The sequence below is a fragment of the Syzygium oleosum genome, unplaced genomic scaffold (assembly GCF_021117445.2).
Source record: "Syzygium oleosum isolate NSW1041296 unplaced genomic scaffold, Sole_v2.1 Sole_v2.01, whole genome shotgun sequence".
NCBI classification, from domain to species: domain Eukaryota; kingdom Viridiplantae; phylum Streptophyta; class Magnoliopsida; order Myrtales; family Myrtaceae; genus Syzygium; species Syzygium oleosum.
This window is the reverse complement of record NW_026607485.1, coordinates 11939934-12007931: the sequence shown is the minus strand read 5'-3', so window position 1 is coordinate 12007931 and position 67998 is coordinate 11939934. Positions and strand designations below refer to the sequence as shown.

General features: G+C 41.5%; 9 protein-coding genes and 1 pseudogene across 13 annotated transcripts; 3 read left to right on the top strand and 7 right to left on the bottom strand.

Moving 5' to 3' along the window:
- Positions 1–7492: 7492 nt before the first annotated feature.
- Positions 7493–9146, top strand: LOC115683547 (uncharacterized). Its single transcript, XM_030608090.2, has 2 exons — positions 7493–7624; positions 8190–9146. The coding sequence occupies exons 1-2, from the start codon at positions 7565–7567 to the stop codon at positions 8874–8876; spliced, it is 747 nt and encodes a 248-aa protein (XP_030463950.1). The 5' UTR covers positions 7493–7564; the 3' UTR covers positions 8877–9146.
- A 439-nt stretch (positions 9147–9585) lies between these two features.
- On the top strand, positions 9586–11773 carry LOC115683546 (uncharacterized; annotated as a pseudogene).
- Positions 11774–12868: 1095 nt separating this feature from the next.
- LOC115683597 (CRIB domain-containing protein RIC9-like) lies at positions 12869–15482 on the bottom strand. The gene is made up of 4 exons (XM_030608142.2): positions 14439–15482; positions 13994–14094; positions 13558–13651; positions 12869–13434 (listed from the first exon to the last, which is right to left on the bottom strand). Exons 1-4 carry the CDS (start codon positions 14494–14496, stop codon positions 12950–12952), a joined length of 738 nt encoding a protein of 245 aa, XP_030464002.1. The 5' UTR covers positions 14497–15482; the 3' UTR covers positions 12869–12949.
- Positions 15483–16457: 975 nt separating this feature from the next.
- Positions 16458–29082, bottom strand: LOC115683521 (glycolipid transfer protein 1). Of its 3 annotated transcripts, none has more exons than XM_056319333.1 (7): positions 28949–29082; positions 20548–20676; positions 19767–19822; positions 19275–19405; positions 18105–18240; positions 17264–17395; positions 16458–16802 (listed from the first exon to the last, which is right to left on the bottom strand). In XM_056319333.1, exons 2-7 carry the CDS (start codon positions 20663–20665, stop codon positions 16767–16769), a joined length of 609 nt encoding a protein of 202 aa, XP_056175308.1. In that variant the 5' UTR covers positions 20666–20676; positions 28949–29082; the 3' UTR covers positions 16458–16766. The 3 variants fall into 3 exon arrangements, with proteins under 3 accessions (XP_056175308.1, XP_056175312.1, XP_056175302.1); XM_056319337.1 differs by lacking the exon at positions 28949–29082 and adding an exon at positions 21198–21649; XM_056319327.1 differs by lacking the exon at positions 28949–29082 and adding an exon at positions 20873–21014.
- On the bottom strand, positions 24372–29082 carry LOC115667485 (glycolipid transfer protein 1-like). Of its 2 annotated transcripts, none has more exons than XM_056319343.1 (7): positions 28949–29082; positions 28170–28298; positions 27389–27444; positions 26897–27027; positions 25730–25865; positions 25135–25266; positions 24372–24688 (listed from the first exon to the last, which is right to left on the bottom strand). In XM_056319343.1, exons 2-7 carry the CDS (start codon positions 28285–28287, stop codon positions 24653–24655), a joined length of 609 nt encoding a protein of 202 aa, XP_056175318.1. In that variant the 5' UTR covers positions 28288–28298; positions 28949–29082; the 3' UTR covers positions 24372–24652. The 2 variants fall into 2 exon arrangements, with proteins under 2 accessions (XP_056175318.1, XP_056175325.1); XM_056319350.1 differs by having other exon boundaries at positions 28828–28951.
- A 2422-nt stretch (positions 29083–31504) lies between these two features.
- Positions 31505–32631, bottom strand: LOC115667134 (uncharacterized). The gene is made up of 2 exons (XM_030588751.2): positions 32045–32631; positions 31505–31821 (listed from the first exon to the last, which is right to left on the bottom strand). The coding sequence occupies exons 1-2, from the start codon at positions 32222–32224 to the stop codon at positions 31588–31590; spliced, it is 414 nt and encodes a 137-aa protein (XP_030444611.1). The 5' UTR covers positions 32225–32631; the 3' UTR covers positions 31505–31587.
- An 862-nt stretch (positions 32632–33493) lies between these two features.
- On the top strand, positions 33494–42917 carry LOC115683598 (probable 60S ribosomal protein L14). Of its 2 annotated transcripts, none has more exons than XM_056312612.1 (5): positions 33494–33499; positions 41187–41287; positions 42000–42129; positions 42222–42334; positions 42572–42917. In XM_056312612.1, the coding sequence occupies exons 1-5, from the start codon at positions 33496–33498 to the stop codon at positions 42626–42628; spliced, it is 405 nt and encodes a 134-aa protein (XP_056168587.1). In that variant the 5' UTR covers positions 33494–33495; the 3' UTR covers positions 42629–42917. The 2 variants fall into 2 exon arrangements, with proteins under 2 accessions (XP_056168587.1, XP_030464003.1); XM_030608143.2 differs by lacking the exon at positions 33494–33499 and adding an exon at positions 40982–41051 and having other exon boundaries at positions 41186–41287.
- Positions 42918–43129: 212 nt separating this feature from the next.
- On the bottom strand, positions 43130–45424 carry LOC115683530 (epsin-3). The gene is made up of 4 exons (XM_056312604.1): positions 44384–45424; positions 44154–44276; positions 43868–44029; positions 43130–43747 (listed from the first exon to the last, which is right to left on the bottom strand). Exons 1-4 carry the CDS (start codon positions 44488–44490, stop codon positions 43198–43200), a joined length of 942 nt encoding a protein of 313 aa, XP_056168579.1. The 5' UTR covers positions 44491–45424; the 3' UTR covers positions 43130–43197.
- A 143-nt stretch (positions 45425–45567) lies between these two features.
- Positions 45568–51399, bottom strand: LOC115683539 (casein kinase 1-like protein 10). Its single transcript, XM_030608081.2, has 14 exons — positions 50605–51399; positions 50415–50455; positions 49485–49554; positions 49194–49342; positions 49017–49112; positions 48449–48519; positions 47889–47950; positions 47712–47775; positions 47544–47628; positions 47260–47386; positions 47102–47175; positions 46927–46987; positions 46605–46738; positions 45568–46278 (listed from the first exon to the last, which is right to left on the bottom strand). Exons 1-14 carry the CDS (start codon positions 50678–50680, stop codon positions 45997–45999), a joined length of 1392 nt encoding a protein of 463 aa, XP_030463941.1. The 5' UTR covers positions 50681–51399; the 3' UTR covers positions 45568–45996.
- A 2602-nt stretch (positions 51400–54001) lies between these two features.
- On the bottom strand, positions 54002–61543 carry LOC115683543 (uncharacterized). Its single transcript, XM_030608085.2, has 13 exons — positions 61152–61543; positions 59243–59417; positions 58362–58445; positions 58040–58281; positions 57715–57934; positions 57387–57466; positions 57171–57255; positions 56491–56622; positions 56253–56366; positions 56067–56114; positions 55265–55349; positions 54684–54740; positions 54002–54453 (listed from the first exon to the last, which is right to left on the bottom strand). Exons 1-13 carry the CDS (start codon positions 61370–61372, stop codon positions 54350–54352), a joined length of 1647 nt encoding a protein of 548 aa, XP_030463945.1. The 5' UTR covers positions 61373–61543; the 3' UTR covers positions 54002–54349.
- Between the last annotated feature and the right edge of the window lie 6455 nt (positions 61544–67998).

The window sequence follows — 67998 nt, the reverse complement described above, 5'->3', positions numbered from 1 at the left end:
TCTTTTCTTTCCCTTCAAGCTCGTCTTCAGGCCAATTTAACTTTTGAGCATGGCAGGCGAGCCAAGCCTGTTCAGCATGGCGAAGCTCTCTTTTGTAATCTCCTCCCTTTCTGGTAAATCGGACTTGTAGCGAATCTGGCTTGAGAGGAGGTGGTAGATCCTGGACGACCCGATATTGGCGGGCCACTCGGAGCGGGTAGTAGGAAGTGAGGCCAGTGATTCCCAGTAATGGGATTGGTTCATTATTGCCATAAGAGAGACGTCCCTCGCGAAGTCGGAACCACTTAGCTTGCCATAGGAAAATCTTGGTTTTCGGATTTTTCAACAAATTTACCCATTCTGAGAAAGAAAGATTCGGAGTTCGATCCTGATGATTCTTAAATGCCTCAATAGGGTGATTAGACTTACCAATGTCATTGATATTCATGCGAATACCAAATTCACTTGTATGAGAGAAAAACCAGATTTGTAAAAGCTCGACAGGAGCACGGAAAACCTTTTCTTCATTTTCTTTAAATCGGGTGAGTGATAAAAATGTTTCGGCCAAGATAGTATTGACAAAGCTAACTCCACCACATACTTGTTTGACCACCCATGCAATGGAAGGATCAATAGCATTCTTGCGAAAGGGAAAAATTATGAACCCAAAGAAAGTTAGAAGGAAAATCTTACCTTTTAAAAGGGTCTCAGCATTTGCAAAACACTGACCTAAGAAAGAAAGTGGGCATGCATGGCAGTTATCTTTTAGCACCCTTCCGATTTGATTCTTGTTCATCCTAAGAAAGTCAGACAAAATTGATTCCGATTCAGACCCGAGGGGTGGATCGATTAACTCCAAATCCAAAGGTTTTCCTATGGCAACGCTATATTCTTCCAAAGTCGGAGTCAATTCATGCTTATGGAATATGAACGTGGACGTTTGGGGACACCAAAAATGGGCTATTGCTTGCATGACCCCACTTTGGATGTCGATGTCGAGCAAAGGCAAAAGGCGACCAAGTTTGTTCTCCACATAGGCTCGGCCCTCACGATCCAATTGATCCCACCAATGCTTGAGCTCGGCCTTCGAAGTAGGAACGAATCGAATGTCGGATCTTCCCATTGCATATAGACCAAGACTCGACCAACCTAACTGTCATGGACCAGCCAAAGCATAAAAGTAAGTAAATTGCAAAAGAAAATGATAGGAAACTTACTTCACCAAACAATTACGACAACCACATAGACATACGCATGAAGCGTGTGGCTCGACTTCTATTCTAAACGGCTTAACAAATTGGAGCTACGAGGGTGGAATGACTAGTCGCGGCCTCGCGTACTAAGCCAAGTCCTCGCGACTCCGGCTCATTCAGGAATGATACCTCAATGCGACGCGGCCTCACGGGCAAAGGTAAACATTCTCGACACCAAGAAAGAAGCTTTCGGGATTGAGTTGGGCAACCTCTACTACGCGGCCTCGGGGTCGAAGTCGTATCCAACTCAATACCATCCTAAACATTCCTAGTGCGGCCCAGGACCGACGGCGGGTTGTGTGTGTGCCATAGTGTAGTGCTAACGCAACAAAGGCATACACAACAATTCATATGCAATCACCACTTCAAAAAAAAAATGCAAAATAAACATCCATTCCAAAACCCCCAAACCTGCAAAACAAGGGTTAACAATCATCTATTCCCTTATAACTCCCAACTGCAAGAACATTCACATTAAGGACATAATTGAACAAGATAACCGGCCTAAGTCCACTAAGAATTTTATCAATTCCCCAGCGGAGTCGCCAAGCTGTCGCGACCTCCCCGAACTGGCCCCGGCCGCCTAAGGGGTTTGGCTAATGGATTACTAAGTTAAACTTAGCTCGAGCTCTCCCAAGCCCATACCAATTCGCGACTTAAGTTTAAGTTGTTAACATGCAAATCAATTTCATCTAGGAGTCGCTACTAATCGATTTTTTTGTGGGTCGATTAGACACCCAAGTAAAGCACGGGAGGAATGCTTTACTTCTACGAACCAGAGATTCAATGGGTACGGGAACTTGATTACACTAATTGACCAATTAGTGGCCTTTCGGTACCTAACCTCGTTTAATTACAGCCTAACGTGTTCACACTAATCGGGAGTCACGAAATTCGATCCCTAACCAGGCTAAGGGAGTCCACAATCAATACATGAACCTGATGTGCATATTCAACCACACGCGAGATTAAATTAAACACGCAATTCAAAGTGCGTGAACCAAGCAACGTGCAATTAAACCTGACACTAACCGCACAATAGGGCAAGAAAAACCAAATCCAAAGTTCAAATAAATTTTCTTATTTTTCGAAATTTTTTTTTAAAAAAAACTTTTTTAAAATTTTTTTTTTAATATTAAAATATTAAAATAATATAAAACGGACCGGGTCGGATCTCCACATCCGACCCAAATCAAGACTGACCCGGGCGCGCCGGCCCAGGTCCACGACCGAACCGGGCTCATTCATTGGGCCCAGCCCAAAATTTGTTTTAAAACAAACCAAAGCATAACAAGGAAATAAAAGCCCTAAATCCTAAATGCGCCGGCCCACTACCTATTCCAGCCCAAATCAAATAAAACTAAATAAACCTAAAATTGGCCCAAATACCAAACAAAAAACCCTACCCGGATGGACCCGTGCACCCGACCCGGTCACCGGCCGCCGACCCGACTCGCTAGAAACCCTAGCGCCCACGACCCGACTCGCCTAACCCGGTTCGCGGCCGCCACACCGCGCCCAGGGGCTCGCCTGAACACCGGCCGCCGCTCCGACGTGGAGCGCATGCCCGGCCACTGCCCGCCGGACCCTGACCCCCGCGGTCAGGGTTTCCGGTCTGGCGGCCGAGCCCATGCTCGGCCGCCACCCGCCGAGCCGACCAGCCGCGTCACCGCCACGGCGACCGGCGACCGTCCGGGACTGTCCAAGCCTCGACGAGAGGCTGATCAGTCACGGACCAGCCAGATCCCGACAAGGGATTGGCTCTGCACTTCTTCCCGCGGTCACGCCCGGATCGCTGCGGCCACCGGCGGTACGCCGGGGCCGTCTGACATTCCCAAAAAAGCAGCAGAACAGAGAAAAACCCATGAAATTTGGTTCGGGCAAAGCGTCAAACAGTCGGTGCGCGCGATGAAAACGGGAGATTTTAGGCTTGATGGAGCCTCAAAACGGACTCAAATCATCAACATAAGACACACGGAGGAGAAAGAACAAGCACGAGGCGTCACGGGCCGAAACTCGCGCGAGCCGAACGGCCGCGAGCTCCGGCCAGTGAGCCCGAAACAGAGAACGACAACAAAAACAGGGGAGCAGATCCGGTTGAAGGTATTGCAAAAATAGGAGGTTTCCGGCGCGATGGAGGCTCGAAACAGATCGGGAATCTCGACACGACATGCGAAGAAGCAGAAGCGAGCACGGGGACGTCACGGGCCGGAACTCGCGCGAGCCGGACGGCCGCAAGCTCCGGCCAGTGAGCCCCGAAAACAGAGTGCAAAGAAAAACAGGGGCGACGGTTCCTTGCAACACTCCCTACCCGACTCGGCGACGGCGAATGGAGGACGAACGCGGTGGATCGGGCCACATCCGCGCGCCTCGCACACCTACGACCCGAGATCCTCGGAAGACCGACCCCGAATCGAATCAAAACGAAACAAAACCCGGCGAGCGCTCGGGACCGGGACCTACCGTGACAAAGGATTGTCGGCCGCGACTTGGGCACGGCGGTCGCCCGCGAAGGACCCTTCCGTCTCGACCTCTCACTCTCTCGAATCTCTCTCACCGATCTCTCTCTCTCGGGTCCCTGCCTCTCTCCTTCACGACCAGATCTGGTCTTAAAGGAGCTGGCCGGCACGCCCGCGTGGCCCCTGTTGCCGGTAGGCGCGCATGGCCTCTACCACCGCCAGGCTGCCGCGGCCGGCCAATCTCGCGACCCGCAGATCGCGCTGCCATCCCCGTGCCTCTGGCTCCTGTTCCGCCCATCTGTGGCGTTCTGCCACTGTTCCGGTCTTCTTCCCTGTACGCTTCAGCAACGTTGACTGGGGAGGGGGAGCTGAACAGTGCGTAGGCCGGGCCGTGGGAAATGGGCCGGCCCGCGCGAAAATAGAAAAGGGAACATGGGCCGCGCGCAATAAAAGAAAAACAGGGGGAAAAAGAATGGGCCGACGAACTCGGCCCGGAAATCTTTTTTTTTTTTTTTTCGATTATGTCCTAATAGACCATATTAATACAAATGCACATAATGTCTATATGCCATGCAATTTAATGAAAATATTTTTTGTTTAGTGGTTTAAAAATTAAACCCTAAAAATTTTATGCGATAAAGCCCTAAATGATTTGGGTAAAATTTAGGTGTCAACAACCGAAACAGGAGGTTTATTAGTGACCATACCCAACTCAGGGCGTTGGCCGAGGGGCCTTCCCATCCGATGTGAGTGACTTGCTTTGCATCCGTGGGAAACCCAATTTGCAATTCTTGCTCCTTTTTGTTGTCTGCACGATTCAAAATGCCAAACTCTTAATTTCAATCTCTAAGTATCATCATTGTCAAGCGCTTAGAGCAAGCATGTTAATCGATGTTTCTTTCCGCTGAAGGCTTTTGAATCAAGGTGGTGTAATTTCAATCAAGTTTCCCACGATTGATGTGACAGTAATTTTCTTGTCATGGGACTCCAGATGGAGGGGGATTGGAATAGATACGACTCGCTCTACCGTTAACACGATAACCAGTAGGCGATAAACATTTGTTCTCCAACTTATTGTTGGCGTCGACATACTACTTAACTCATATTCACCGACTCGAAATGGAAAGGGAAACGGAGTCAGGACGCACCAAACATATGTGAAATACATCTCAGGCCTTTGAGGAGGCCCGTCACTTTCGTCGGCATTTCCTCTGAGAAGTGGTGGTCATTCTAGGATGGCTCCCGAGCTTCAGCTATGAATAGAGGAGGAAGCGTTAAGGACGCTGGTTAACCATTCCAGTCAAAAAAACAAAGGTTGGATAATATCAGAAAATCAGAAATTTTGTCACACCAAACTCACATGTAGGATTATGGAGAGAATTGTCCTAAAGACACTTGATAAGGACCAACTAGTATCAAAATGATGCCATGGCGAATCTCGGCTCTGTTGAACTGTTAGTCATGAGCAGAAGCTCAGCCATCTTGACATTGCTCTGCCCGACCAGCACAATACCATTCTCTTTTGCTCTAATATAAGGATCGCTAAACGAGTCAGTTTGCAAGATCAAAAATGTCAAAGAGCTACGGCAAAGAGGTGGCCACACTCTGAATGTGCACTCGTATGCTCAAGCCATCAATCTGCGATTATTATCGTTGAGATGTACAAGGAAGACGGCCATGAGACGAGATCTTATGACTTTTGTTCGTCAATAACGAAAATGGATTGACATGTTGCAGACACAATCAGGTTGGAACGCGCTTGTTGTTTCAGTTTTTCCTTTGCCAGTCAATGAAAACCAGTAATATGACCCCGCTTAATTTGGTAAAATAACTCTGCCTAGGTCCAGCCCACCCGCTGGACATCTCCGAGCTACCCCGCCTCATCGAGGAACTCTGTCAGCCTGAATCGCAGCTCAAGACCTAGCTCATCAGGCACAAGCTCGTCCGAGAGACCGCATCCCTTGTCCTTTGCTTGCAAGTTATAACTTTTTGGTTCTGTCTATTTAGCATTGTCTCATACTGGTGTGGTGTGCTTGTTTTACCAATAAAGGAGCGCCTTTTTGTGGTCTGGTTCTGAAATGAAGACCAAAAATGCAAAAGTAAAGTGACCAGACGTTTGCTTGCCAAAGGGGGAGGGAGGTTTGGGATTATAGTAGATTCGCCATGGAATAAAGCTGTCATCATGAAGCTAATATGGCGGTTGCTTGTGGATGCCGGTCCTTAGTAGATTGCTAGGGTGAAAGCTTATGTTTCAAAATAGAAGAGCTTTTGGCAGATTCTTTCCTCTGGTTCTTCCTCTCGTATTTGGGGGAAGCTTATTAAACTTGGGGCAGAGATAAAGCCCCTTGTTCAATATGCTGTTTGTGATGGTAAAAGGATCTTCTTATGGTTTGATCCATCGCTTCCTATGGCGCCATTGCTGGAAAAGTTTTCTTGCTAGATGGTATACAATTCAGGGCTTTCATTGCAAGCTATAGTAGCTTATGTAATCACGAATGGAAACTGGGTGTTGCCGATTGCAAGATCAGAGGTTTCCCTTGATTTAATCTGCTCTATGGGGTGTTGTATATTCTTATCCATGGCAGGCGGATCAGGTGGTTGGAAGGCAGCTTCTTCAAAGAAATTTGCAGGTAATAGTGCATGGAGCAGCATAAGAACTTCAGCAATGAAAGTGGCATGGCTCAAATTAATATGGTTTACTCCAAACATGCCAAAGCATAGTTTCATCTGTCAGCTTGCTATATTGGATGAACTCTCAACAAAGGAGGTATGCTGGTATAAACGACAATCGTGGTTTGTGTAATGCGTGTCTCGAATCCAGAAATCATTTGTCCACAGAATGTGCCGTTGCTAAGGAGGTTCGGAGCAAGATTCATGCCGTGTATGGAGTTACTAAAGTTGGGTTCAGCTGGGACTCGGAGTCGAAGTGGGCATGTAGTACTTGGAAAGGCAAATCCATCTCAAATATTGATGTTTAAAGTGGCTTGATGTGTTGCATGGCAGTAGCTTTGTGTTTTCTAGCAATATTGCTTTCTCTAAGATCCATCTTGATGTTTTGTATGGGCAAAGAGATTTGAAGATTAGTGAAACCGGCATCTTCACACCATGTGGAGATTTGTGGAGCTTGGAGGTTGATGTAAAGTGAGGCTTGTTGCTGCATTTTGGTTCCTCTTGAAGCAGGTTTACTCTGCTTTGTTTATTGAATCAATAAAACTAGAAAAGAGATTTCTATTTAGCTCTATCATATTTTTTTCCCCTTTTCTCTTTTATGATGGGTTGACCCTCCAAAGCAGCAAAAGCAGTAAAAAAGCAAGAAGCATAAGGAGAAGGTAACTTCTCCAACCCCCTCTCTCCCTTTCTTCTTTGGGAAGCAAATGAACTGATTATGCAAGCGTAACCACCACGCTTTCTATTTGCTTCCTCAAATGCTCTCGGATTCGAGACTCAAAACCTAAACCTCACATCCTGAGTATTAGGAAGTTTTGAGAAATTTGGGGATCGGGATTTAGTTTAGAGATTTTAAGAATTATGATTAAATTTAGAAAATTTGAAAATTGAGTTCGAACAATTTTGGACGAAGATGTCCTTATCCATGGTGCAAAGAGTGGCACCTGAGACACACGTGGACAAACTCATAAGTTTTCTTTTCTTTTTCTTTTTTTGCGATAATCTCCACTTTGAAAATTACTTTGGAAAAAAATTGGACCTGCTGAAAATTTCTATTTATTTTTTTTAGTTTTATGAAACGACCCTTTCGAAAAAGGCAAAAATACAGTACTAATGAATGCCTTTTGTTTTGTCACCCTTACCATTACAAGTAACGGAGAGGAAGTGGACGTGTTTTTCATCGTTCTGCTCCAACGTTCTGCTCCAATGGCTGCTTCGCCTTCTCAACTTCCACGCTCCGTGCCTCCAAATGCTGAAGAAGAAGAGGTTCTCTCTCTCTCTCTCTCTCTCTCTCTCTCTCTCTCTCTCTCTCTCTCTCTCTCTCTCTCTCTCTCTCATGTACTTTTTGTGGTTCTTTGGTCCTCGATTTCTTAGTATTTTCATGAGGGTCTTCGAGATTTCTTGCTTTTGACGAGAAGTGAGGACATGTCGTGTTCTTCCCGTGTTTTTCTCAACTGGGTCCGGCCTGAAGGAGGTAAACTAGAGAAGGCAAGACGATGTAGTGGAAAAGAAACATCTCTTTGGTGGAACGCCTTGTTGAAACTGGAAAATCAGTGCGATCGGGATTTTTTTTTTCTGTTTTGTGTTGCCGTTCCGTTTGAGATATTTGCTTGGTGGAGTTCTAGTTTCAAGCCAGTGGCTAAGTTGATACTTGGAAAAACGTTTAGAGGCTTTGTGATTGACTTGCTGTTCAAAACAGATACCCGGTTCTTTCTCGGTTCTCTCAGGTTTTTTACAACTTTGTTCATTCTATGGATGTTGATTGGATTCTCAGTTTGTCACCATCTTCGGAACCCCATTTGTTTTTGTTTTTGTTTTTTTTGTTGCTTAGGTGAATCTATACTTGAAGATCACCAAGACAGTGGCCCTGAGAGCTAGGAGAGATTCGACCGTGAAGCATATTAAAGCATCGATTCAGGACAAGGAACAAATCGATGAACATAGTCAGCGGCTTTTTTTTGGAGGCGATCATCTCGAAGATGGAAAAAGACTAGTTGATTATGGCATCCATGGTGACTCCACGCTCCATCTCATCTTTCGGGACTCGACTAGGATTACAGTAAATGTCGAGATCTCATTGACCCAGAAAAATTTGCTGGTCGAAGCAAGGCGTCTGGATACTGTTCGAAATGTTAAACTGATGATTCAAGCCAAGGAAGGGATACGGCCGGATGAGTTCACTCTGGTATTTGGTGGAAAGGTGCTTGCGGAGGACAGGACCCTCGCCTCGCTCGACTTGCTGCCAGAACCCACATTTCATTTGGTTTACCTTCCCAAAGATGATGTGTCAATTATTGTCGACACGTCCAGTCGCAAAGTCACATTAGGCGCTAAATCTTGGTACACTGTGCGTGATGTCAAAGCCATAGTTGGAGCGATGATGTCGGCACAGGTGATGAGTTCGCATATGGTCTATCAGGGGAGGAAGCTTGAGGATCACGCGACCTTAGCTTGTTACAATGTTGCGGATGGCTCTGTCTTAGAATTGGTGTCTCCTCTGTTTTATTTCTTCGATTAGCCTCATAGTAAATGAAATGCCGTGAGTTTGTAAGTACTGAATGATCAGCGTCATAGTTCTGACTTGGCTGCTGAATTAGAATGGACTTTTAATGGAAAGCGGGAAATTAGTGTCTGACATTTATGCAACTGATGCTAATTTTCTTGGTATGTCATTAGTACATCATGTGCAATGAAGGTCTAGTGTATATCTCTGCTTCCCTACATCGAATATCTACACATTGTAGAATCACAGCAGTACATTATATTTCCGTTTATTCTGTTTGATCAATGTTGTTTGCTGAAATCTTAATCTTAGACGTACCTATTTCAGTAGAAGCACCCTGGAATACTTCTATTTTTTATTAGCAGCACCCAAGGGAACTCGGATGTAGGTCTGGTTTTTCTATTTAGTAGTTGTTTCATAGTTGCTAAGATTTTCTGGAATCGATTTGTGCGAGCAAATGTTTGAGCACATGATGGTTTTCGTATATCTGACTGCACATAATCATTATTTGGAAAGAAATGTACCCACGACAGTAATGGTAAGACGAAGAGTAAAGAAATCTTTTGCGGGCAGGTGATCAGTTATTGTTCGTATTCACTGGCAGTATGTATTTAGACACCTTTTCTTGTCTGCAAATAGCTATCTATAAGAAAGCAACTCTCTTTAAAGTCGATACCCTGATTACTTGTGTTTAGTTACTTCATTAGTTCTTATCAAATGAAAAATGGGTTTGCTAGTTTACCTGCCTGACTTCTTGATAGAAGTTGCAAATGTTGCTCGAGTGTGTTTTTAGCCCCGGGATTTGTATTTGGGCTCGGGCAATCTTAAGCACGCACCTTTAATTTTTGTCAATGGTTGAAACACGGCACCCTCAATTTGAGCTACATGTCTTGATGCAAGTGTTCTCTGAGAGCCTACCAAAGTATCCATCTTCCACTTAAGCAAATTTTTAGCAGAAAATGTTCTTAGAACAAGAATCTCAACAAGAGAGACAACCTGGTTTTTGGAAGATTTTGTCCATGTCTTTACAATTTGCATGTACACTAATCACTTTTCACCCTTTCCCTTCTTCGGTCACTTCGGTAACTGTGCTGAGATGACTCTGAATCTTCTTTAGTCCTTGTCCATGCTCGGACCCTGATCCATGCTCTGTCAATGAGGATATATCATTTGAGGGACTTTGCCCTTTTGATCTCAATGTTCTCATACGGACGTGGCCAATTTGTGGTGCCGCCTCAGATGCTTCGTCGCGCCGGAGCCATGCTTGGAAGGTGAGGGTGAACCAAAGCCGGTAGATAGTAGGCGTCTCAGTGAGTCCTGTGGGTCCTTAATGTTTTGCGAGAGCGAGTCCTGGCCATTTCATTTAAGTAGATGAAGTAAAGAAACAACCCCAAGTGGTTCCTGCCAAACCAGTGGGGTTAAACATAAAGAAAGGCAATACATGAAAGCGAGGCCCGGCGATCTTGGATACGTACCTTCAACATCCCCATGACTGACTCAACTGAAGTTCTGTGATCCTACTCCACTTCCGCTTTGATTTTCTCTCCGCACTTTGTTTCTGCCTTGTGGGCGATCCTTTGATCTCAATCCATGGATATGGTTACCCGAGCGATGCATCTTTAGCTTTGATGAGAGTAGTCTGAATTCCAGTGCTACATCTTGTAGAACTTCGAGTCAATCCCTGATGATCACTACGGACTCTTGTTCTCAAGAGTCCGATGCTCAAGGTTCCTCTGATGGTGGGGTTGCGCTCGAAGCTTTACCCGTTGCTTCGCCGTCTCAACTTCCACCGTAAGAGGTTCTTTCTCTCTCTCTCTCTCTCTCTCTCTCTCTCTCTCTCTCTCTCTCTTCTTTCTTTCCGGGGTCTCATGTTCGTTTCGTCCTTTTTTGGGTTCTTGATTTCTTGGTATTTTCATTAGGGTTTCGACATTCTTGCTTCTGACGAAAAGTGTGGACATGGTCATGTTTTTTTCCCTATCCTTGTTGAAACTGGAAAATCGGTGCGATCTAGGAATTCTATTCTTTTTCTTGCGTTGCCGTTCCATTTGAGATATTGCTTGGTGAAGATCTAGTTTCAAGCCAGTGGGTTAAATTTATCTGGAAAAAAAGTTCAGAGGCATTGTGATTGACTTGTGAAGGTCTAGTTTCGAGCACTTGCTGTTCAAAACAGGTACCCATATATGTCCCGTCGGTTCTTTCGGGTTTTTGATGTTGATTCTATTTGCGGTTTGTTCTCGTCTTTGGAACCCCATATCTTTTTCTGGTGCCGTAGGTGATTCTAGACTTGGAGATCACCAAGAGACTGGCCCTGAAAGTTGATAAAAACTGGGCCGTGGAGCTTATCAAAGCATTAATTCAGGACAGGGAACAAATCGGCAATGAACATAGTCAGCAGCTTTCTTTCGGAGGGAGGCATCTCGAAAATGTATGGAATGCACGGTCACGCCACAATCCATGTCATAAGGACTCGGCTAAAATGACAATAAATGTCCAAATGTTATCGACTCAGAAAAACTTGCTGGTCAAAACAAGGAATCGGGATACCATCCAAGATGTTAAATCGTTGATTCAAGCCAAGGAAGGGATTCTGCCGGATGAGTTCAATCTGTTTTTCAGTGGAGAGGTGCTTGCAGAGGACAGGACCCTCGCATCGCTCGACTTGCCACCAGAGCCCACATTTTATTTGGTTTTAAATCCCAAAGAACACTAAACTTTGGTTCACTGTGAGTTATGTCAAAGCTATGGCCATAGCAAAGATGTCTGCGCAGGTCATGAGCTTTCATATGGTCTATCAGGGAGCAGCTTGAAGATCACATGGCCTTAGCTTATTACAACATTGCGGATGGCTCTGTGTTACAATTGGTGTCTTCCTATGCTCCATTTCCGATATTTGTCGAGTGCAGGAATGGTAAGACTGTTGCACTTGAGGTTTGGAGGTCTGACACGGTCAAGGAAGTGAAGAACAAGCTTCTTCGTAAGCTGCAGGTGAGTGCACCGGCTAAATTGCATGATATTGCTTATGTGGGACAAAGGCTTGCTGATGACCGTGACCCGGCAAGCTATGGCATCCAGGAGAATTCGACTCTCTTTGGGATTACCTCGCCTCATGATATATGAAATGCCTCGAGTTTGTAATACTGAGTGATCAGGATTATAGCTCTGACTTGGCATTTGAATTAGAAGGAATTTTGAACGGCAAGCTGGAAATTAGTATCTGACATTTATGCACCTGATGCTAATTTTTTTGGTATGTCATTAGTACATCATGTGCGATGAAAGTCTTGTGTATATCTTTCAGTTATTCTGTTTGATCAATGTTGTTTGCTGAAAGCTTGATCTTTGACCCACATAATTCAGTAGAAGCACCCTGAAAAACTTCTACTTTTGATCGGCAGCACAAGAGAGAGCTCGGAGGTAGGTCTGGTTTTTTCATTTAGTAGTCGTTTCGTGATTGTTAAGAATTTCTGGAATCAATTTATGCAAGCAAAAGTTTGAGCACGTGATGGTCTTCTTATATATGATTTTGGATATCATTGTTTGGAAAGAAATGTAGCCACGACAAAAGTGGTAAGACGATGAGTTATGGTTGGTTATTGTTTGTGTTCACTGGTATTATGCATTTAGACACCTTTTTGTGTCTGTAAACTGCGATCTTTTTAGAAAGCAACTCTTTTATAAGTTAACAGATTGATTACTTGCATTAAGTTACTTCACTAATTCTTTTCCCAATGAAAATTTGGTTTACTAGTTTACCTGCTTGACTTGTTGATAGGAGTTGCGAATGTTGCGCGTTTGGGCCCGGGCAATCTTAAGCACACACGTTTAGATATTGTCAATGGTTGAAACATGGCACCCTCAAGTTGTGCTACATGTCTTGATGGAAGTCCGAGTCTAGAAGTCTTTCATTATGTGAGCCTTCGAGCGCTCTTGTGGTCTTCATGAACCTGCCAAAGTATCCATCTCCACTGACCCAAATTTTAGCAGAAAATGTCCCTAGAACAAGAAACTCAACAAGAGAGACAACCTGGTTTCGGAAGATTTTGTTCAAATCTTTACAATTTGCATGTACACTAATCACTAATCACTTTTCACCCTTTCCCTTCTTCAGACACTTCGGTAACTGTGCTGAGATGACTCTGAATCTTCTTTAGTCCTTGTCCATGTTCAGACCCTGATCCATGCTCTGTCAATGAGGATGCATTATTCGAAGGACTTTGCCCTTTTGATCTCAATGTTCTCGTCGACCCACCACCAGATAAACCCTTTGATTTCCTCCTCCGTGATTGCTTCGACACCAAGGCGGCATCATGTGAGGATGACTCTACCCCAAGACCCAAATTCTGGTTTCTTCTAGAATGTCGGGTGGAGCGCGATGATTCTTGAGTTGGGGCATCAGCAGACGTGGCGGATTTGCGGGGCCGCCTCAGATGCTTTGTCGCATCAGAGCCACGCTTGGAAGTCGAGCTCTGAGGTGAGCCAAAGTTCGTAGATAGTAGGCTTCTCGGTGAGTCCTGTGCGTCCTTAATGTTTCGCAAGAGTGAGTCCGGGCTTCCTGCCCCAGTTTGCTTCATATCTGTTGCAACGACAAGTTTGCACATAGAGAACAAGATTATGGTTATTTGTGCTAAATGTGTTAACAATGAATAATCTTTTGGTGATTCTAGATGCATATTTTAGGAGGAACCGCGGAACCAACTTTCCGATACTGATTGGATGGAAGGGTCTGTGGTCTCACCCAGAGGATCAACCGGCTGCAACGTGAGTTGCGGAGTCGAATCAAACTCGTTCATCTGCATTAGGATGCAGAGTATTAGCTTCTGCCCTATGGCTAATGAAACGATTATTATGACAAAGACTTCAGGGAAGTGATCTCAATGCTATTTCTTTCAATGTCCTCTTCATTAGATGGAGCGTCCTTGCTTGTCTCAGTGAATTGTCAAGAAGCATTACCATGGGAAATGGTGACTGGTTTTGGGATATCATTCAAATGCATCATGTATATGAGTCCCCACAAGTTAATCTCTATATAATTGCCTTCGTATATTCTTTAACTGATCATCAGACCATTCAACTCTGCGATGCCCAGAAAAATGGAGGCACTGAAAGAAGAGGAGGTTAAGCAGTGACCATACCCAACTCGGGGCGTTGGCGGAGGGGCCTTCCCATCCAATGTGAGCGACGTGCTTTACATCAGTCGGAAACCCGATCTGCAATTCTTGCTCCTTTTTGTTGTCTACACGATTCAAAATGCCAAACTCTTGTCAGTTTCAATGTCTACGTATCATCGGTTTTCGAGTGCTTAACAAGCATGATAATCGATGTTTCTTTCCGCCAAATGCTTTTAAATCGAGGCGGTGTGATTAAACTCTAGTTTCCCGTAATCGATGTGATAGTAATTCTCTTGTCATGCGACTTCAGATGGAGGGAGATTGGATTAGATATGACTCGCTCTACTGTTAACATGATAACCAGCAGGCGGTAAGCAATTTTTCTCCGCGACTTATTGTTGGCGTTGACATACTACTTAACTCATATTCACCGACTCGAAATGGAAACGGAAACAGAGTCGGTACATACCGAATATTTGCGAAATACATCTCAGGCCCTTGAGGAGGCCCTTCACTTTCGTCGGCATTCCCTCTGAGAAGCGATGGTCGTTCTAGGATGGCTCCAGAGCTTCAGCTATGAATAGAGGAGGAAGTGTTAAGAAGGCTGGTTAACCATTCCAGACAAAAGAAACAAAGGTTGGATAACATCAGAAAATCAGAAAGTTTTGTCACACCAAACTCACATGTATGATTATGTTGAGAAACGCCAAGGTGATCTCAGCTCTGTCGGACAGTTTGTCAGGAATAGAAGAACGGCCATCTTGACATTGCTCGGCGCGACCGGCAAAACACCATTCTCTTCCGCTAATCTAAGGATCACTAATCAGGCTTGGTTTTGCGAGATCAAAAATGTTGAAGGGCTGGCGGCGGAAGAGGCGGTCGCACTCCAAAGATGCGTTCCTAATGCTCGAATTGGTCGATCCGCGACAAGACGAGTGCTTATGACTCTTTGCGTTCGTCAAAAACAAAGATGGAATGACATGTTGCAGACACAATCTTGGTTGGGACGCGCTTGTTTGTTCCAATCTTTTGCTGTGCCAGTCAATCAAAACCAGTAATTTTGACCCCGATTAATGGGGTAAATCAAGGTTAAACAGAAACCAGAGATGCCAAAAGTTCTCTATATTTAGGGAAGGGGTGGTTGAACGGGTCTCTGAGAAAAGCGCGGGAACAACGGTTGGACAGGTGGTTATCCATCTAAGAAAGCTTGTGTTGCCGGTGCGTGCCCCGTGTGACTTACGATGAGGCGAAAGGATAGCTAAAGGGCTCGGAACAGCACCGTCTCACGGTCCATCGATCGCTGAATGCGAAACTCTTAGTTCCTTCTTTGTGTCGAAAGAATGGGGAATATACTGCACTTAATATCTAAGATGAAAGCAATGTGATGCTCCAAAAGCACCTAATAATTGTTCAACCGAGGCTCTGGATTGTTATGAGAATATCATCGGGCACGTCATTGCTGGAAGGCGAAACATTAGATTAGCGTGAATTCCGGTACATTCATATCCGGGGAAACAATATATGATTAGCTAGATTGAATTTGTGCGAGATCCATGCTATTTAATATCAGGTATAACAGTGAAATAAGATAATGATCAAGAGCTATTCTCGTACTATCTTTGCAAACTATTGTTCTAATTGTGAGCCAAGTGGATTTCGATGGCAACATGCAATTTTCAGTTCAATTTCCTTTGAGGGTCTCTTTTATAAGTCAGCATTCAGTGGCTACAGAAAGTCAGATGTGTAATGGCTTATATTGTAAAGTTATAGAATGTATTATTAGTCCCATTCTCAGTTAATTCAAATCTGTTATCCGGTAAGCTGGTTATTCATTGTTCAAAATCACTTTCAAATTCAATTTAAGTAGATTTCCTGAGATTTACAAGGCTAAGGGCAGTTGCTAATTAAGATTAAAATCAACAATGTATCGCATGGCGAATATACCTAAGAAAAGAGAAGGAATTTGTGCATTTTTCGGGATCTCAGAGGCGAGCGCGGAAACACATAAGAACCTATAAAGCTAATGAACCACAAGACAAGCACGGGAACGAACGTTCATCCTCGTTATAAGTTTAGTAATTTACGAAAGGAGATTTCGGCCTTTCCAGCAGAACAAAATCAGAAAGATCTTTCCTCCATCCCATGTTTTTACGTTGAAATAAGAAGAATTTACTTCTTCTAACAGAAGCCATGCCTTGGACATTATCACATCAATGGCTTTTCTATGGTCTCTTAAGGGACTAACTCCTGTCGCGCCTTGTCGTGATCAAGGCTCAATCTGTCGTACAATGTTACAACGCTAGGCGTCGTTATTATGATAAGCAATGACGAGGCACAATGAGAGATTGGTCCCCTGACCTGACGGACCACGGCCGGGCGCCCTTGTTTAGGGGCTTTTTCCATAGTCCCAGGAGTCTTTGGGCAAGACGAGACGAGGACATCTTATGTAGAGGAATTAATGAAAAATTAGCTAAAATTGCATCAGAAGTTTCTGACCAAACATAATGCTTACGGTGTTTTGCAAAATGGGTCGCGGTCTCAGCCTCTCACATTCAAGTCCAAACTCTAGTTTTCGTTTCCAAACAAGCTAGCCGCAGAAAAAAATACAGCAGATGATTAGAATATAAGCTTAAGTTTTAAATTCCAGAGTCTCCTACAGTAGTCGGCAACCTTCCCAAATTAATATGAACCACGTTCAACGACCGATAGTTTAGTATATGTAGATTGAAAAGCAATGCATGGACGGGGAAGCTTATGAGTGTGCTAGAAGCAGGCCGCCCTTGGTAGGTTTGATTCATTACGAAGCTTTCAGATCGTCCAAGCCAACACTAGCCTGTGTCAACAAAGTATATACATTTTAGTGGACAATCTTGCGAGGCATTGAAAGCTAAAACAATGGATACAAAAACATTGATGCCATGAAAAATGCGAAAGAGGGGCGACAAAGACTATGTTTTATTAACATAAAAGAAACATAAAGGGGAGATCAAAAACCTACATCAAACCAAATGCTAACATCATGTCCTCCTGATTTCACATTATTCCTCTGGATTTGATGTATTATAGTTTATTTGTCAAGAGGATGTCTTCGATAAGTTATTAGTATATATGTAAAAGTGAAATTAGTCATACTTGACAACGAAAATGTAAAGATAGAGGAGCAAGAATGACCATGTGCCCAGCCACTTTTTGTCACACAGTGCCCTATCTTAGTGCCTCAATCATATGTCAACTATATGCAATACAATAAGATATATAATAGCAAATCAAGAAATTCCATCTGTAACATTTTACCAGAAACTTGTGATTCTCCTCCAGAAGAGGAGAAAAGGTGCTGCAGAATTGCTCCATGTCAGCATTCACGTCACCAGAGCCGCCTATCACATCCATGAACTTCTTCCTATCAGGAGCAAGCTTCATGGCGACCTGTAATTCCCAGTACCCATATAAGAATAAACTTAGTAACAAAAAATTCTGATCCAAATTGACAAGAGGGTTTATTTCGTAAATTATGGATAGAGTATCTTTTCACGATCCACAAAATGTTCAAGTCTTCATTTTCATCACAAGCTCAACCACAACATACAGACTTTAAAGATTTCAAAGGTTCCCTGGGAAGTCTAAGTTGAAAGCAAGGGTGAAACAATACATCAATGAGAAGTTTATTTGATAATTTTAATGGATTTTTTGTGGAGGGAAAACCAAAACTCATCTTTCTTGAAAAGAGGAAGAAAAAATACGCACTTCATTAAGAAATTCTAAAATTAGAATCGAAAAGAAAGGGCCCCCGCTAATTAAAAAAAAAAAAAACGAAAGAGGGCTGGAATCTACACATTGATTCTTTTTTTTCGCAATTTTTGTTGAACCGTATGCATCAAAAGGTGCATGTACTGTGTATCTTGAAGCCAGAGAATAAACAAATGTTGCAGAACAACAATTAACTACAATATCTTTTTTTCTTTTGGCAAAAATAGATGGAGGAACTTCACAGGAAAGAAAGACTCAAATCCTAAGTTTTTCCAAATGATGCAACACTTGATGACCAGATAATCATTTGGCATTTTACGTCGATGTTATTCAAAAGAGTGATTTTTCACGAGGTGCAGTAAGTATTGGTTTGGCATGAAGACATTACAGTGAAACTTGAGCTTGCAAGCCAGCCATGCCACTTTTTGAGAGTCTTCCCATAAGAATCCGAGCAAGCTTGTGACATCGTCCAATCAGGATGAGTAAGCAAGTTGCGAAACAGTTCAACCAGAAAATCCATGGCTCTGTATAAAGCATAATGTGAGCAAGTCATCATGTCAACTGAAAAATACAGATGATTGAGCAATGGGTAGCTTTCTTAAAGGTTTGAAGACAACTGGTGGTCTAAAAAGGAATTCATTAACAGTGCAAAACTGGAAATGATACTGAGGAAAACCCCCCAGGAAAAATCCCAAAAAAAAGCTCTCTGGTAATGATATAAATGTGTTATGGTAATATTTTTAATTCTTGAAATGGAAACCTTTTACAATTTTTTTCTGACTGGAAGCTGTTCTGCAAGTATTCAATTATGGAACTTTTCCTCTGTTTTTGGAAAAGGCCTAGTACAGTAAGCATCAAAACAAACTTACTATTTTAATTTTTTTTACTATTATTCTCCAAAAATTGAATGAGAATACCAAGTGTATCACAGTACTATTAACTTATGGCAGAATTACAAGCTGGCAAATAATTGAGCCAGTGATCTTTAATGACCCAAAGACAATCTGATGAAGCAATTAGGTGCTTGAATAAATAGAATGGACCTAGAAAGCCATTAACAATTCTCTAGCAACAATACTCTGTATAGCAATTCTACTATGGTTTAGAGAACATAAGATTTTCAAGACTTTTGTCTTTCAAAATTTATGACGTACAATAAGTCAAAGGTGCTTTGGCATAATTGTTCATATCATTTTGCTAAATTGCAAAGAGTTTCAGAATAAACATACCAAACCAGCACTTAAACATGTCACATAACTATTCTTTGAAAATATTTACTGTGAGGTGCAAGCACACACTAGTATGCACAAGCATGCGTAGGTCAATCACAATTTTGTCAGATCTTAGAAGTTGCAAAGTCCATATTCTTGGAATTAATCACCTTAAATTTCAACAATTCACTGTCTTACTTTTCAGGGTATGCAGGAGAATCTCTGAATTTCTCTTTCTAATCAGCTTGCTTATCGGTTGTCACCAGTTAAATAATTTCAACCATCTTTCCATTTTATCCACTGACCCTTAAGCTTGAACCAAATAAATCAATTCTTATGTTCTGTACCTTGTCAACCAAAGAAGTCCATTTGTGCAACTAGAGGATGCCTTGGATGTTTTAGCTTCAACCTCTACTCGTACCATACTGTACAAGAGTTTGAATTGAGTTGGATTGGATTCATACTTAGCTTCCAGCCTCTACAAGCAAATTTAAAAGGCATGAGGTCATTTCAACAAGTACTTGACAAAGAGAGGTATCAGATCGCACTTGCTCACATAGGTACAAGGGAACTGAGAATATGACCTCAAGAAAATTGTCCTCTAAAATGACAATTGTCCGTACTAGATACCATAAAACCAATAAATATCAATTCAATTGCAGCCGGATACTTCAACAAGCACCTCACCTCTTTATGGCAAAATATCATAAAGAAAGGAAAATGGAGATTGTGCAAGCAAGGGATGTCACTAGGAAATTTCATTGGACAAGTGCATAACATTGTTCTAATAATATCCACTGAAAAATTTACAAAACAGAACAAAGAGAAGTTGTTCTTACTGATATATTTCCACCAATGTCAGATTTAACCAGTGCCATAGCAGCACCAAACTTTTCTGAAAAACAAAAAGGTAAATCCATATATTAGAAAGCTCTCCATGGCGAATCACAATGCTTTAAATGTAGAGACTATGACAAAACAAGTGTACATGTGACAATACGTTTTGTGCACAATGGATCTGAATGCTTCTTAAGTGCAACATTCAAAATTCTAAAAATCTTTAGGTACATGAGAAGGATGCAGAGCAGTCGGAAAAAAAGAAATAAGCATAGTGCCTTCTGCAAAAGCAAATGACCAGCTATGCAAGTAGTGCTTCTTGTATGCGGTTCTTTATCAAGACAACTGTATCTACCATCAGCCTGATTGGAATTCAGATTAATTTATACTTATTTAGTATAAGAACAATGTTTACACTTGGAAGTATCTCAGAAACCATAACGCCTGAGGGTAAGAATAACTATGGTGATGGAAGTTAGCTTGTAGCAGGATCTCACGATGATAGTACGAGGATAATATGCAGTACGAAAGCAGCTCACTCAATTTTTTATATGCAATCTGAGTACTTATCAATGCCATGCCTTTCATTTATAGTTTCTCTACAGCTTCGAATTTCCTAGCAAATTTGTGCATTACCCTGTAATTTCACGCTCATTTACACAAAGTCTAAAAAAGTTTATGAATGAGTTTCTGCAGGAGAAGTCCCTAATCAGATTAAGTATAATGCAACTCCCACCGGAACGGCTGAGCTACTTTTCAAGCTGAATCATGATAAGGACTCACCAATGACAGGCAAAATCAGTTTGCACACATCAAGAAAAGGCTTGGTCAGCATTTCCCCTTCTTCTGACTTGACGTGCTTCATGCCCTCCAATGAGGGAGCAAAAATGGTTCCCTCCATGTCGAAGCCAACTGCCCAAGCAGAGAAAAGGAGGCGTGAATGATAGTTTCGGCAGTCACACAACCAAGCTTCGCTCGGGCATTAATTTCCACGTGATACAGTAGGATACTACACCGTGCAAAGTATATCCATCTTGACAAAATAACCAAAGGAGGTGATGTTCACAATAATCAGAGCAAGTGCACAATGGGATGACCAAGAAAACACCATATGAATGAACGATTCGATGCCATCCCATATGAGTCTCAGATCACAAACGCGCACAAGCATTCAGCTTTTCCATCCACGAAATGGATGTATCAGGAGGAATTACAAGAAAACAGAGAAACGGGACCCTGCAGTGCACGGATCGCAGAAACAAGAAACACCCACGAGCCAGAACAATGAGAAACTCCAAGTCATCAATGCAAATCTCAAGATCACTCCAATGCGATGCTACAGACGAGATTCAAATTCCCTTCGTCGATCCGTTTGACATCTCACAAACAACAGGCAAACGAAAAACAAAAGAACCCACAAAGAAAACCAGAACCACGGACTCGCAAATCCAACCCGATCACATCACGTCAACCGCCACCCAAAAGGGACCGGGCGAAGCAAAAACCCAGCATTACAATCGATCGCGCAAGAGCGAACCGATCTTGGAAATGCACCTGAGACGGGATGGAGACGAACCCAACTCCGGCGAGAAGAAACCCACGACCGGAGAAGCCGAACTGCGAAGGCCTGCGGGATCGGATTCGGGAGCCGAGCGGAACGCAACCTCGCGAAAACGGAAGTGGAATTTTTCAAGAACCTGATTCCGAGGAAGCGTCGTGCGGAGTGAAGTCGGGCTCTCACGTTCGCGACAGAGTCAACAACGTGGACGAGGAGGATGTCGATCTGGTGGGAATTCCACGGATCGTGCGGACGCGAGATCGCGGCAGGGGAGAGAAGATATCCGATCTGGACCGTCGGTTACGTTCGTGTCGTTTCGTGTCGTGTCGAGCGAAAATGTTCCGAAGGAGAAATTATGATGAAAGTTTTTCGATTATGAGGAGATGAAATTGTTGTATCGATTTCGAGTTAGTCTCATTGCGCCGTGTTCCAACAATGTCGCTGTTGCATTAAATGTTGGGAAAATTTCAATTAAGGACCCCAAGTGGGGTCAAATTCTCAAAAAGGGGTCCAAAGTGAATATTGTGTCAAATAAGGGCGAAGTCTTGATCAGCTCAAATAAGGATGAAGTGCCAAATGTCTCAAATAAGGACCGGGTCCGTAGAGCCAAAATACGCTACGGCGGAGAGAAGATCTGTTCAAGACTCTAACAGAACTTTTTAACTTTTTATTATTTTCTTTCTTTTTTCCTTTTGTTTTTGTTCTTTTCCTTTTCCTTTTCTTTTTTTTTTATTTTCTTCCTCCGTCGGCCTTAGGCGAGGCCCTGGCTCTCGCGCGGCGGGGCGAGGCCGGCCGCCGGCCGGGCGAGGCTCGACCTCGCCGGCGTCGGCGAGGCCGGCCTCGCCGTTGCGCGGCGAGGTCGAGCCTCGCCGTTGTCGGGCGAGGCCGGCCTCGCCCGATTCGGGCGAGGTCGAGCCTCGCCGTTGTCGGGCGAGCCGCCTCTGGCCATTGCGGGCGAGGTCGAGCCTCGCGCCGTTGTCGGGGCGGCCGGCCGCGCCGATTGCGAGGAGGTCGAGCCTCGCCGGATCTGCGAGGCTCGACCTCACCCGACGCCGGCGAGGCTCGACCTCGCCCGACGCCGGCGAGGCTCGACCTCGCCAAGAATCGGGCGAGGCCTGGCGAGGTCGAGCCTCGCCGCAACCGGGCGAGGCCGGCCTCGCCCGACACCGGCGAGGCTCGACCTCGCCCGCACCGGCGAGGCCGGCCTCGCCCGACGCCGGCGAGGTCGAGCCTCGCCAGCGGCCGGCGAGGCCGGCCTCGCCCAATGCCGGCGAGGCTGGCCTCGCCTGAGGCCGGCGACCTCCGCCGGCCCCGGCTATGGCCGGCGGAGGAAGAAAATAAAAAAAAATAAAAAAAGGAAAAGAACAAAAACAGAAAAGGAAAAAAGAAAGAAAATAATAAAAAAGTTAAAAAGTTACTGTTCCGGGCCGGAACAGTAACTTTCTCGCCGGCCGGCAGGTATTTTGGCCGGCCGGGGACCCAAGTCCTTATATGAGACATTTTGGGCACTTCGGATCCTTATTTGAGACTGATTGAACACTTCATACCCTTATTTGACACAATGTTCACTTTGGACCCCTTTTTGAGAATTTGACCCCACTTGGAGTCCTTAATTGAAATTTTCCCAATAATGTTTTGATGCATCAAAGCGAAGCACAATGTTTGGATTGATGAGGTTTTTTTCTTTATGATAGGGATAGGCAACCATGGCTGGCGACTCCCTTTGGATGTTACTGTACCCGCTACAAAATTTTTACACCCCCGTGAAGCAGAAGGTCCGAGGTTGGCAAGCCCGTTGGTTCCCAAGAGCACGATACTAACAGCCAGGAAGTACCCTGTCAACTTTCGTACCCCTGTCAAGTACCCTCCTCACCCTAGGAGATCTACAATTTCCATCTTCAAAGGGAGGCCCCTAACTCTACGAAACAAACCCGCCGCCCGCCGCGCCCCCGCCCCACCCCAATTTCCGATGCGCCACCACTAGACCTGATCAACAGGCAAGCGACCGCATACTCGACTCTCACCTCTCTCCATCCGGCTCAAGCCCAACCGGAGCAAACCGTGCCCTAGAATCATAAGTCCTTATCCAAACCCACCTGAAAGTGACTCTTGTCCCTTGTGGCTCGAGCTAGGCCTAGGCGAGCCCGTGAGCCATGAAGCTCACAAAAGCTTTTTGCACTTTCCCTACGAACCAACTTGGTCCGACCGAGTGCCATGACTCCAGCGTTCCGCAAAAATGCCGCTTATCTCAGTAGAATTTCTAAACCTTTTCTTTCCGGATCCGATCATCCTCACGAGCTCGAGATCAAGACGTGCCCACGCTCACAATAGATTCCTCGATTCCTAAGGGATGAGAAAAGGTGGCAAGCATTTGACCAAAGAATTCATAAAAAAAACTTGTTCAAGAACTTCAAATATTCCCATAAGAGGGTGCCAAACTTGGGTGCGCCATGTCCATGCACGATCTTGAATTTGCATATATGAGAAAGGGGAAGGCCGTATATGATGCCCTAATTTAACTAGGCCACCGCCAGTCATAAAAAAATCATTGTTAAACTCGGCCTGGAGCACCGAGGATCTATTAATAATGAAAAGCTTTGATCGTGAAAGCACGAGGAAAGATGCGATAAGGTAGAAGTGATCTCGTGCTCATCTCGAGAGCATCATCGGCCTGACCGGGATTATCGCACTTACATATCCATAATGAAAAAAAGTTTTGAACTTTATTTCTGTCCCAAGGTGTTTCATGGCATCTTTGAACGATATGACCCTCGATCGGTGTCGATTATACGACTAATCTCCCGTCACACCTTGTCGTGATCAAGGGCTCAATCTGTCGTAGAATGTTACGACGTTAGGCGTCGGAATTATGATAAGCATAAACCCTGGTTATGCCGAGGCATGACGACAGCACCCTTGTTTAAGGGCTTTTCTATGGTCCCAGGAGTCTTTAGGCAAGACGATACGAGGACATTTTATGTAGAAGAATTAATGAAAAATTAGCTAAAAGTGCATCAGAAGTTTCTGACCAAACATAATGCTTACGGTGTTTTGCAAAATGGGTCGCGGTCGCAGCCTCTCACATTCAAATGCGAACTCTAGCGTTCCCTTCCAAACAAGCTAGCCGTAGAAAAAAATACAGCAGATGATTAGAATATAAGCTTAAGTTCTAAATTCCAGAGTCTCCTGCAGTAGTTGGCAACCTTCCCAAATTAATATGAACCGCATTCAACGACTGATAGTTTATTATATGTAGATTGAAATGCAATGCATGGACGGGGACAGATATGAGTGCGCCAGAAGCAGGCCGCCCTTGGAAGGTTTGATTCATTACGAAGCTTTCAGATTGTCCAAGCCAACACTAGCCTGTGTAAACAAAGTACATACGTATTAGTGGACAATCTTGAGAGGCATTGAAAGCTAAACCAATGGATACAACAACATTGACGCCATGAAAGTTGCAAAAGAGGGGGAACAAAGACCATGTTTTCTTAACATAAAAGATAGATATAGGGGAGACCCAAATCTACATCAAACCAAATGCTAACATCATGTCCTCCTCTTTATTTGATGTATTATATAGTTAATTTGTCAAGAGGTGTCTTCGAGAAGTTATTAGTATATATGCAAAAGTGATATTAGCCATACTCGACAACGAAAATGTAAAGATAGAGGAGAAAGAATGACTATGGGTCCAGCCACTTTTTGTCACTTGCAGTGCCCTATCTTAGTGCCTCAATCATATGTCAACTATATGCGACACAATAAGAAATATAATAGCAAATCAAGAAATTCCATCTGAAACATTTTACCAGAAACTTGTGATTCTCTTCCAAAAGAGGAGAAAAGGTACGGCAGAATTGCTCCATGTCAGCATTCACGTCACCAGAGCCGCCTATCACATCCATGAACTTCTTCCTATCAGGAGCAAACTTCATGGCAACCTGTAATTCCCAGTACCCATATAAGAATAAACTTAGTAACAAAAAATCCTGATCCAAATTGACAAGAGGGTTTTCTTCCTAAATTATGGATAGAGTATCTTTTCACGGTCCACAAAATGTTCAAGTCTTCATTTTCATCACGAGCTCAACCACAACATACAGACTTCAAAGATTTCACAGGATCCCTGGGAAGTCTGAGTTGATAGCAAGGGTTTACTGTGTATCTTGAAGCCAGAGAATAAACAAATGTTGCAGAACAACAATTAACATACAATACCTTTTTTTTCTTTTGGCAAAAATAGATGGAGGAACTTCATAGGAAAGAAAGACTCGAATCCTAAGTTTTTCCAAATGATGCAACGCTTGCTGACCAGATAACCATTTGGCATTTTACGTTGATGTTATTCAAAAGAGTAATTTTTCACGAGGTGTAGTAAGTATTGGTATGGCATAAAGACATTACAGTGAAACTTGATCTTGCAAGCCAGCCATGCCACATTTTGAGAGTCTTCCCATAAGAATCCGAGCAAGCTTGTGACATCGTCCAATCAGGATGAGTAAGCAAGTTGCGAAACAGTTCAACCAGAAAATCCATGGCTCTGTATATAAGCATAATGTGAGCAAGTCAACATGCGAACTGAAAAATACAGGTGATTGAACAATGGGTAGCTTTCTTAAAGGTTTGAAGACGACTGGTGGTCTAAAAAGGAATTCATTAACAATGCAAAACTGGAAATGATACTGAGGAAAACCCCCCGAGAAAGGTCCAAAAAAAGCTAGCTGGTAATGATATAATGTGTTATGGTAATATTTTTAATTCTTGAAATGGAAACCTTTCCAATTTTTCTTCTGACTGGAAGCTGTTCTGCGGGTATTCAAGTATGGAACTTTTCCTCTTTTTTATAAAAGGCCTAGTACAGTAAGCATCGAAACAAACTTACTATTTTAATTTTTTTTCCTAACTACTTATTCTCCAAAAATTGAATGAGAATACCAAGTGTATCGTAGTATTATTAACTTATGGCAGAATCACAAGCTGGCAAGCCAGTGATCTTTTAATGACCCAAAGACAATCTGATGAAGCAATTAGGTGCTTGAATAAATAGGATGGACCTAGAAAGCCATTAACAATTCTCTAGCAACAATACTCTGTATAGCAATTCTACTATGGTTTAGAGAACATACGATTCTCAAGACTTTTGTCTCTCAAAATTTATGACGTACAATAAGTCAAAGGTGTTTTGGCATAATTGTTCAACATCATTTTTGCAAGATTGCAAAGAGTTTCAGGATAAACACACCAAACCAGCACTTAAACATGTCACATAACTATTCTTTGAAAATATTTACTGTGAGGTGCAAGCACGCACTAGTATGCACAAGCATGTGTAGTTCAATCACAATTTTGTCAGATCTTCGAAGTTGCAAAGTCCATATTCTTGGAATTAATCACCTTAAATTTCAACAGTTCACTGTCTTACTTTTCAGAGTATGCAGGAGAATCTCTGAATTTCTCTTTCAAATCAGCTTGCTTATCGGTTGTCACCAGTTAAATAATTTCAACCATCTTTCCATTTTATCCACTGACCCTTAAGCTTGAACCAAATAAATCAATTCTTATGCTATGTACCTTGTCAACCAAAGAAGTCCAATTATGCAACCAGAGGATGCCTTGGATGTTTTAGCTTCAACCTCTACTCGTACCATACTGTACAAGAGTTTGAATTGAGATGGATTGGATTCATACTTAGCTTCCAGCCACTACAAGCAAATTAACAAGGCATGAGGTCATTTCAACAAGTACTTGACAAAGAGAGGTATCAGATCGCACTTGCTCACATAGGTACAAGGGAACTGAGAATATGACCTCAAGAAAATTGTCCTCTAAAATGACAATTGTCCGTACTAGATACCATAAAACCAATAAATATCAATTCAATTGCAGCCGGATACTTCAACAAGCACCTCACCTCTTTATGGCAAAATATCATAAAGAAAGGAAAATGGAGATTGTGCAAGCAAGGGATGTCACTAGGAAATTTCATTGGACAAGTGCATAACATTGTTCTAATAATATCCACTGAAAAATTTACAAAACAGAACAAAGAGAAGTTGTTCTTACTGATATATTTCCACCAATGTCAGATTTAACCAGTGCCATAGCAGCACCAAACTTTTCTGAAAAACAAAAAGGTAAATCCATATATTAGAAAGCTCTCCATGGCGAATCACAATGCTTTAAATGTAGAGACTATGACAAAACAAGTGTACATGTGACAATACGTTTTGTGCACAATGGATCTGAATGCTTCTTAAGTGCAACATTCAAAATTCTAAAAATCTTTAGGTACATGAGAAGGATGCAGAGCAGTCGGAAAAAAAGAAATAAGCATAGTGCCTTCTGCAAAAGCAAATGACCAGCTATGCAAGTAGTGCTTCTTGTATGCGGTTCTTTATCAAGACAACTGTATCTACCATCGGCCTGATTGGAATTCAGCTCAATTTATACTTATTTAGTATAAGAACCATGTTTACACTTGGAAGTATCTCAGAAACCATAACGCCTGAGGGTAAGAATAACTATGGTGATGGAAGTTAGCTTGTAGCAGGATCTCACGATGATAGTACGAGGATAATATGCAGTACGAAAGCAGCTCACTCAATTTTTTATATGCAATCTGAGTACTTATCAATGCCATGCCTTTCATTTATAGTTTCTCTACAGCTTTGAATTTCCTAGTAAATTTGTGCATCACCCTGTAATTTCACGCTCATTTACACAAAGTCTAAAAAAGTTTATGAATGAGTTTCTGCATGAGAAGTCCCTAATCAGGTTTAGTATAATGCAACTCGCACTGGAACGGATGACCTACTTTTCAAGCTAAATCATGATAAGGACTCACCAATGACGGGCAATATCAGTTTGCACACATCAAGAAAAGGCTTGGTCAGCATCTCCCCTTCTTCTGACTTGATGTGCTTCATGCCCTCCAATGAGGGAGCAAAAATGGTTCCCTTCATGTCGAAGCCGACTGCCCAAGCAGAGAAAAGGAGGCGTGAATAATAGTTTCGGCAGTCACACAACCAAGCTTCGCTCGGGCATTAATTTCCACGTGATACAGTAGGATGCTACACCGTGCAAAGTATATCCATCTTTAATACTTGACAAAATAACCAAAGGAGGTGATGTTCACAATAATCAGAGCAAGTGCACAATGGGATGACCAAGAAAATACCATATGAATGAACGATTCGATGCCAACCCATATGAGTCTCAGATCACAAACGCGCACAAGCATTCGGCTTTTCCATCCACGAAATGGATGTATCAGGAGAAATTACAAGAAAACAGAGAAACGGGACCCTGCAGTGCAGGGATCGCAGAAACAAGAAACACCCACGAGCCAGAACAATGAGAAACTCCAAGCCATCCATGCAAATCTCAAGATCACTCCAATGCGATGCTACAGACGAGACTCAAATTCCCTTCGACGATCCGTTTGACATCTCACAAGCAACAGGCAAACGAAGAACAAAAGAACCCACAAAGGAAACAAGAACCTCGGACTCGCAAATTCAACCCGATCCCATCACGTCAACCGCCACCCAAAATGGACCAGGCGAATCAAAAACCCAGCATTACAATCGATCGCGCAAGAGCGAACCGATCTTGGAAATGCACCTGAGATCGGGACCGAGACGAACCCAGCTCCGGCGGGAAGAAACCCACGACCGGAGAAGCCGAACTGCGAAGGCCTGCGGGATCGGATTCGCGAGCCGAGCGGAACGCAACCTCGCGAAAACGGAAGTGAGATTTTTCAAAGAACCTGATTCCGAGGAAGCGTCGCGCGGAGGGAAGTCGGGCTTTCACGTTCGCGCGGCAGAGTGCCGTTTGGTTCGGCTTTTCAAATGCAACTTCGAAAAATGCAAATACCTTTAGCTGAAAATCAATTGGGGAAATGCAAGTGGTGTTTGGTAAAAAAAAATTTGTGCAGCTACTTTGATCTAAATAGTGTTTGGTAAATTTTTTTTTGCAAAGGGCTTTGGTAATTTTTATTCTTAATATTCCGGTTTTGCCCCTATTACTATTCATCTTTTTCACCATGAGGGTGGCTGGCGAGGGTGGCCGGCGAGGGCGGATCTGGCCGGCGAGGTCGCCTGACCTAGGCGACGACCGCCTGGGGTCGGGCAACCGCCCAGGCGCCGTCGCCTGGGTTGGCGGTCGCCTAGAGTCGCGCGACCCAGGCGACGGCTGGCTGGGTCGCGAGACCCAGGCGACGGTCGCCTAAGGTCGCGCGACCCCACCGACGGCCGCCTTGGGTCGCGCGACTCCAGGCGACCGCCGACCCAGGCGACCGCCGACCCAGGCGACGGGATCTGGGCGGTCGCCCGACCCCAGGCGGCCATCACCTGGGTCAAGCGACCTCGCCGGCCCGTCGCCGGCCAGATCCGCCCTCGCCGGCCCTTCGCCGGCCACCCTCGCCGGCCACCCTCACGGTAAAGAAAATGAACAGTAACAGGGCAAAACCGAAAAATTGAAATTTGAGTGAGGGCAATTTGGGAAGGAAAAATAGGCTTCAGCATTCCACAAATGCGGAAAGCCCAAAGCTGGTCTGGACCAGCTTTGGGCTTTCGGCATTCCAATGGCATTTCAAATGCTGGCTTTCGGCTTTCCGGACTCGGAAAGCCAAACCAAACGGTTCAGCATATTGGGAAGGGGCTTTCGAGGCCGAAAGCCCCTTCCCAAAGCTGAACCAAATGGGGCCATAGTCAACAACGTGGACGAGGAGGATGTCGATCCGGTGGGAATTCCGCGTATCGTGCAGACGCGAGATCGCGGCAGGGGAGAGAAGATATCCGATATGGGCCGTCGGTTACGTTCGTGTCGTTTCGTATCGTGTCGAGTAAAAATGTTCCGAAGGAGAAATTATGACGAAAGTTTTTCGGTTACGAGCAGATGAAATTGTTGTATCGGTTTCGAGTTAGTCTCATCCCGCCGTGTTCCAACGATGTTGCTATTGCATTAAACATTTTGATGCATCAAGGCGAAGCACAATGTTTGGATCGATGAGGTTTTTCTCTTTAGGATAGGGATAGGCGACCATGGCTAGCGACTCCCTTCGGATGTTACTGTGCCCGCTACAAAACTTTCGCACCACCAGGAAGCAGAAGGGCCGAGGTTGGAGAGGCCTCTAGTTCCCAAGAACACGATGCTAACGGCCAGGAAGCCTCTCGGATTTGAGTCATAACTAACTACTTCGCACCACCCGTAATCAGAAGGTTCGAGATCGGTCAGGAAGTCTCTCGAGTTTGAGTCATAATAACTAATTACCTCCCACCACTCGTAAATAGAAGGTTTGAGGTTGGCGAGTCCGCTAGCTACCAAAAACACGATACTCAAGGTCAAGAAGTCTCTCGACACAAGGTATGCCGCAATTAGGCAACATGGCACAAGCCTCCTAGAGATTCTTTCATAACTCACTAGTTGCCAAAAACAATATGCTAAAAGCAAGGAAGTCTCTCCACACAAGGTATGCCACAATTAGGCAACATGGCACAAGCCTCCTAGAGATTAATTTAAAACCCACTAGCTGCCAAAGACTCGATACTAAAGGCCAGGATGTCTCTCGTCACAAGATATGCCGCAATTAGGCAACACAACACGAGCCTCCTAAAAATTCGATATGACATGAATCGAACCGGCGACCTTATGGAAGATAGTTCACCCTTTTACCAATAGACCATCTACCACGATAGTTTGGATTGACGAGTTACAAGGTACACGTTTAATGCCATTTGCCATGTCTAATGATACTTTGGCTATCATGGGCGGAACAATAATGCGGCCAAGTTTGTCCCGCGAATCTTTGGCATTGTCTTTTCTAAAATATGCTTAATTCATTTTACGAATTATATTTGTAGGACAAATTTGCAAATTAGCAGTATTAAAATAAAATAAAAAAAATGGATTTCTCCCTTTTAACTTAAATTATAATTTTAACTTTAAAAAAATGGATTTCTCCTAAATAAAAAATAAAATAAAAAAACATTCAAATTATAATTTTAACTTAACCCCTCCCAATTTCGTTACTTTTCTTTTCACTTTGGTTTTCTCCCTTTTAAATGAATTTCTTGTCTTATTTCTTGATTATCTATTAAAACATATTTTGAATAAGGTGTGAAAGATGTTAGATGAGTAGGATTTTGCTTTCTACGATTCTCCAGGAAAGCGCCAAAGTGGAAACCTTCACAATCTTTCCATTTGTGTGTGTCATCAAAGTACATCAATTTGCCTTTTGGCCTTGAGAGACGACATGATATTCAGTAGAAGGCCGCCTTGCTGGGAGGGTACTTGACGGCGTTCTTGACGATCTTCTTGGCGGCGGCGTCGCCGAGGTCGATGCCGCAGATGTCGGCCAGCCTCACGAGGTAGAGCAGCACGTCGGAGAGCTCCTCCCCGAGGTGCTCCTTCTCCGCCTCCTCCCAGTTGGGCAGCCCCTTGTCCACCTCCCCTCTCCACTGGAATATCTCCGACAGCTCTCCCACCTCCCCAATCTTTCTTGCAAAACAAGGAACATGGATATCATCACAGCAAAGAAAAGAAAAGGAAAACGGTAAAGCCGATACGGTGTTCTGCTCCAGCTCGAGCCGATCACGAGATCGAACCTCCCTACTCGACCTCGCACGATATCACGAATTCACCGGCAACCCGATGATCATTATCATCTCTAGTTGCAGCAAGAACAGAAGGGAGTGCTACTAGAAGAGATTAGCATACCATGGCAAGGAGGAGATTTCTAGGGCTATGGTACTTTTCCCAGTCCCTGGCTCTTGCAAAGTCTTCAAGTCTCTTGGACAAGTCCTTGAGGCCAACGTCCACGGCTCTCTCCTCTGCTCCATCTTCTCCTCCACCTCCCATCTCCTCTATATTCCCTAGAGACTCCCATCCTCCCCACATGCCCAATTTATAGCCCTTCCTATAGGAACATCCATAGGAAAGAGAACACACTGAGGAAATGCCCTCCTCCTCTTGTTTATTATCAGATGAGATTCTTCCATCTCCAAAGCAAATGGCCAACTCCTCTGCTCAAAACCGTCCGAGGACTATTCCATCCCCATTTGCATTTTTGCATCAGGTGAATTGACACTCCCATTACGGAACCATTATCAGGTTAACTTAACTTCGGGTAGGGTTTGCTTATTATCCACACTAATCGGCGCCTTAAGATCAGACCAGATGAGGACGTTACGTGTTCGAACCTAATCTTTCACCGAGGCGGGTCATCACTTTAGTTGTTTAGGGTATATATCCAGAGCATCGGGTGTGCCCCAGTAAGTCAAAGTATCCCACGTCGCTTGTTTACGGAGATTATATGAGCTTTAAATGCAAGCCACCTCTCTTTGACTCACGCTTTAAGCTTAGCTTATGGAGTAAACGGTTGCGCATCCATACCTAAAATGTGGTGTATAGATAGCATGGCGGCTGCTTGGTAGCATATCCAATGAAATGTGTGGCCATGAAAAGAAACTTGTGTGCCGCGTGCTTTGTGCTTTTCTGAACTCTGATACAAGTGCTCCTGATGGCAAAATGCTTTTACAGATGTGGAAACACAAAGAGAATAATTCAAAGGCTGCATCGTGGAAAGAGCAAACGGAAGTTAAGTCTTAATGTAACTACGGAAAGAATGAAAGTGACTCTAGTCCCTTGTGGCTCGAGCTAGGCCTAGGCGAGCCCCGTGAGCCACGAAGCTCACAAAAGCTTTTCGCACTTTCCCTACGAACCAACTCGGTCCGACCGAGTGCCGTGACTCCAGCGTTCCGCAAAAATGCCGCTTATCTCAGTAGAATTTCTAAACCTTTTCCTTCCGGATCCGATCATCCTCACGAGCTCGAGATCAAGACGCGCCCACGCTCCCAATATATTCCTCGATTCCTAAGGGATGAGAAAAGGCGGCAAGCATTTGACCAAAGAATTCATAAAATAAAAAAAAATAAAAAAAACGCATGTTCAAGAACTTCAAATATTCCCACAAGAGGGTGCCAAACTTGGGTGCTCCATGTCCATGCACGATCTTGAAATTTGCATATATGAAAAAGGGGAAGGCCGTATTTGATGCCCTAATTTAACTAGGCCACCGCCAGTCACAAGAAATCATTGTTAAACTCAGCCTGGAGCACCCAGGATCTATTAATAATGGAAAAGCTTTGATCGTGAAAGCACGAGGAAAGATGCGATAAGATAGAAATGATCTCGTGCTCTTCTCGAGAGCATCATCGGCCTGACCGGGATTATCGCACTTACATATCCATAATGAAAATAAAGTTTTGAACTTTATTTCTGTCCCAAGGTGTTTCATGGCATCTTTGAACGATATGACCCTTGATCGGTGTCGATTGTACAAAGTATTAGGGCCCCGTTTGTTCGGCGAGAAATGAACGGTTTAGAAAATATTTTTTTCCTTAAAACGACCGACCGCTTGTATCGCATGGAATAACTGATTGATGGAAAGTGTTTTAATTAGTGACAACGGTTTATGTATGAACATTTTCGTGGACGTGAGAATATTTTTTGTTTGTTCGTTCAGTTTCGTGAGAGATGGGGAGCGATCGTTTTAAAGAATCGATTTTTCAAATCATTCATTTTTCGCGAAACGGATGAAGCCCGGGAGTCGGCACAGAGTCGGCTGTTTCGATTCCGAATTTGCGTTCACGAGAAGCCAACTTTGCATCTCTTCGTTCCCACTACGATGATGAAAAAGTTAGAGAATGGAAGCGACTTTCCGTTGTCATCACAAAGAAATCATTCTTATTGTTCATGGCACAAGCATAACCACGTAATGTCATTGACCCAATGCCCACGATGCCATATTCTCCTAGGGTTAAATGTTCAAACATCCTCGAGAAAACTACAAAGTGGCAATTGAAAATCGGGGCACTGTTTCGCACATGTAAGATTGCATCCATTCTCGCAACTTTTTTTGCGTTCTTGTTGACACATTGGACTTTCGATTGCAAAATCAAAGCTTGACATCTCAAGAGGGATGGCTTTTTTCTCGGCCGATCGGAGCTCTTCGTCCGATTGAACTTATGTTATTTTAGCTAGACTGCCTACCTTATGAGCAAAATAGATCGACGGGACGGGGACCCAAATGGGGTTCCTAATCTCGTGAAATGGAAGCTACGTGTATCGCTTTTTGAAGAAATCACACCTATCGTTTCGGCGCGCATTATTCGACCGAACGATGCCGTTCCGTGACCAGACCTTCAAGTAATTACTGACCATTTTTAACCACGATTACTTAAAGTAGAGGTGGCGATTGTGATCAAACTCGATGGATAGGCAGGTTCGGTTCGGCTCAAAGGGCAAAGTAAAAACGATGGGCCAAGGTGACGAGACAAGAACAATTGTTATGTCACAATGTTGTGACATGGGCGAAATAATGTGGTCATCCATCGCGCCAACTTTCTAAAGGTTGTGTGTGGGCTCAAATTTTACGGACAAATTTAACCAAAAAAGTCATGAATCTATTTTATGAATGCCAATTCAGTTTTAGACATTTTGATTTGGCCAATTCAGTCCAAAAAATATGTAGTCATTCAGACCAATTTTAAATGGCAATCGTTAACGTGGATGCCGGTTGTTCTACGTGACACGAACAATGCTGACGTGGTCAATTTTATTGAAAAATTTTAAAATTTATTTAAATTTTTTATAAGCTTTTAGATGCTTTATTTTTTCTTTTTTTCTTTTTTTTTTTATAATCTGCTTTATTTTTTCTTTCCTTTTTCTTTTCTTTCTTTTTTTATTTTTTTTCCTAGGCCAGCAAAGCCTCACCAAATCTGGCGAGGGTCAATCTCACTGACCTTCGCCTATGACAAATCGCCGACCATGTCGACTAGCTGGTCAGAAGGGAAAAAAAGAAGAAAAAATTTTAAAAAAATTGCAAAAACTATCAATGTTAGAGTCGGCCGTACTAGAGGTGGCCACGGTTCGGAACCGACCGGTTCCGGTTCGTGGCCAAGTGTGAACCGGAACCGGAACCGCCTCTGGCGGTTCCGGTTCCGGGCAGGTTCCGATTTTTTTTTTTGTTTTTTTTCTTTTCCTTTTCCTTTTCCTTTTCTTTTTTTTTTCTTCCTCCGTGGCCGGCCATAGCCGGGGCCGGCACGGAGGTCGCCGGCCTCAGGCGAGGCGGCCCTCGCCGGCGTCGGGCGAGGCCGACCCTCGCCGGCGTCGGGCGAGGCTAGGCGAGGGCCGGCCTCGCCCGACGCCGGCGAGGTCGAGCCTCGCCGCTTGCGGCTAGGCCGAGCCTCGCCGGCGTCGGGCGAGCCGGCCTCCCAACCCAGGGCGAGGGCCGCCCTCGCCCGACGCCGCGAGGGCCCCTCGCCCGGACGCCGGCGACCTCCGCGCGGCCCGCCATGGCCGACCGCGGAGGAAGAAAAAAAAAATTAAAATATAAATTATAATTTTAAAAAACAGAAACAAGGAAAAAGACAAAAGAGAAAAAGGAAAAACAGAAAAGGAAAAGGAAAAGAAAAAGAAGAAAAACAGAAAAGGAAAAACAGAAATGAAAATTAAAAAAATTAAAAAAATACTATTCTTGTGATAGAACATTATTCAATATAAATTGTGATTAAAATGTAAATTGTACTCAAATTTGGGAACAAAAAGATAAGAGAGAAAGAGAGGGCTTCAACTTAATAAATTATTATTAAGCACATTACAATTCGTTACAACGATCTTAAAAAAAAAGGAGTACAATATATATACCCTAAAATTATCCAAAAACCTAAGCATTCCGTGCGCAGGGGACCAGAGGTCACATATCGTCGGATTATATTTCGGTTTCCCTAAGCTCACGTGGGCGTACCCAGTATGAGAAACAAGAGTTCTCGAAATATTTTCCAACTCCAATAGTTCTTTTACCCTCAATCGTCACTACCCGTTCCAGTACCGATACTGGTAGCCGTAGTATCTCCGTCGTTAAAGAATTCGGATTCATTATTCCGATCTATCTCTTGTTGCCGGTATTGAGCCTTCGTCCAATCAAGAACACAAGCTTGCATCTCCACCGATTCGGATCTAATCTTGAACGATGTTCGTTCAAAATATTACCTCCTAAGACCGAATGCTTGTTCGACCGCAACGTGGAACAAGGGGTTGAAAAAATCTGTTTTGCAATAAGAGAAAGGATTGGGTATTGGCTTGCGTGCCTCTTCCACCAATCCAAAATAAAAAATCTGTACCACCTTCGAGCTTCGATAACTCAAATAAAATGGTTAGATAACTCTCTAATTCAGAAATATTTCCTATTACTCCCTTTTGTTTTTTTTGTCTATGTAATAAAAGTTGGTACCCTCTACTAATTTTACCTGTATTGTCATTTTGTATCTCCGTAGATTGAGAAGATCTAATATCACCTAAATTATATTTAGTATAAAATTCATTATATAATTCTATTACTACGTTTTTAACCTCACGTACTATGGTTGTAACATTTGTCACATCATAATGTAAACATTGATAATACGCACGCAAAAAATCATTTAAGCCATCCAATTTGCAACGCGGATCAAAAACACAAGCAACTAAATAAATCATGGGAATTTCACTATAATAATGAAGTCATTTCATTTTCATTGCAACTATAGTACGTTGTAATTCAACATCATTTTCATATTCATCAAAAGTTCCGACAATATTAGTACACTCTACTAAAAATAAATGTATAGTAGGATAATAAACACCAGACAAAGTATAAGTTGCATCATTAAAAACCTTTAAAAGATCTAAAATTTTTTGGCAAATATGCCACTCTTGTGGGTATAAATTAATTTGAGGTATATTATTAGAAATGAATGCACATAATAAATCTTTATATGCTAAAGATTCATTAAGCAAGTGGAAAGTAGAATTCCAACGAGTTGGAACATCTCTTGGAAATCTTTTTGGCTTTTTGCCATTATCTCTACAAAATTTACCCCATTCTTTTATTTTTTTGGGATGTTTCCATAAAAATTGAATCGCCGTTTTTATTGGTTGAAGAAAAATATCAAGAGTTTTCAAACCATCTTGTACACATAAATTTAAAACATGACAAGCACATCTAATGTGAAAAAAATTTCCGCCAAAAGCGGGTTTACAAATATTTTCTAACTCGGCAATTGAAGCGGTATTTGCTGCGGCATTATCAAAACCAATTGAAAAAATTTGTTAAGCAAATAATATTCTTCTAAAACTTGCCTAATTATTCTATAAATATTATTTGCCGTATGATGATCATCGAAAACTCTAAATGCAATAACTCTTTTTTGAATAGTCCACTCGTCATCTATCTAATGACATGTTATGCCCATGTAAGAATGATTTTGCCAATGATCACTCCAAATATCACTACCTATATGCACGCATCCATTAAATTGCATAAAAAAGTTTTGTAAATCATTTTTTCCATTTTTGTAAAGATCTTTAATTACTCGTTTAATTGAATTTCTAGGAACACGTTTTGCTTGTGGAGCACATGCTTTTTGTACAAATTCATTAAAACCAAATCTTTCTCAAAAATTAAATGCTAAATGCTCAACGGAAATAAATTTGCCTAATTCTTCCTTATAAGTTTTTTCATTAAAACGAAATAAAGGGTAAGTGTTAGGATTGACGTACCCGGAAATTTGTTGTTGCCCGATATCGATTCCCGTTTCGGTTGGATGTTTGCTCATAAGATGTCGTTTAAATGTTCCATATCCTTGTCCACCTGTATATTTATATATTTTTCCACAATATTTACAAATTATATCATACCTTTTTTGACCGATATCAAACCTTTCCATTTTCGTGAAGTGATTCCAAATGTCAGATGTAAATTCCCGTTCCGCTTCCTTTGTTGTATATATTTCAGCAGGAGGATAAAAACTTTCTTGCGTCGGGACGCGCTCCACATCGCGAAAAATGTTGATTTCATCATCTTGAAAATCTGCATATTCACGAGGATCAAAAGAATGATGGGATTCCGTCGTGATATTCTTACCTTTGCCAGTTGGCACTCGACTTCCACTTGCCATTTTTCGAATGGATTGAGAGAATTGAGCGGATTAATTGGGAGAATTAAGAAAGAATTGCGTGGATTGAGAAAATTGAGAGAATTTCAGAGAATTTGAGAGAATTTCGAGTATTGAGAAAATTTGAGACTTGAGAGAAGAGAATTTGAGAGAATTTGAGAGAATTGTGTGTGTATTGTGAGAATTTGAGAGAATTTATAGGAAAAAAATAGAAGAAAATTTAGAATTAAAAAAAATAAAACATAACCGTTGCAAAATTGCAACGGTTATGTGTTTTTTTTTTATTTTATAAAAACGCCCGTTGGGGCGTAGCCGTTGCCCCAACGGGCCGCAAGGTGCAAGCCCGTAGCAGGGCCTGCACGTCTGCAGGCCCTGCTGCGGATAAATTTTTTTTTTTTGTTTGTTTGGGTTTGGCCGTTGCCTGGCAACGGGCTGCTGCTGCTGCAGCATGGCCTGCAATGCAGGCTGTGCTGCAGCCTGCCTGCAACTTTTTTTTTTTTTTTTTAAAAATTTTTGTTATTTATTTATTTTTTTCGCAGAACCGGCCCGGAACCGGCGGTTCCGGTTCCGAACCGCGGGCCCGGGTTTGACCGGGCCGGTTCCGGTCCGGTTCGGTTCTGGGCCAAAACCGGCCCGTGGCCACCTCTAGGCCGTACCACGTAGGACAGCCAGTGTCTAAGTTAGCAATTGCTTGCCAAAATTCGCTAAAATGGCTACATTGGCAAATCGTTAAAAGGTTTAGGACTAAATTGGCCAAAATGAAATGTTTAGGACTACATTGGCATCCGTACAATAGGTTTAAAACTTTTTTAGTAATCATCCCCTCAATCCTATAAACTCGACCTGATTTAAAAATAAAATTGTAGCTGAATTACTTGATTGAATGAAAATAAAAATAAAAAATGTATGGAGATTGAGATAAAAGTGAAAATTGATGGATGATTACAGTTAGAGCTATGTTTTTTCCGCTCTCTCTTTTGCTAACGCACTCCTTGTTACGGTATTTTGTCCATATTACCCCTTGTGGCTCCTACTTTTTTCACACACTAGATTTATGTGGGGCCCATTTTGTGTCTTTTACTTTTTTACTTTGTTCTTCTTTCTTGGTGTTTTTTCTATCTTCTCTGTTCTCTCACTTGTTCAACCCGCAGTTCCCACTTCCCAGGCGTCCGAAATGAATCTCGAGAATTCGGTGCGGGAGGGTGTTTAGAGACGTCAGAAATGAGAATTTATGGGGAAAGCCAAGGGTGATCGTGAGCGATTTGGGTTTGTATTCAGTACGAGGAGACGCTTGCAAAGACAACGGAGATGAAAGTTACGCCTCGGCTGCCTTCTCCACCTATGTTTTCCAAACGTGGGAGCGCGCGAATGCTAACCGTTCTGTTCCAGAAACAATTCTTGGAACAGACCAGGACGAGTTTTTGAGGAAAGAAACCCATTTTATAACGACCGAAAATTTCTATTTCTGGAACAGAAACTCATTTGATAACAGCATAAAATTTCTAATTCCTGAAACATAAACCCATTTGATAACAACACAAATTTCTATTTACCGAAACAGAAATCCATTTTTTTAGAAATGGTCTCTAAAATGAAAATCAATCAAAACACCCAAACCCTAGTAAAGCCCGAAAGGCTTATTCATTCAAAGGATTGTGTTGTTTTTTAGGGTTTTTTAGGGATAAAGACCCCTTTTGGGGATTAAACCCCTTTTAGGGTTTTTTTAGAGGGTTAAAACCCCTTTTAAATCCCTAAACTAGGGAGTCTTCAAAAATATCATTTGAGCACCTCAAAAAATTTAAATTTTACTCAAAGTGGGTGGCCATAAGTATTTTAAGCCATTATGTGAAGTTTTGAATTTTTTGATTTTTTGATTTTTTTTGAAAAAAAATTCACTAAATTTCCTATTTTCCCGAAATCTGATATTTTGTTTACTTTCTGGAATTTTTCAATTTTTATGGATTTTTTGAAAAAAAAATTGAGATTTTTAGGAATTTTCCAGATTTTTCTAAATTTTTTATGATTTTTTTTATTTTTTTCTGATTTTTCTAATTTTTTTAGAAATTTTTTTATTTTCCCGCCGGGAATAAACCGAACCGAACCAATTCAGACCGGTTTGACCAGGTCAGACCGGGGCCAAATTTAGGAAGAGGTGTGTCTTGAAGAAAGAAGACAGGTTCTTTTAGAAATGGTTTTCATTCCTCGTCCAGAAACAGAATACCTACCTTTTTTTTTTGTTCTGATTTTTTTGTCCAGAATCAGTTCCAGAACAAAAAATTATTCCAGAAATAGAAAAACGGAATTGCGTTATCGAACGAGTTTCTATTCCAAATCTGTTCCTGGGAACAGAAAAACTAGTTCCGGACAGAAGCAGGATGGTTATCGTGCGCGTCCTAAAGAGCGCGATCGAATTACAATTACCTCTAATATTTTTCCGAACACATATTTATTTCGCCGGGGCAGTCCAATCAACCAAAACTCGACACGAAAGCCCGAAGCCTCAATTACAAAAATTCGAAAAGCCCGTCTCTCCAATTTGGGCCCTCCACAAAGCGTAAAGAAGCCCTAGGATCGAACGGCTGAGAATCCTCCATCTCCATCGTCATCAAGCGATAAAAAACTTGAAACCCAAACCCTAGGCACCGTCCTCTCTCTCTCTTTATTCATTTTCCTCTCCCGTCTCTCCCTCCGCCGATCTCTGCACACACGCTCACGCCGCAGGGAAGATGGTGAGCCTCTTCCTCCGAAACCTTGTCTACCGCCATGAAAACCCACGAAGCAAACCCTTTCCTTTGCGTAATGTTCAGTGCCCACTGATGTGTTCTTGTGTTTTTTTTTTTTTTTTTTGGCGGTTTTTTGGTAGCCTTTCAAGAGGTACATAGAGATCGGGAGGGTTGCCCTCATCAACTACGGCAAGGATTACGGCAGGCTCGTCGTCATCGTCGATGTGGTGGACCAGAACCGGGTGCGTGAATTCACATGCTCGAGCTCTCTCTTTTTTAATCCTCTCTTCCTGTCGTGTTTGTCGTGTGGTGTGGTTACGTAGCTGTGTTGAAGTTTTCTTTCTTTTTGGGTAATCTAGATTTGCTCGTATATGATGCGGGTGAAGATGTAATGCATGTGGATGATGTAGTTCTATGATGGGTCTGGTTCTTTCAGCTGCTTGGGAGTGCTTTGAGGATGGTTGGGACACATTGAAAATGCTTTGTTGTTAGTGGGTAGGAGCCAAACTACTAGAAATAGAAGCTCTGGACACCGTTGGTTTTCGAATTGGTTGCGTTGATTTAAGTTAGATTCTACGAATGAAAGTTTTCCAGTTTTTTGGGGACATTTGCTGGTCCCTTTGGTGTCAGATTCTATTCACAAACGTCTGAAAAGATCCACTTGATTACTTCGCCCCGAGAAGCAGTTTCTTTGGCATCAGTCTTGACATGTGGTTTGTGTCCCATCAATGCTTAATTGTTTGTGGTTGTAAAGAATCCTTACTTGGTACATCAACACCTTCGTTGTTTTACATCACCACGGTGATAATCATGTGTTTGCTTCAGCATTTCTAGAAAGATATTAGCAATGTGTTGTTCAGACTTTCCCATGCCGTACATTTGTTTATCTTTTTGCACCAAACATGTCCCCGGATACTATTTACTAAATCTGAAGCTTTGATTTGCTTGTACCAGGCTCTTGTCGATGCACCTGATATGGTTAGGTCGCAGATGAATTTTAAGAGGCTCTCACTTACTGATATTAAGATTGATATCAAGAGGGTCCCTAGGAAGAGCGCTCTCATTAAGGCTATGCAGGAGGCTGGTAGGCATACTTTTACTCCAATTCTGGATAAGCCTACTTTTTAAGGATTTCGTGGTCCTGTGCACTATGACAAACTTATTTCGTCTTTCCAGATGTCCAGGGTAAGTGGGAGAAGAGTTCTTGGGGGAGGAAGCTTATTGTTCAGAAGAAAAGGGCATCCCTTAATGATTTCGACAGATTTAAGCTCATGTTGGCCAAAATTAAGGTTGGTGATGAAGTCTTCTGGGATTTCTTACGTTGCTTTTGGGTGTTCTCGATTGTTTATGTATTGTCATTGTTATTTTTTCTCCTTTTCTGATTATGATTAGTCACACCTCCCACGGTACATGCTGTTTCACCCTGTTTTTGTCACCTCCCAGAGGGTCCACTGTTGCTGTTTACTCGGTTCCTCATTTATGTTTGTCGTTGGAGCTGATTACGGTTTTAACATATGTTTTTGCAGAGAGGTGCATTGATCAGGCAAGAACTGTCAAAGCTCAAGAAGGAGAGTGCATCCTAAGCACGAGTTTCTTGCGTCATGCGGACCAAGAGTTTTTGGAACATGTGGTATTTGCTTTAAACGGATTGTTTCCTGCTGCTTTTACTGGAGTTTAGAAGCATCTGATGGACTATTGTATTTCGTGACTTTATTGAGTGCACTTAGTGAAGATAATATCTTTTTGGGACATGTTTATCCTCTATCAACATCATATGAAACGATGCAGGTCTCTTTTTTTCTTTTGCTGTTTTTTTATGACAGAGAAACGAGAGATTTACTTCATTTATTGCAAGTAATGCTTTTTACCTTTGTACCATACACAATTGTGCAACCACAGGTAGCTCAAAGCTCAGAAGTCAGAACAACTCAATTAAGTTCTGCTTTGTTAGCACACCTTAACGGTGACGAATCTATAATTCACAAAACATAGGACTTTTCTTATGATTTCTTACTTACGCCTGTTTGTATCTGCACAGGATGAATACGATTCGGTAGGTACGATGAAAAATTGTGCGAATACGATGAAAAATTGTGCGATGAACAATCTATGAGTAACTCCTAACACTGCAGACCGGCTAATTGCATAATGCTCAATATCCAATCGAAAATTGTCGTTCAAAGTTCTTCCTCATCTCCTTTCCGGTATTGGACAAACTCCTGAATGCAATCTTTTCAGTACCCTTTGCTTTCCTTGGACTCAAAGCCGCCAGCTTTGAGCAAATTCCGCTCATCAGGCCGTTTTTCTGCTCATGATAATCGTCTTCTGGATCGAGCAACGACCCCATTTCTTTGGTTGCGTGGTGATCCCACCGGTGTGATCGGTTCTTGGTTTTAGACAAGAAATCACTAGTATAACTCTCTCTAAATTCCTTTCTCGGGGAAAATTGGTCGAGCCTGTATGGATCGTTGGCGTCATTCCAGGTGGAACTTGTAGAGCTAGAGCCAAAGGACGATGTCCTTAACGTATCAGAATTAGAACAAGAAGACAGCGATGATGGAGACGAGGTGGAACTCCCAAATCCTTGTATTTCTTTCGTTATTTTCAGAGCTTTCAGACGAGCTTCCTTGAGCGTTTCTCGGTCTCCCAGAAGTTTTAGTATTTGCTCAGCTTTCTTGTGCATGTTGACGCCCCAGTTGAATCTGAGACCAGGAAAAAGAGCGAAGACGCAAAAAACAAGGAACTTGGAGTCAAACAGGTATATATCACGGTTGCGAATAGCCATGACAGCGAAATAACTTGAGGCATTGCCTATAATTTACCCTTTTCCATCAACATGTTGAAAGGTGCCGAGCTCCTCGATGATGGCAACATCACCCTCAAACTCTTCCGCGAATTCCTCGGGACCATGCGTTAGCAAGAAGTCAAGGAGGACCAGAGTTTTGTAATATTGCCTCCATTGCTTCCAATCAATGCTCTGCAACCTGCATTTGGTGATAGAGGCAGTATTAGTGATTGTGTCTTATGTGAATGCTAAATTAAGTTGTATGTGTTCTTCATTGTGAGTATGACTGATTGTAACAATCAAAAGATGGATCTTTATGATACCTTCTATGGAGAACATCGACGACTCTCCAGTAGTCGTCTATATCATAGGACGCCTCTGCGATTTGAGTCATCGTTCTCGCATCCGGGCTCAATGGATCATTGTTCGTAACATCCTCCGCCAAGCTTAATTTGCACAACGTAGAATGGAAGTAAATGGGTGGCCCTTAAAACTCTTTTGTGCAACAGAAAGGTCATAATATCATTGAAAATAAGTAAGAAAGAGGACATACATTTCTGCTTCAGTAACATCAGTTAAGGCCAGCCTAGCAGCTTTGTACTTCTCTTGTAGAAAAGATGATGCCTGCTTTTTAACCTGGCCAAGCAACAAGTTCTCCATAACTTCACAAAAGAGGAGAGACAAAAAAATTTTGAGATAAAACTCAGATCCTTCGAGGGCTGTTTAAGTATGTTATTCTCTTCATTTCAAAACATAATGGAGGAGATGGGTTTGGAGCAGTGTTCCCTCTTTTCTGACAAAACACCATTTAGCATCCTGAGGTTGACCTATATGAAGAGTGTTTTGGTGGATATCCTTATTTGTAGCTCAGACAAATAAGGAGAACAATAGTACTTTTATATCCAAATTGACCAGTCAAAAACAATGGCTTTACTGAGAATCAGGATTTTCAGACAGACAATCCCAGTTTGCGGTCATTAAGGTCATATGGGGCCTGTCACAGTGTTATTTTATTGGAGAGAGATTCTGGGATAAGTGCAAAAACAGGATTTAAGATTTTGGCTTTCATCGATTGAGTTACGGTTTTATTTAAATCTATGGAGGACTTAAGGTTTCCAAAAAGGCCCGGTCAAGTAGCGGACTTGCCATCAACGAATTCAGCCATCAAAAATGACATATGGCAAATAACTAAGTATTTCACGCGGGAGTCACGTCAGATTTTCCGATGCCTAATTTTCACATACGGCGAGCTTGAGATTTGGTTTTGATTTTTTAAAAACCATGAGTTCTCAATTTGGCCAACATATAATCTTAAATCCTTAATCGATCAATAGTCAAAATCTTAAATTCTCAAGAACCATGAAAAACACGGCACATGATCATTGTACATATAACTGTTAAGAAAATTGATAGTAGAATGGCTAATGCTAGGTCCACAAAGCACTCCCAAATACCAAACAGTTATGTGCTTATATATCATAAATACAAGCAATGCCGTCGCCTACTTATTAGAATGCTTCCAGAAACTTTACATTCATGTTCAATGGGGCAAGACGGGGCGGCGAATACTTTAATGAGCAAGGAACAAGAACTTGGTCTAGGCATAACTTTCATTTCCAAGGGACCATACCAACGGAATACCCAAACCTCAGCAACCTCCACCATTAATACAAGATGAAGTTCATCATGTAACATCATGTGAATCCTAGAAGAGTTGTGCTGGACCAGAAGAAGGCATTCAACAAAGATCCTCCACCAAATGCAGAACAGGATACAAGACACCATTACATTAAGAGGGGCATTGATATAGCATCTTATAGATATGACAAATGTTCTTCAGCAGAAATTAAAAAGGTACTTATTACAGCTACAAACGGTCTCAAACATATTAACAATTCCCTCAAGTGAGATTTTTCTCAAACTTTCTTGCCCCAGATAATGTGTTTTCTTTTTGACAGAAACAATTCCCGATGGAACAAGTGAGTCCAAACTGCTTCAAGAACTTCAAATAGGTTCTTCAGCTTCTGAATAGAACCCAGCATCGGAGATATACATATGCAACCAAAGTAATCATGTCGTCCCATAATAGCCTCCTGGGTTCATACACTACAGAGACATTAGAGCACCAGCAATGCACGCTAGCCCCATCAGGCGGAATTCCATCATTTATTTTCTCTTGTTAGTGCCAAGAGATAGAAGCTCGAAGCTCCGAAGTGCATCGTCCCGGCTGCCCCTTGTGGCCCCAGAACGGGTGAAGGATGACGATTTGGACTCGAAACCGGGTTGAACCCTCTGGGTGGTGGACAGGCGTCCACTGCTTGATACCAACCGGCTTGACCGACCATCGCTGGGCTCACCAGAGGAGCTTGGTCGGCTGCTTGATATTACTGCTCTCTTTGAAGTACTTCCATTGCGAGAAGAAGAGCGGCCTTTCTCAGAATCAGCTTGCTGGGAATAAGAACACATCACTAATGAGGCAAAGACACGCTGACTACAAACATAGACAAGATCCAAAGTTTAGCATGCACCCAACTCCTTACACGTGTGGGATTGTTAATTACTCCAGTGCATGTACCCGTCACATATGCAAGAAGATAAGCATTTGAAAGCGTGTAGCAATTTCTCAAAACATGCTTGTGTGTAAGGCCCAATTAAATGGAAACCCATATGTACATGTGAGGATGGATCCAACGACAAGTTCCCAACAATTGTTCATTGAAGAAATATAACGAACAACCACTTGGATACATTTTTCAATTGTAATTTCACTTTACCACATCCTTGGATGAGGGCACATCATCTGAAGATCTGTGCCTGGAATGATCACCATGCAAACCATGGCCGGAGCCATTCCTCCTGGCAAATGCCTCAACAGCACCTGAGAGTCTCTCTCGAATCTCTTGTCCCACTAGACAAACGTGTCATGAGATGTTCGTTAGATTGACTTGTCATTTAAAGTGAAATACACTATAAAAACACGAACTGAAAGCTCCCTACATACTTCTTCTCTAGTAGAACTTTAGAACAGAAATTTTGCAAATCAGTTATGTACACTACTGAAACACATAAAGGCTTTAAACTTTCGAAGGAGCTTACCAGAAGGCCTTTCTGCTCTCTCTGCAGAAGGTCCTGGATTTAGAGCAGGTTTACCGCTTGGCTGTAAGAAAATCACAAGAATTAAGAACTGGATTTCTACGACAAAGGAAAATAGGCACTAAAAATTTTGTGATCCCTAAAAAGTAAAAATCCAAAAGTGGAAACTAAAGATTACCCGTGCTCTAGAACTGGAGCCAATCTGTGGGTATTTCAGTATGGTCCAATCAAAAACATAGTCAAATTGATAACCTACAACAGGTGATAGATTTATCTTCAGAGATTCACAGAAAGACCACTTAGCAAACTGATAACCCAAAGAAAACTTGCCCTCACCTTCACGAATAAATAGATCCCGGAATAGCCTCTTCAGGTATGAATAATCTGGTTTGTCCTCAAACCGCAATGAACGGCAATAGTGGAAGTATGATGTGAATTCAGATGGATATGATCTGCAGAGAACCTGTAAAATAAATGGGGATGTTCATTTCCTGTCCTTGATGTTAGTTTTTCTAGAAAATGGGACATGCCCAGAAAAAATGTTGCATCCAAATCCAATAGATTCTTCGCCAAAGGTAGAATGGGTCCAATCAGCTTCCCTAAGTTAAAAGCAATAATACCTCAATGGGAGTGAGCATCTTCTTTTCACTAATCTTGTCATATTTCTGCTTTTTAGTGCCTGCTTTCAGGCCTTGCCATGGAAGGCTGAGATGCAAAACAAAAGAAGTGTCAAAGTATAACTTGAATAATCAGTTTAGGTGAAACAAGCATCTCGGTTTGCAGTCAACCTTCCTCGAAGAAAGTACATAAGCACATAACCAAGAGATTCCAAATCATCTCTCCTACTTTGTTCTGCATGAAATATATAAAACATGTCATTACGCAATCATAATGTTTGAAATTTGTCTAAATAAGTGCTTGCAAAATCGAAAAATGCCTTTCTTGGATGAAAAATATACACTGACCAACTCCAAGATGAGTGTTGACACTAGCATAGCGAGCTGTTCCTGTAAGATTCTTGTTTTCCCTGCAAAACGAAGATAAATTGTGCAATCAATGATTCCCGCCTTTGGACTTGGTTGAAGAGAACGGGAAAGTTCTAAAACAGGGAAAAACAATTTCAGGGATGTGAATTGCCACTTCAGTGAAAAGACAAAAACTGTTGAAAGCATAAAACAAAGGAGTCGATAGACTTTCGTGTGTAAGACAGACAGAAGCAAGAGATACTTTGAACAGCACTAAGGCACCAGAGAAAGCCAGAAAGTTCCACTTTCTTTGCAACCAAAACGGTTTTACTTCCTCCGATACTAAAGTGGTAATTTACAGTTTTACCAGATGAACGCACATTCTTCTGGAAAGAAGATATCATTCACATACATAACTAGCATAACAAATTTAATAAAGAACAAAACACCAGTGGTAGTTACAGCTTAGCTTATGTGCATGAAACAGACAAACATACACTTTGTTCTGGATGTAGATATAAACAGTATTTGTCAAATATAGAAGTATGCATCTCCAATACCTGTATGGAATGTGCTTGTGTGTTTGAAGATCCCTGTATTTTTTAGCAAGACCATAGTCAATAATGTACACCTGGGAGGAAAAAAGTCCAACAGCATTAGATGACAATGCTCAGGTACAACAAAATAAAGAGATAAAATTAAACAGATGTGACAGATGCAGAGGTAAACAATACAAAATGCTAGTGAATATTTCTCCGTGATTTCTTTTCATTAACATTAGGTTTCCTTTCCAATCCTTAGTTTCCCCAGTAGGCTCTCCTTTAGGACGTTTCCATCCATTTCACAGACCAGGGACTCAATCCAACCCTATCCAGTTGGTCGTGGGCCTGTGGTCCCAAAATGTGAAACATTAAGCATAACCATTTGCATATCTATCACCATAAAAACAAACAATTCAACCAAACCACTATTCCAGATATTCTCACTTCCACCATCCAAAACTTCAAAGCAAAAGCATATGGAAGTCTTTCAAAGACACATGAGAGTTCTGTGTTAGTTCATACATAAACAACTGTAAAGGTAATTGTATATGTGCCAGAAGAATCTAAAGGTCAATCATCAAATCACCTGATTAGCTTTTCGCCCTAAACCCATCAAGAAGTTGTCAGGCTTTATATCACGATGGAGAAAACCCCGTGAGTGCATATACTCAACTCTATTTATCTGCAAAAGATGCGCAGAGTGCAAATAAGTTTGGTATCTACTTAATCCAAAAGCACCGTTCATTAGAATAGGAAAACTTACTAATTGATCCGCGAGCATCAAAACAGTCTTCAAAGAAAACTTTCGATTACAATAGTTGAATAAGTCCTCCAAACTTGGTCCAAGAAGATCAATAACCATTACATTGTACTCTCCCTCAACTCCAAACCATTTCAGATGGGGAATACCGGCTTCATAAATTAAGAACAAAACATTGGCCAAAGAATAATTGATTTAACATATATTACACAGCTTGCAACTTAAACTCACGCAAAGAGAAAGAAAGGAAGGTAGAAAGAAAGAAAGAAAGAAGAAAATTAAAGCACAACTCACTTCCTCCCTGAAGCAGCATGTATATTTTTGACTCATAGTGAAGCTGAGGGTGCTTAGTCTTCACAGATTCCTGAACATCAGGTTCCATGCAACAGTAGATACAAAAAATTAATTCCTTGGTTAAGTCTACAATTCTCACACAATAATAACAAGAAGAGATGCAAAGAGTGAGAGGGAATATCAAATAAGAGAAAAAAAATTAAGGAAATAAAAGCTGGTTCATTTTAGAAATCAGCTAAGTGAATTCATACTTATCAATCTACCAATAACTAATAACCATGCTTGAGAAAGCACCTTAAGTTGAGAGGTTGGACAAATAGTTTTCTCTGAAGCTATCTACTCAAACCAACAGAAAATTTGAGACAACATTTTCTATGGTGACACTAGAAGATGCCCAAGATGAAGGGGCACCTATTACTGCAAATAGCCATCGGTGCACTGAGAAATGAAATAGGTTTGTTGTGAGTAATAAGTGTGATGTTTGCATGGAATTGAACAGTTTAATCTGAAATGTACTTAAGAACCACTTTCAACACGATTAGACAAAAGCACATTGTAAATATTCAAAACCAGAGAACATAATAAAGGTAAGTTCCAGGCCTAATTTGCTACAGCCTCTAGTAGTAATGGAAAAGCAAACAAGGAAAAAAAAAATCAGAAAACAGATTGACATATAGAAGCCACACCAAATTACTGACAAAAGGTACCGATTTCCTCGCAAATCATAATTTAAATAATCAAACATACATCTCCTTAAGAAAGATCAAATATATATCATATTAACAAAATTTTAAAAAAATGGCATTCATGCTATCAATGCCACAATGCGAGTTCTTACAATCAAGCACCATTAACCAACAAAAATAATGTTCATGGACCACATCAGGCAATAAATTCCCATCCACTAAACGACAAGCTCCGGAAACATACCAACTTTATTGCCACTTCCTCTCCGCTCTGCACATTGATTCCTGAACAAAACCACCGCAACATTAGCCAAACATGCTCCGATCCACCATCAAGGGAACCCAACACACGGTCCCAAATCCGAAAAAAACAAAAAAACAAAAAAGAAAAGAACACCCATTATTTCAATTGAATCAGAAAAAAGAATGCATACCCAAATATAGTTCCCCGAATGATCCGCTACCGATCTTCCGGCCAAGCTTAAATTTGCCACCAATCACATGATCCATGATCCAATCTTCCAAGAAACGAGAATAGTACAACAAAACTAACCAACTTTTTCCCCAACTCCGATAAATTCCGTCCCCCGGGTCAGAGACGATCCAGGCACATAATCCTCAAGACGCTCGTCCCAGATCCAAACTTAGATTCTGCCTCACCCGAAAGAGGGATCTTTCTCCCCAAAAAAAGATTGCAGATCGATCGACTTACCACCAAAATCAAAATGCCCCCCAAACCTCTCGAAAAAGGAGCTTTACAAGAGCTAAAAAAAAAAAAGAAAAATCTCTATCAAGAATTTCCAACAGAACCCAACAAATCTATGCAGGCAACTCCAATATCGGACACCCACGAACCACAATCGTCAAGGAGCAAACTTGACAAATACCCATCAACCGGCACGAGGAGAAAGCCCTAGGGGGAGGCGTCCGTGATGCGACATTGCGCCGGCAAAACGAAGAGGAAGGGAATTGGAACAGAGGGGGAAGAAAGGGGGAAACTCTGGAGTGGGAAAAGAATAATCTGGGGCAGGTGGGGTTTCGGAGATTGTAAGGTGAAAGGAGGGAAATTCCTGGGGAAATCAATGGAGGGTCGGAGGTATCTTCGGATCTGAGTCGAAGGGCAGAGGAGATTTTAAGGTTTCTTGGGCAAAGAATCGGAGATTCTGCAGAAAAGAATATCGACCCAGAATGAAAGAGAGAGAGAAGGAGAAGAAGAGAGAGAGAAGGAGAGAGAGAGGGGAAAAAGTGATGAAATTGGATGATGGATGAAGGGAGAGGAGGAGAGAGAGAGAGAGAGGGGGGGAAGGGGAAGGGGAAGGGGAAGAGAGAGAGAGAGAGGGAGGGGGTGATAGGTGAAATTATTGGGGGGATTTTCTATTCTTTTTTTTTTTGTTTCTGGTTTTTTTATCTCTTTTTGATAGGGTCTGTTTTGGTTTTGATTGTTTTTTTGCTGTTGTATGCATCTGCTAATTTCTTCTTTTTTTTTTTTGTTAAATTTGTGTATATATATATATGTGTGTGTGTGTGTGTGTGTGTGGGAGAGAAAGATAAGGTGAGGTGGGTATGTGCTTGCTGTGTGTGAGCTCGCTTCCATCTGGCACTGCCCAAACAGAAATGGTAAGAAGCACCCAACAATTGGAGGATGCCTAAATTGGAGATACCCATCTTGATTTTAATAATTAAAGATATTAAGAAAACATAAATAAATAAATTTAAAAAGGAAAAAAATTTCTTTTGTGAGGATGTGCAGACCAGTCAGTTACTTGAGCTCCACTCGAATGATTATAAAATCTCATGCTTTGATTGTTTTCTAATTCGAGCCCTCTCCAAGAAATGGGGGTCAAGTTTGAGCTTTGAAGTAATTGATTTGAGCGAATGAGGAATGCAATTAAGTTGCTGGATTTTATACTTTAAATGGAGAAGTGTATCTATTTTAGTTCTTCTTTTTTTTTTCGATTAGTGATGTACTGCGAGAACTCGAGCTCTAATTTGAATTTGCGCTAAACCTAAGACAAAACATGTAGCTGTTGTTGATTGAAATGGGTTCGAGCTCGTGAGGACGCTACAGAGTCGAGCTTGAACTCGAGGAACCGAACTCGACCGGGATTCAAAGCATCGAGCCTCGCATAACGTGTCGAGTCCAGATCGAATATGTGCCGGGCCAATGTAACTCTATCAGGCCCCGTACCCAAAAGTTAAAAGGAGAATTTGGATGACAAATTGCAATCTCATAATATAAGCATTAATGAAATCCTTGGAATAATTGTCCTTCACAATATGAGGCTAATAGAAAACCAAATCGCCTCTGGCCAATAAAAAAAAATTTAAAGTAAATTGGCCCAATGGTAAAATAGCCGTACTATGCTTGGCCCCAAAAAAATAAAATTCGTACTATGGATCCTTCATCCAAAAGCTTCAATCGGCACATGAAGACATACGTATAGACAAGAAATAGACCGCACTTGGCCCGCGAAAGGCAAATCGAGTTAAAGAACTAAGCGAGACGGGTCTCATTCGGCTCTTAATTCCCCCTACATAACAAAACAGGCTCCTCGAAATACGCAAAAGTCGGTCCCGTCTGACTGCTGTGCTGAATCAAACACGAAAACCCAACTTCGACGACTAATAAGGGTAATTTTATGCATCAAAGAGATTAGGTATAACGGCACGAATGATCCCTGAATTTTAGCCTAATATGCAATTACATCCGCCCCTGAATTTTTAATTTGTTCAATGTGATCCCTAAACTTATGATTTAAGGATAATGACACAAATACCAATATGCAATGTGGTTCATGAACTTTTAATTCGTTTAATGTGATCTCTGAACTTTTGGTAAATATTCAATCTAGGCCTGAGATTCTTATATTCCTAGATTCAATCTAGTCATAGATTAGCTAGTACAGGGATTAAATTGAACATGTACGAAAAATTAATGATCACATCAAACAAATTGCGATTCAAAGATCACATTGCACATTGGGCTAAAGTTCATAGACCGAATTGAACTAATCAAAAATTCTAGAATCACATTACACAGAGAGCCAAAATTCGGGTACCATTAGTATCGTTTTCCTAAGGAGACTAAAGACTCGACTCTTTAGTTATACATTACCCGGGTACGTTTCCAATTTTATCGTTTGCCTTACCATGCCAGAAATGCGTCGTCTCTTTGACAACTAAAATACTACTAACAAAGACATTGAAGTGTTCCATCCACCAGATGTACTTCATGCGACACGCAATGTCGACAAAGCTTGTGCAACGAGGGATGGAAACGTTTTTTTAAAAGATCATCCAGCGACCTAACATGGGTCGTCGCTAACTTCCAGAAATCAACATTAGCGCTCCCAATTTCCTGGAGCCACACCGCACCCCACTCCCATTCCCCCACATCCACCAAAACCATAATATATGACCCAAGATCCCCAAATCTCTAAAATGGATAGAATTCCGGTGCGATTTCGCAAAATTCGATCCAAGAATCGTTTTGCAGACTAGTCCCTGTAGTCTGTGATATTTAAAAAAAAAACAGTTCTTTCTTTCTTTGGAGATGCCTGGAAAGATCGTTCCAGGCAAAAAGGGGAGGCGTAAAGGAAAAGGACAGAGAGCCACTGCTGTACACTTCCACTGAATAGCTGCCACATACCTCAGAACTGTGTTTTTTCCCCTGGGGGGATGTCAGTGGCGACAAACAAGCAGCATCTCCTCCTCCGCCTTCTTCTTCGACCAAGAACAGCAAAAGAGAGCGCGACCAAAAAGCGATTCCCACCACCTTTTCAAGACGACACATTCACACGCCTTTTCTTTCCTTTTTTACTCACAGTCGTATTCACACCTTAAAAGCTTTTTCACCCGTCTATTGCGTTTTGTTTTTTAATTACATGACCACTGCGACGAAAGAATTGCACATCACTCCCTCAAATTGAATCACCACGAATAATTTTTCGCCAAACCCCCCTATTATCTATCTTACAAGAGTTTTTTTTTTTCCAGATCCAAAGCTAACAGTCAGAGGGCGACTTACGACGTCGACATCTCAAACTCGGTTGTCTCGGGGACCCTCGCCCACCCCCCTTTAACTCCCCAGAAGGAGTCGATCTGCAACACCGGAGCGCCAGAAGCGGCAAAACTAAACATGTCAGTATTCGGTGGAAAACCGCGAGGCGTCAGGGCAGGTCAATTGGATTCGCTATGCTTCTCGGGAACTTCGAGTTGAGGGGGCAGGAGGTTCATAAAGCTGCCGTGAACAGGTCGACTAGCCGCTGTGCCCGACTCATCATCTGTGAACATACAAAAACACAGAGGGAAAACAGATAAGCTTCTCGAGTGTCGAGATACAGATGTTTTTCTTAGGTGGCTTCATTAGCACCTTCCCCGCTAGCTATATTTGATCATTCCTCAGCATAGAGAAGCATAACAAGCTGGGTGCTTATTTGTAAGAAAGAAGCTATGCATGCGTGAACACGTGTCTTTAGAGTTATCAAGAAAAAACATTCTCTACAGCTCTTACCAAAGAGAGACTTGATGGATGGCCTTTTGGGTTTCGTGTTCTTCTTCTTCAGTTCGGCTGTAAACAGAAGGACCAAGTAAGTGAACTATTGCAGTCTTTGAGAGTTCAGCATTATATATATTCACTTCCTATGAAGATTGCCATACTTTGAAAAGGAAAACAGGCCAAGACCGTCGGAACTTTAACGTAAAAAGTTGTAGGACGAGTAAAATTGTAAAGATGGAACACCAAATGTGATCCTCTTTGAGATAGGTTTAGACTGGTGTAGAATGCTAAGTATGAACAGTCCAAAACCTATAGTAACACGAATTTTTCATGTAGTACAGAAAACAGGCTGACTGGTAGAATAGTGAAAAATATAACAGAGCAATTTGGTCCATCTATTGAGTTTGGCATGTTCAAAACCAGAACACGGTTTTGACAAGCTCCAGAGAGCATGCACCAGAGATAATAGAATATAGACAACATCTGCACTATCATGTCATAGCATAGCTCCACGTTTGCCGATGCCTTATTGCATTAACAAAGAGAAAGCATGCGATTCCAGCAGACTATTAACAATTGCAGAAAGAGAGTTATACCTATTCCAGGCAACTGATTATCATTGACAATCTCAAAGTTCTTATATGTGTAACCGACAAAGTTGATGTCCTTGGATGAGAGCATCTGCAGTCAGAAAGGGAACAATTCATCAGATGCCAGTACACTTCCAGTTAAAAGTCTGATAGAAAACTTCTATGTGTATAAATATATGTATGTATGTATGTACGTACGAGGATATATAACATATATATTCACACACACACACACACACAAATATCACAGTAGAGAGTCCCAAGGGTGATCCCCTTTTGCTAGAGAGTAACAGAAGGTCTGAGTATGTAAGAAAGGTATATGGATACAGCCATCACAAATATATGATCAAAGGAGAGGGTAAAAACAGATACTTAAGACCATACAAATCCAAAAGTATGTGTTCTGAAGAAGTCCTAATATAAAACAGAGAAAAGCTTGACGTTTGGTCCAATTTTCAAGTTTAAATAGGTTTTGGCCAAAACCCCTTAAAATGGCCTCCTCAAGGCCCACGATTTGGTCCAACTAAACCCAGTTATTGTGGACTTTCTATAAATGCAAGGTCAGTGAAAAATACAGAAAGATAAATACTTGATTTTTTTTCCGAATTGACCCCTTCGAGGCAAGGACTATACCCCAAAAAGGTTCTTTGCATTGTCAAGAACATTAGGAAACAACAGTTCAACATTAGTGCAAACATGCACCTTGCATTTAGTAGAATGATACTGTGGCAGAAGCTAAAAGATTAAAATATAAGTAGGAATGTGATACAGCTTATAAAATGCATCTGAAAATGATTTATGTACCAACCTTTCTCCATGGACCTGATCTTGTTGAAGTTTGAATTTGATTGTCGGCCTACATCACCATGGTATAATAGAAGTTAGAGATAGAAGGAAAAAACTATATATATCCCAACAGCAGTAATCTGCCACAGATATTTCTTCCTTTAGCAATCATTTTCATGCCAAAGCAATACATTATGTACTCATCTACCTCTTCAAATTTTTCGAAGTTCTGAGTATCCAACTCATCGTTGACCTCAGGAATAAAAGCAGCTTTGATCTGATACAACCGGTCCCATTCGATCCCTTTAAACCATGGATGGGCCTGTAACCACAAATGCACCCTTTCAATTGTCATTTTCAGCTCATTAGCTGTAAGATTTTATTTTTTTTTGGTCAGAAGCTGTAAGAGTTCAATAGTCAAGAATTGAACACTTAAGACCCCATACTTTAATTTCATCAGCCCCTTTTGTTCCCAGCCTCTGGTCGACGTTACATAGAAGTTTGCTTATGAGATCTTTAGCTTCTGGAGACAGCTTTGCTTCTTCAGGAAATTTCAAATGAGTCCTCCAATTCACAATCTGCCGAAGAAAGCATTCATATTAAATAATTGTGAGGACAAAAGGCCAAGTATAGATGACCGAATTAAACAACACCACACATGAGTATTCCAGCTCAAAATAGAGATTTCATTTTAACCTTGAAACCTGAATAATTCAATAAGTTCAACAACACATATATGAGCCTGTTATTCATTTAAAGTAACAAAAGTCCATATGAATCTGAGCCCCAGTCATCCCACATTTCAGCCACCACCATACACGTGTTATGAAATGTTCATCATTGTCATTGTCAAAGAATGGTGGGTTTATTGATCACTGAAAAAAGGCCATAATTCGGTTCATATCTACAGCTACAGTGTTACATATAGATATGTACATTCACATCCTGTTGATGAAAAGAGATTACATTGTTAGGAGCACAACACTGTCCCTAAAACACACATATTGGTAACAAGGGGAGCTCATCTACTATTAAGTGATTCAACTTCATTTTTCCATAAAAACACTGGCACTTATGAAGATAAAGTATCAGCAAAAAAAAAATTAGGATTTCAATGCTAAGACACCTTTCTACATGTTGACATAGGATCATCGGAGTAAAAAGGAGGGTATCCCACAAGCATTTCATACATGATGGCACCAAGAGACCACCTGCAGAAGTAGTAGCCAAAGATCACCAAAATAAATAAAAGGAAAAACATTTTTGAAAAACAAATAGAGACAAAATGATAAGAAGGCATTTTCTTTTCCACTATTTCTTTTTTTTCCTCGAAAATACCCACCAATCACATTCCATCCCGTAACCTTTCTTCAAAAGAACTTCTGGGGCAATATAATCCGGGGTGCCAACAGTAGAATAAGCCTGCATTAGGTATTGTTAAAAGTTCACATAACAACATACACAAGTACCAAGAGTAATGAAATTGCACGGAATAATACTGAAAATTGGCCGTGAATGATCATCCACATAAATCCCATGTATGTCCCGGACAAAAAAAATAGAGGAACACACAAAAAAAATGTGAGGATTAATATTTAGCACGATTTGTTTTGTTTTGAATGATGTCTGACCAAAAAGGTGACACCAATCCTACTTGAGTTAAAACTTACCAGCGTCCTTCTGTTCCTCTGCCAATGCTGCAGTTGCTCCTGTTGAGTTCGCTTTGAAGCCAAAGGTCGGCCATCACTTGAAAGAGCCCCACTAAGATTGTTTCCCACAGAGAAGTCCTTTTCTTGCAGGTTACTGCAATCTAGTGGTTTACATAAACCAAAATCTGATAATTTCATATGACCATTTCTGTCAAGCAGCAAGTTGTCAGGCTTGATATCTCTGCAACATAAGTTGGCAAGATGCATCATTAGTCATTTCAATGAATCATGAGGGAAACAACTAAAGGAAATAGAAGTAGGGTATTGACTATTAACAATGCACTACCTATGAATATAATTATGTTTATGGATGGATTCAATTGCCAGAACAGTCTCTGCAACATAGAACCTGGCCTCATCTTCAGTCAATATGTCCTTCCTCATTAGCAAAGTCATCATATCTCCACCAGGTAGATACTCCATAATGAGATAGAGATATTCTTCATCCTGGAAGGAGCAATATAGCTTGACAATGCAATTGCTATCAACCTCTGCAAGTAGATTCCTCTCTGCTTTCACATGTTCGACCTGAATAATACATTTGCAAGTTAAAAGTAGATACGATAAGATCCTGAATCCCATCTATGGCAGCCTGGAGACAAGTATACCTGTCCTCTACGAAGCATCTCAGATTTTTTAAGCTTCTTCATAGCATATACATGACCTGTTGCCTTCTCCCTACATATTCTGACCTGCACCATAAAAGCAAACACTAGAATCAGGATCAAAGGCTTGATTCGCTATGGAAAGATATCAGAAAAAAAATAAATAGCCAATACAACAGAAAAAATATGAAACTCAGAGAAGACATGTAAATGGATATGAAAAAGTATCAGAACCACAAAATCTATGAAAAATGCACAAGAAAACATCAAGAACTATATTCCCAGTCTACTGCAGATGCTAAAATAGATTAAGGTCCACAGAAAGAACAATTTTCTCGCGAGAAAAGCAATCTTGAACACTTAAAACAGTTTCCATATCTGCTACTATGCTGAAGTCATTCTACAATCAAATCAGATTATTGCTCTAACTAAGTAGCACCGACACCGACACCGACACCGATACCGATACCGACACCGACACCGACACCGACACACGACACGACATGACACACCGACACGTCATTTCTCAAAAAATAGAGAATTCCAACACTTTGGAACACGTTGTATATTAAATGTATATTTTCATATATACATGATAAATCATCATTTTTATGATTATTTCAATCAAATTAATTTGATTCAAATCCACAAATAAATAAATAATGAAAAAAAGAGTGTCGGTGTCCGACACGTCCGACACCGACACGGAGGCCCCGGAGAGTGTCCGTGCTTCCCAGGCGCTAAATAAGAGATTCTCATATACAAAGAGTCATCGGCAAACCAACTACTCTGCAAAGTCCTCTTACGAAAAAAATTCACGTCTACTCAAACAACATATGGGAATAATGGACACGGGGCACTATGCGATAACAATCATGCCATACCTCACCAAATGCACCTTTCCCTATCATTGTCAATGGCTCAAAATCATCAGCACCCATTTTATGCCTCTGAAGGCGCATGTATTCTGTTTCCTTCTTCTCCAGGTGCTTGAGCAAATTGTTTTGCTCTTCCTCGGTAACATCGGCATCGGCCAGCTTCATCTCCAGTATATGACGACTACAAAACATACACGTTCACTTCACTACCATGAATTAAAGGTAGCAAAGACTTTTTAATGTACAAACACACCCCAACCATCCTGATCCATTTATGGACAATACAGAGCATCAACTCTACATGTGCATATAAAATGATGCATCAAAACACTCTGTAATTAGTACTTGGCCACTTTCCTACGCTCAAAATGTACACATACACACATGCGCACGCATATACCATTTGGATACCTTTTTAAAAAGAAATGAAAAATGTGACTTCCCTTATTAGTTTTCCACACTCTTGAGGAAATCAAATGTATAGGCCATGAGATATCAACATAAGAAATTCTCAAGCAGCTACAGACTAAGCCACTTGTCCTCATCTTTGCCATGGTCCCGTCATCGGGACAGCCACTTAATCCTGAGAGAACATTCCATATGCATGGGAATGTAGGTACTAGGGGAGCTTCTACAAAATATATCTGTAACATGCATTGTTAGATTGCTAACTTTCATTGCTTGCCATCTTATCACTGTCCGATCTGTTAGATTCTTGCCAAAACAGAGTGTCTACAATGAAAGGAGCCTACCTGGATCCAAAGCTCATAGAAATGTGAGGGATTCAATTATTGATTATTTTAGAATGCATTTTCTTCCATTAACATTAGAAAATGCAAGAAGGAAAAAGCTCTACCACAAACAGAACGCAAGGAGACATTAAGAGGCAATTGACTGCCTAAATGTATAGAAAGGAGAAGGTATTAACTAGGTGCAAATATTTTCTCCAATAACTAAGGTTCTTCACAATTGTAGTAGCAATTAAAGGATGTTGTACTGACATCAACTCTGTGTCTCGCAGAACAACCCTTGCAGAGTAGGATTTAAAAGCCAACTTATGGTTCTGACCCAGAAGTCTCGTTGAATGAGAAAAGCAGTTTCACAGAGTTAAGTTTTCTTCTCTTCGCCAAAACCGTAATAGATGCTCTGTTCTTGATAGGACCAGAGGAGGTTGAAGACAACTAGAACTCTTTAGATGGAGGAGGACAAGTGGAATAGGAAGTGTTGGAAAGATAATGCCGGAAAGTTCTAAAAGCATGTGCTTTACTGGCAAGAGTAGTGAGATTAGTTGAAGTTAGCATCAATGAATGGTCTCACTGATACATGGAAGACAAACCACAACCCGTAATAAACAGTAGAAGGAACAAACTCTAGCCAGTCAAAAAAAAAAAAAATTACTGACATCATCGTTAGAATATCATTGTCGTATCTGGGATACTCCAATGAATAAGGCATTAAGTAAAAAAAGTACAAGTTTCGCTCGGGTGTTCTACAATTACTTCACACCAATTCACTCATTTGATGTGCTTTAAGGCAAGATAATTATTTTCGAGTATATTGCTCCCAATTCCAGTCAATTGCCGAGTTTATTCTAACTTTCCCTCAAGCATATTTATTGGTGTAAAATGATCATTCTATTGACGTCATAGGTCTTAAAATGATTAATTTGAAGCCATGAAATGATCTACGTATTCTATCATGCGGCAGAAATATTACGAGCTACTTCCTCATTTATTTGCCATGGATCTCCCAAAAAGACCCCAATCCTCAAGAATGGCGGCTCAGAGAAAGGAACTACTAGGTATATGAGTACATAGAGAAAGAAGTACTTGGCATGATCCAGTAGAAAAGAATCATAAAAAACATGTAGTGCTGCCCATTTAGTTCATCCATAATTGCCAGATTAAAACCATACCGTTCTTTCCTTTCTTCAAGATTCTTCATTTGCTTCTTGTAATGATTTTCTATGTACTGCTTTGCTGCTGCAACTTTCTGCTTGGTGACATTTGAAGGTGCTTCTTCACCCGTTGGAGGCTTTGACCCATCTTTCCCATTTCCTGCGACATCTTTCTTTTTTGACGACCTTGCTCTATCTTTGGACTTAAACTTCCCGAACCAACATCTTGCGGAGTCCATTAGCAGACTCGCAACTCTAAACCTTACCACCCAAATCTACTTGTCAATTAATCGTCGCCAACTGCTAAAGAGCACAAACTGCACTAGGCAAATATCTCGTCCTGCAGAAGGAAATATCCAGATCCTTGCACGCCATTGGTCACAAAATGGCCCGATTCATGCTCTTCGTATCTACGGAAATGAAACGATAGTAAGTCAGCCCCATAGGAACATATAATTACAATAAAAGGGCAACCAATTAGACACAACATTCTGTTCCTGATGAATCAGGCTCGCCAGGGAAGCAAAACGCTTATCCAAGAATGTTAGACTAAGATCTTTCAATAACCAAACAACGCGCTTCTTTTCCACAAATTATTCAATCTCTAGCCAAATGGCATACTCCCGAAAAGTCGATACCGCATCAAAACCGCCACATACACTATCTATGCACCTTCTTGCCAAGAGAATGACATACCACGGCCAGTTAGATTACACGTGCCACGAGCGATAACCGACATAACACGAAATAGTCACCCGAAGGCTCGAGTTAGGAAACAGAGTGACAAGATTTTAAATTCAGTGGGCATTAGGCGCTGCAAATACACTAAATCCTCCTTTTTTGGCTGAGCAAGGAGATCTCATGATCTTAACCGACAATACTTCTTCCGCAACGCAATTCCAATGGGTCCACACGAGCACCTCGACACTTGCAAGCGACATTATGATCCAGTTAGGCGACGCGAAGCAGACGGACGCTTTTAGAAAGAGTGGCTAACCAGATAAATTCAAATCTCCGAAATTATTGGCCAGGAACCGCTCGAGGATAGAGCGAGAACGTAAAAGCGTGCATCATTCCAGGCGATCACGAAGCGCAAAAAATTCCCCCTAACGGAAGCAACTCGACGGCCATCCAAATCCTCCATTTTCACAAGGGGGGAAAAAACCGGCGGAGCAAATGCGGCCAAAGGAAAGGAAGACGAAAGCTCTCGCCGCCGCTCGATTCTAGAGAAGCGGAGCGAAACTTACCGGGCGGGGGGGGGACAGGGGGCTGACTCCGAGCAATTCCGACGCTCGCTCCGATCCGGAACGCCCGGCGAAACCAGGCTAGGGAGGGATGAGGAAATCGCCGGCGAACACCCCGGGAAACCCTAGGACATCGAGGCGGCGCGCGGGGGCGCGATTCCGGGCGGAGGCGGCGGAGGCGGCGGCGGCGATGGACCGCGGGGGACGGCGGCGGCGGGGCGGGGAGGCGGCGGGGACGGGAGGCGGAATTCGCGGCGGAAGGAAGGAGGGAGGGAGGGAGGGAGAGCAACTACTTTTCACTTGGGTGGAGGTGAAGTTGCAGGTGGTGGTGGAGGTGGTGGTGGCGATGGTGGTGGTGTGGTTGAGCTCATGATTCTCTCCCTCTCTCTCTCTTTTCCCCTTTTTTCTCTGCGCGTTGAAACTTTTGTTTTTCCTTTTTCTTTTTCCCCCTTTTTTTTTTCTTCTTTTTTTTTTTCCGCTTGCTTTGCGCGTATTGAAAATCGAAGCCCCCCTCTCTCTCTCTCTCTCTCGCTCTCCCTCTCTCTCCGACACGCTTACGGAATTGGGACATTTTGAGGTCGGATTGGACGGCGAGGATGGAAGATGGTTTTTCTATAAACCCGTGCTTCCTAATTATCGGATAATTAAATTTATCCGATTTTAAATCGATAATTCGATTAGGACCATTCATTACGGACGATTTCGATTTTTTTTTTTTTTGGGCTTTAAAAGAGATGAACCGTTCGAAGGTATATTGATTCTGAATTCACTTTAATGTCGCCGTCCTCCGAATCAATGCTCGGTTCTTGCAATGCACAGGCCTTTCTTTATATGGGACAGTGACACGAACGGTCCATGAACTTTGGCCTGATGTGCGATGTGATCTTTGAACTTTTAATTTGTTTAATACAGTAGCTGAACGTTAAGCTAATGTTCGATGTGGTCTCTAAATTTTTAATTTGTTCAATGTGGTCACTGAATTTTTTGTACGTGTTCAATGTAGTCCCTTAACTATATGAAAATGTTCAGGGTTTACATTGCACAAATAAAAAGTTTAGAGATCACATTGCACAAATTAAAAGTTCGTTGACCACATTGCATATTAGGTTAAAGTTAAGGGACCACATTACACAAATTGCACAAATTAAAAGTTCATGGACCACATTACATATTAAGTTAAAGTTGAGGGACAACATTGAACAAATTAAAAGTTTCAAGGCTTACATTGCATATTTGACTAAAGTTCAGAGACTATTTGTGTCATTTTCCCATTACATATCGACACGGTAGATATTCACACATATGGGAGATTCCGCAAGACAAACCAGATAAATAAGATTTATATAAGTTATAGGATCGGAATTAAAATCCATCCTATCTTTTTAAAGAAACTCCGGTCTATATGTAGCCTTAACTCATTCTTATATGAGTGAATCCTTAAGATATTGCCCGATTCATTAAAATATAAGGTATCAAAGAACAGCTTCTCTTCATTAACATTGCATCTTTTTTAACAAATGGGTATTCTCCAAAAATCATTCATGCAGCCTACTTATATCAATTTCCCTTATTAAGAAAAATTGCAAACGCATTGGACATATTGATAAATAAGGTGTCGGCTTAGACGTCAAGAGAGCTCGCTTCTTTATAGAATGTCTTGGGTTCAGGCCATATTGATAAAACCCTAAGGGGATAATAGCGTAAATGGTCCCTAAATTTCGGTCTAACGTGCAATATAGTCTCTGCAATGTTGTTTCTAAACTTTTAATTTGTTTATTGTGTCCCTAAAACTTTAGTCCAATGTTCGATGTGACCTTTAAACTTTTCGAGGACTACATTAAAACATTACTAATAGTTTAAAGACCACATTGAACAAATAATAAATTTAGAGACAACACTGCACATTATACCAAAGTTCGAGGACCACATTAAGCAAATTAAAAGTTCAAGAACAATATTACACATCAGATCAAAGTTTAAGAACCATCCATGTCATTTTTCCAATCCTAAGATGCACTCAGCCGATGTCAGCGAGTGCGCCTTAAGATCTTTCGGGGAAGTGGGACAGTCGAGATCCGAGCCTGGACAACTACACGACCGCTAAATCGGAAAAAAGAAAATTTACTACATTATAATAGAAAATATGTTTACCATCTTTAGGGTTTATGGTGGAATCTTCTTCCTAAATTTTGTGCAGGAGAAAAAGGCAAGATAAGAAAAGATGTTTCACCATCGGACTTTGGAGACCTTGGAGATCAGATTTAAGAAATAGTGATGATTAAAATAAGACCAGATTTAAGAAATAGTGATGATTAAAATAAGGAACAACTTTGCTCGACCGTCAACACCCGTTGATGACTTGAAATACCAAAGTTTGCCTAAAAATGATGCGAGAAGGACGCCACGAGTGCCGTAATTTCGCGTGCGCTACTCACCTTGATACCGTAACTTTTCAGTCGATCGCTGGAGCTGTAATTCAGGAAAAAAAAAAGTTTGCTTTTAGTGACATTGGCGATTTCCTTTGCTGGAAAATCCGACGCGAAACTAAAATTTATATTACTTGTCGAAACTTTTTTTTCTTTTTTAAAGTTAAAGCACTTTAGTGATCATTTTAAGTTATGTCACTCGTGGTGAATATTTTGTTAAAAGTTATGCCATAACTTTTGAAAAACGTTCACTTTGAGTGACGTTGGCGATTTCCTGTGTCAAAAAATGTGACGTGACACTAAAATTTAAATTATTGCATTCAAATAATCGATTAAATTATGCCCCTCACGGTGAATATTTTTTAAAAGTTGGACATTTAAGCGATCGATTAAAAAATTATGATATCAAAGCGACGTGAAACCAATCTCAAACTTCAAACAACCCTTCTCTTTTCTAAAGGAAAAGGAATAAATGGTTGCTGGTCAAATCAATAGTGCTCATTACTATAATTAGCAGCATCGATTTCCTTTCTTTACCCCCGCGATTAGTGGGTTAATCCGGGGTTTAAAAAGTACAAAAAAATGACTCATTAACTAAAAAAAAAAACTCATACCATTTCATACGAGGTAGAACTGCAAAAAAGGAAGAAGTAATAGTTATGTGCAATTATATTAAGGAAAAATCCCATTGACAATCCGAAGCTATCCCCGTGGACGTCGGGATTTTAACGGCTATTAAGGATGGAAGTCTAACGAAATGTACTTTCGAATCACTAATACAAGTTCGGGGTTATTAGAGAGACGAGAAAAAATAGGATATTAGTGGCTCACGAGGAAAAGTTTAGGATTTTTTGTTTTGGGGATCATCCCTTTTATTAAAGTAAAAGAGCATTAATGTAGGAAGATATTTTCCCAAAAATAATCATCCGTTTTATTTGAAATAATTAACTAATGAAAGATGTTTTCGAGGCATTTTTGTGGACAGTAAAAAAAATTTGTTAATTCATTTATGTACTCAACAAAAGGATGACCATTTAAAAAAATGTGTTTCCAATCATTTATTTTTACGAAACAAACGGAGCAGAGAACGAATAATTTGGAACACATTTTTTAAATGATTGCCCTCTGTTGCTTATAAAAATGAATGGACGAATTATATTTTCTTCGTTCACGAAAATATTCAGATATAAATCGTTGTCTATAATGAAAATAATTTTCATTGACTAATTATTTCAAGCGAGACAAACTATTATATTTAAAAAAATATTTTCTAGATTATTCATTTTATCGCGGAAACTTACGGCCCGTAAGTTTCGAAAAGGAACAGACATAAACCAAATCTTAGTCACAAAGACGGGGGAGAAAGTGGAGAGGTTGGTTTTGTTTAGACATATAATAATGGAAATAAAATGATTGGTCAAATGATAATTAAAGAAGGAAAATATAAGATTAGTGGCATCTTTAAAGGGATGAGGATGATGATGAGCTGGACCACAAGAAGCATCATGGTCTCCAAACGCATCGCTCGCTTTTCAATACGTTAAAAAAAAAGCTTTAAGGGAGGGACGATAGTGCACATTGAGTTAAAGTTTATGGATAATATTAAATAAATTAAAAGTTTATGAACGACATTGCATATTGAATCAGAGTTCATGGATCATTTCTGTCATTTATCCTCTCTTTTTTGTCACGAATTAGATAATCGTCATTTTCAACTTCTTTTTTTTTTTTATAAATAAGACGACATCCCCTACATGTTTTGATTGCCTTAGATGAGCAAGAATATTGTATTATCACGATTATTGAAGTGTCGCGATTATAAAACGGAGGTTTGGATAACTCCATATTGCTCTCTTCTTGCCATATATCACTGGTATAAAATTAAAAGGTTTAATTAATTGTCGTTTTTGTCTAATTAATTGTCGTTTTTGTCGCGGAAGTTATCGCATTACTCTAATTTGATCCAAGAATTGATTTTTCTTTTTGATTTGGTCCCTGAATCATTTAGCAATTCTAGCTTGGTCCTTCCACACATTGTCCCACTTTTGCTTTTACTACCAAATACGACATCAACAGAAGTAAATTCCATGCCTCATCAAGCTCATCCATATCTATAAGAGTATATTTCTTTTACTCGTAAAATTTCTACGCTGATTCCTTCTAGTCACCATCCTCTCGTATTTCGATGCGTATAGATCGGGAGATATCGGAAGTGAGAATACCGACATGAGTTTTAATCAAAATCTTTTGGCCCACGTACTTTTAATTTTTTTTTTTTTGGATTGGAAACTCATAAAATTTTCTCAATAAGCAAATGTTAACACGTATAGGAGTGAACGGTTCCAAGTTCCTTACAGAACCTAGAACTTACCCTCGGATACAGGTTCCTCATTTTTTGGAATCTGGAACCTATCCATCAAAACTTGAAACTTAGAATCTACCCTGAAACCTTACAGGTTTCACCTAGAACTTACCCTCGGGTATAAGTTCCTCATTTTTTGGAATCTGGAACCTACCCGTCAAAACCTGGAACATGGTAAGTTCCAGGGTCTAACAGATTCTTTTTTTTATTATTTCATTTTTAGTTAAGCAAAACGTAAATGAATGCAATAATACTGAATAAGCTTTTCATTCATCAAAGAGAATACAAAAGACTAGTTTTGCTGACATTACGGTTCAAATAAATACGATTAAAATGAGAAGTCATTGCGTAAATCGATACTAGGGGTGAACGATTTCATATTCCATCCACCTAGAACTTATCCATGAGAATAGATTCCTCATTTTTTGGAGCCTACTCTATCACAGGTTCCAAGGTCGGTTCCAAAGTCTATCAAGGTTCCATCTATATTATTAATTGAACATTATAGTGAATCATCACATTTAATGACCGTTACTTGTTGCTATGATCCATTGACCACAACTTATATTTAGACACACGAAGAATATGAAACATTAATCATCTAACGCCACGAAACATCGCAGGATCACGTGAAGATATAAACTAAGAAAAAACAAAAAAAACTTGTTTAGGTTTCAAGTTTCAAGTTCCAAGTTCTACCTACTTAGAACCTACCTGTCGAAATAAGTTTCCTAATTTTTAGAACTTGGAACCTATCATGCATGCCTTGGAACCGAGAACCTACAGGTTCCCATCGGTAAGGTTCTCAGGTTCCGGTCAGGTTCTCAGGTTCT

Bases quoted from the DNA above. Each gene is read 5' to 3' on its own strand.
- LOC115683539 (XM_030608081.2), bottom strand. From the start codon at position 50,680: ATGGATCATGTGATTGGTGGCAAATTTAAGCTTGGCCGGAAGATCGGT. The intron at 47,387-47,543 runs GTATTATTGCTT...TTTATTTTACAG, and splicing joins AGATGCTCACTCCCATTGAG to GTTCTCTGCAGATCATATCC. The intron at 47,176-47,259 runs GTGAGGGCAAGT...CACCTGTTGTAG, and splicing joins GGATCTATTTATTCGTGAAG to GTTATCAATTTGACTATGTT.
- LOC115667485 (XM_056319343.1), bottom strand. From the start codon at position 28,287: ATGAAGGGAACCATTTTTGCTCCCTCATTGGAGGGCATGAAGCACATC. The intron at 27,445-28,169 runs GTGAGTCCTTAT...TTTGTTTTTCAG, and splicing joins ACTGATATTGCCCGTCATTG to AAAAGTTTGGTGCTGCTATG. The intron at 25,267-25,729 runs GTAATGTCTTTA...TGGGAATTACAG, and splicing joins TTGCAAGATCAAGTTTCACT to GTTGCCATGAAGTTTGCTCC.
- LOC115683521 (XM_056319327.1), bottom strand. From the start codon at position 20,903: ATGGGATGGCATCGAATCGTTCATTCATATG. The intron at 20,677-20,872 runs GTGTTTTCTTGG...CTGCTTGGGCAG, and splicing joins TCGAATCGTTCATTCATATG to TTGGCTTCGACATGGAGGGA. The intron at 19,406-19,766 runs GTAAGAACAACT...ATTTGCTTGTAG, and splicing joins ACATTGGTGGAAATATATCA to AGGCTGGAAGCTAAGTATGA.
- LOC115683597 (XM_030608142.2), bottom strand. From the start codon at position 14,496: ATGCCGACGAAAGTGAAGGGCCTCCTCAAGGGCCTGAGATGTATTTCG. The intron at 14,095-14,438 runs GTATGTACCGAC...TGAATCGTGTAG, and splicing joins ATGTATTTCGCAAATATTCG to ACAACAAAAAGGAGCAAGAA. The intron at 13,652-13,993 runs GTATGGTCACTG...ATCCTAATGCAG, and splicing joins CCGCCAACGCCCCGAGTTGG to ATGAACGAGTTTGATTCGAC.
- LOC115683547 (XM_030608090.2), top strand. From the start codon at position 7,565: ATGGCTGCTTCGCCTTCTCAACTTCCACGCTCCGTGCCTCCAAATGCT. The intron at 7,625-8,189 runs GTTCTCTCTCTC...TTTGTTGCTTAG, and splicing joins CAAATGCTGAAGAAGAAGAG to GTGAATCTATACTTGAAGAT.
- LOC115683598 (XM_056312612.1), top strand. The intron at 42,130-42,221 runs GTAGGCATACTT...TCGTCTTTCCAG, and splicing joins TAAGGCTATGCAGGAGGCTG to ATGTCCAGGGTAAGTGGGAG. The intron at 42,335-42,571 runs GTTGGTGATGAA...ATGTTTTTGCAG, and splicing joins TCATGTTGGCCAAAATTAAG to AGAGGTGCATTGATCAGGCA.
- LOC115683530 (XM_056312604.1), bottom strand. From the start codon at position 44,490: ATGGAGAACTTGTTGCTTGGCCAGGTTAAAAAGCAGGCATCATCTTTT. The intron at 44,030-44,153 runs GTATCATAAAGA...CACCAAATGCAG, and splicing joins GTCGATGTTCTCCATAGAAG to GTTGCAGAGCATTGATTGGA. The intron at 43,748-43,867 runs GTAAATTATAGG...TCCTGGTCTCAG, and splicing joins CAACATGTTGATGGAAAAGG to ATTCAACTGGGGCGTCAACA.
- LOC115667134 (XM_030588751.2), bottom strand. From the start codon at position 32,224: ATGTGGGGAGGATGGGAGTCTCTAGGGAATATAGAGGAGATGGGAGGT. The intron at 31,822-32,044 runs GTATGCTAATCT...TTTGCAAGAAAG, and splicing joins GAAATCTCCTCCTTGCCATG to ATTGGGGAGGTGGGAGAGCT.
- LOC115683543 (XM_030608085.2), bottom strand. From the start codon at position 61,372: ATGGACTCCGCAAGATGTTGGTTCGGGAAGTTTAAGTCCAAAGATAGA. The intron at 57,467-57,714 runs GTAAGTTTTAAC...TACCTAATGCAG, and splicing joins AGAGGAACAGAAGGACGCTG to GCTTATTCTACTGTTGGCAC. The intron at 54,741-55,264 runs GTATAACTCTCT...TTCTGTTTACAG, and splicing joins TAATCAGTTGCCTGGAATAG to CCGAACTGAAGAAGAAGAAC.